We start from the raw sequence: 69,865 nt of genomic DNA on the forward strand, positions 1-69,865 counted from the left end.
CAGTTTCTGAAATCAGTTCTGTTGCTTGTAACTTCTGGTGCTCACTGTGCTCCCCCTCTGCCCACACCAGGGTTCTGTCAGGCATCTGGGCACTAAGATACACACGTGGAACTTAAGCTTATCTGTGGACAATGGCTCGTAATTTGCGCACTGCCCAGGAATTCAGTTTCTGACATGTTCAAGAAGAACGTGTTTGCTTCTCAGTGTTCTTTTTCTAAGATGCTGCTAAGCCAACCCTTGCCCAAGCAACTTTTAAGTGTCTCACAGTAATTTTGCTCAGTCACATACTACTGTGTGAGTATCAGTCTGGATGCTCTGTTGTGATCTCCTCCAAGTAGCCAAGAGTAAATGGAATCTTAGTATTCTCCCACCAGAGACCAGCAAATGCACTGATAAATCAAAAGGCTTGCCTTTTTCAGTGGTAAGACAACGTTAGATTCAGTGAGTAACAGCATTGCTTAGGGATGGAACGATGACTATCTAGTGAAGAATAAAAGCCTACAGCTCCATCTGGTGAGCCAGCTAGCCAGCGACCTTGGCACACTGCAGCTAAACGCAACACACTTAATTGATTACACAATCTGCATTTCCAGGATTTCTTTTCAGAATAGAAGAATTGAATAGGACACCAATTCTCACAAACAAATCCTTAGAAGATGCCTCTCAGGCCTGTTCTATTTTCAGTTGTACTCATTGGCAAAGCCCAGAAAGTAATTTTAGAAGAAACCTCTGTGCTATACTAAGTGAGATGCCATTAGATAATCCCTCCGTGCCAAAAACATTAAACTAGCAGAACTAATTTAAAAAAAGTTCTAGCATCAGAACTTTAACTAGTTCTGGACAACAGAAGACAGCTCAATGAAAATATTTAAATTACAAAAACAAACATTGCAAATATCCTTTCTGCTGTTCTCCTTTGCTCAGCAGGAGGAAGATATATTTGACACGTTTGTTTTTCAACTCGGAGAGCGTGTAGCGTTCTTACACGCAGTGCTTTTCATCTTCAAAGCCTTTATGAAAATTAATTAATTATCACATCACCAAGAGAAGTAAGCCAGGCATATTCATGTTGTAGGACAAAAACATGTCCAACACGAACACTGGCTCGATGTCCAAAAATGGAATTACAATACAACATATTGTGGCTGCTAGTCCTGCATTCAGATGCTCTTAAGTTTGAAATAACTTCATGAAATGTTCACTTTTCAGCAGTGACATACTGCAACCTTCTCTCATGAAGTATTTTCTGGCAGTGCCTATGGCTCAGAGTAGCATGCTAGATAAAACACTTGTCAGCATTGTAGTCTCGGCTGTGTAGTCTCTGCACTCAGAAAATGTTACTTTTGCTTTGAATTTTAATTTTTAGTTACAAACTTCTCTCCTGTGCTTATGCAATAGCTGAGAAGAATCAAGTTCAGCATGAGTAGAAGGTGAATTTAGTTTTACATATATCACCATTTTATCTATCTGGACTTTGTTCTTTGCAATAAAATGCTAATAGCTTCTCACTTCCACTCTTCCCCCCCTCTCCAACTTCACTAACTCTTACGTACAAAAACCCCAAGCTATTGCTTTTTCTTTCACTGTGCTGATCTTTCATGTGCTGGATTTGATACGGTAGATATCTTTGTTCTGTGATAGATGCATGTTTTACAGAGAACCCATCCCTTTTCCAGAGTGCTATCTACACAAAAAGTATCGCACTGCTATTCAGGATAAACATAGTAATTAATATAAATCCAGATCACACTATGTAGTGTTGCTATTTGCAACAAATAGTTGTTTAAAAAAACACCTTCCCTGATGAGCATGCTTGTAGAGGACATCTCACAGCAAAGGGCAGTTGTGCGGTAATTTCAGAAGAATAAAAAGGTGTATTGCTTCCAATACTTTCTCAGTTTCACATTAAGTGGGAAGAAAGCTCTCATTCCTGTTTTTATACAATGTTTCCTTCTGCAATCAGAAAGAGAAATTTAGAAGTATACAGCATATCATTATGGATTAGAGGCATGTAAGTTCTCGGCCATGTAAAATATGCAGAGGAATTTGCAACGTAACTGTACTTAACAGCAAGATAAGACTAAAAGAGGAAGGGTATGATCCATTAATGGAGCAGTGGTCTGACATTCTAACTATTTTTAGCCTACTCTAAAAGCAGAGCTAGAAATAGTTTCATTACTGAGTCACCTATCAGTAACTTAGAATATACTGTCTTAGAGCTTAATGTTTAAAAACAATTTGTAGCAGTCTTATTTATTCCTCTTCACCCTCATATGACAAAATGTTAAATCAGTTTTGTTACACGGAGATAAATGGGCCAGGGTACCACTGAAGTTACTACTAGAAGTGAGCGGTGTCCTATGAATTAAAAGAATGTCTTGAATATAAGAACGTATTCCTGTATGTCGTGATTTGTCAGTATTTCTTGATACTGACAAATACAAAAACATAAGGTAAACAGACTCAATTTTAATAAACCATCCTGGTTTTAATCTGACAGCTACGATGAGATGAGATAGGAAAAAAAAAAAAATCTATGCCCATAGTAAAAATTTTAAAAGGGTGATTTATAAATAAGACTGCAGTATGAAAAAGCCACTATAGTTGAAAAGATAAGGCCAGTATTCCTATTCCCCAAGCTACGTAGCATGAAATTAGTAACTAGGAATTTTGAAGAAGCAATTCATTTAATACTGATATAATGGGAGAAGGGAAACAGGTATGTAATTAGCCAATGAAATTGACTACTGCTCATTATTACTGAACTATCCTGACTCAAAGCAAGCACTAAAAACTGACTGACTACAGGGAGATGCAAGGAAACACTATGTACAGTGTTTCCCAACTGTCCCTTTAAAGAAAGAACACAAAAGAGAAAATGCTACTTGATTTGACAGCTCCTATCCTGCAAGGAAACAGAAATAAGCCTGGTTTTCAACCAGAATCATCACCTCTGGAGTTTAATTTCAAGATATTTACCTAGCGATACAGAACTCCCCACCACCACTCTTAACCCCTCCAAACCACACAAACAAATGGAAGTAAAACAAAGTATGTCCTTTGTGATTTTCGATTAGTGAACTGAATATACATAGCTAGATCTGGGTTTACATGTGTTACTAATACAACAGCATTTCTGTTTAAAATAGCGTCTTCAATCTAGAACTACATTAAAGCACACATAAAAAGGGAACATATGCATCTCACAGTCTGTTAGTTTAACCAACATTCCCAGTTCGCAGTGGGAGATCCTTTGCGTTAATACAGTGCTACAACTCACAGGTACGCATTTATACACCAAGTCAGGCATACTGTAAACAAAGCTCCCTCTCCCAACGTGGCAATGACTCATTTAATCTATGTCAAACAGAATCAAGACATCATTTATTTTAATAGAAAGGAAATGTTTCCTGTACCATATGGTATGTAACAATGCTCATTTCTATTTAATAATACCATGCAAGCAATCCAAGAAGTTAAGAGTCTACTTTGCAAACTGCTTTGTAAGCACACCTGTGCTTCCCCACTGGAAGTAATCTGCATATGTGATCATTCCGTTCTTTGTTAATAAATAGCGATAGTAAAGAAAGGAGAGAGACACTGTAATTCAATACAAGCCTCGGGAGCCATTTTATTCTGATACTTAGGACTTTATCATACATCCAGTACAAGCACTCCTAAACACAGACATAATTTCTTCCTTGCTCAAGTTTTTGCCTCAACATTTGCTCGACGTTTTTTTCTAGTATGATTTCAAAACAAAAATAAAAGAGCATTTAATATCATACTATTTCACGTCAATCACAACAGCAAGAGGTACAAGTATTCTTGAAAATACAGTGTGTATCAAGATTGGGCTCTGAATGGCTTTACTACCACACACTGTGTTTTGCATAAATCCACACTAAACACAACACTGCATACGCTTCATTTTACATGTGAGTGCATCTGTGCATGTGCATATTTGCTTCTCCATTCCTTGAAGCTCTTACACTCAAACTTTAGGCACCTGTGTGCATCAAAAAGAAGCATTAGAAAATACAGTACCTCAATTAAGAGCAAGTGAAGACATGTGCTGGGGCTCACAGAAAACGGTGCTCTGGGGGGATACCAGACAAGGCTTAAATGAATCACACTCAATGTCAATGTGAACCACATCTGCTACAGAGTCTGTTTGTGGCTCTGAAATACATGTGGAGACAGCTGCCATCACTGGAGTTACCCCTCTAAAAACACCTCTTTATTGCAGCAGCTCCGAACAGTGATACAATTTTGTGCCATCTTGAAAGGCAGACCCAGTGTTCAGGAAAGATACTTTCACTAGACAAGAGCAGGAATTCTGTCTCACTCACATGTGATTTAGCTTGGTGGTTGGGGTGTGGGAATCTAAAGCATCTAGGATGTCCTCTGATGGCTTGAGAAACTTCAAAAAATACTACAGTGCTCTGCTCTAGGGCTTCAGTTTGCCTTCCTTCACTAATTGCTCATTGAGCTGGCAAAGCTGCCTTAGAAAGCCATCATTGGGGCCAATCTCTCGCTTCTGCCGGACAGTGCTCAATGCAGACTTGACATCCATATTCTGGCGAAGCATGAGGTAGGCGATGACCAGTGTAGGAGAACGGCTGTAGCCCTCACGGCAATGCACAAACACTTGTCCTGCAGGGAAGATAGGTCATAATTTGGGTTATACTGGAACGTATGTTTGAAAAGCAATATGAAATAGCTAGGATATAAAGTGTAATAATTATTAGTCCTTCAGCAGCTTAAGAAATATAAATTCTGAATGCCACAGAAGACATGCTGAACTTGAAAGAAAGGTGCTATCGCTCTGTTAGTAGCTACACATTCTGTCAATAATAAAACAGGCCACTGCCCCCTTTGAGAAATCCAATTAGATTGTATTGCTTCTCAGCTGTTTCCTCTTTGACCTGCTTTTCCAGACACAAAAATTTTCCTCTTCCCAAATGCAGCGGGCTACTCTCCAGAGTATTTTTTTCTCTAAGACAAGAGAACAGATGAACCATACACACACATTTTCATCATAACCACAACTTGCTTTGAACTACAGCAGCAGAACGCAGCTCAAGGCAAATCTCTATCAGTGGCACATTAAACAGATAAACCAATTCATTCTCAACATTTCTTAAGAGCCCGTGGCCATAAATTAGCAAGACTTGGAGATTCTTGATCATATCATGGAAGAGAATTGACTTTCCCTCTGCAAACGATCCAAAGCAAAAGGGTTTCTAGCCTTGCTCTGTGAAAGGCAGTGACTTAAGGGCTTCCTTCCAGACCTTTAGTATACCAAATTTGCCTTTCAGAACTTCATGCAACTACAATGATAAAATGAAATCAAAGGAAAATTACTACTGCATCCCTCTTTGCTTTACTGTTCAGACAAAACCATCAAATTTCAGTAGCAAGTTAATCTTAAAACTGGCTCCAGCATCACCCTGCTACGAAGTTCCTCCTTGTTTACAACAGTAAGAAAACAGTTGTAACAGGCAGGTGTGGTAGACAATTACTAAGACCGAAAGAATCATCAAATAGAACCGCTACTGTAAATTTAGATTGACCCTGCAACTGTTCACATCAAACTGCAGAGGGACAGTCATGGCACAGCTGGCACTGTTAAACTCTTCTTTCTTACTGCAACCCGTTTCAGTGAGTCACAACACTAAGTGGAAGAGTTGCATTTCAATTTTTAGAATTTGTCATACTCCACCAAACTGGAGGTAAAATTTCTTTCCATCCGTCAAAAGCAGATCACAACTCTAGTACCCCTTTTGCCCATTTCAGAGAAAGAACTTCTGAAATTGTGGGAGTTATTCTTCCTCCTCTTTTGTGTTCAGTCATGAAGCAAGAAAGAAATTAAATGTGTAGAAATAACTGGTATGCTGAAATAGACCAACAACAACAAACACCATCTGGCCCACTGCACTATGTCCTAGGATTTCTACTCTGAGGAAACACACTGTAGAGAAATGAGGCAAACAACAACATTGCAAATGTTCCATAATGCAATACTTGTATCACTTCTGCCCTTAATTTATAATTTCTAGCATCCTAAAACAACTTTGAGATCCTGAACTTATTTTTTTTTATTTTCTCACGTGACTTACCATTTCTAAGGAAAAATAAGAATGCATCTTCACAGAAAGGCACTACTACAGGATGCAGCAGCCATTTCACTTTTCAAAGTCACCCCTATAGTGACAGACTTCCATTTGCTATATATCAGAGACCTACATGTATAGACAGAGGATTAAGACATTCTACTGTGTATTCTGGTGTCTTTGATCCAGAGCCTCGATCTGAGTTCCTGATTTGTTTGCTCAGCTAATAATCTGAGCAAAGAACCATTTTAAACAGTAAAAAAGATATGCTAGGAAACCTATGCAGCACAGAGAAAACATGGTAGAAAGATATTTCAGTTTGCCTTACCATCCTTCTGGGAAAGTGCTTTCTCAATAAAATCAGCTGCCTCCTCAAAATAGCGACTGAGGTTAAATTCTTGTGTATCATTAGCTTTAATGCCGTGGTATCTGATGCCTGTGCCTTCATAGAACTCTGCATTAGTGTTTACGTGCATGAATGACTTCCCCTCTGCTGCGTTCAGAACATGGGTTATCCCCAGACGCTGCAGTCTCGTAATGTTCTTGGCCATGAACCTGTATGATAAGAAATGTCAAGAAAACAATTAGAACTCGGTGAATCATCTCAGTATTTATGATGTCCCCAGAAGGCATTGGTAATGAAAACCTTTTTCTGTTAATAGATGCTAAATATACTGTGCCCAGAAGTGAATTAGCTACAGATTATAAATCACAGAACGCAATCTATAGTAAGAGGAGATAACCATTAAATAATACGAGAAGACCATTGACTCCTTTTTATCATAAAACCACTACTTTTCATTCCGAGTCTGATTATTTCCACATGTCAGTGCCAATATTTGCCTCACTTTCCTGGGAAGAAATAAAACAACATGTTTTATCACACCATGCGGTCTCCTAGTAAAATCTGAGCCCACTGGTCAACATCAGCAGAATGTGACAGAAGGCTTTAGTTGAAAGATAACTCAGTTCCTGCACACTTTGTGAAGAGGTAGCCTAAACAGACATAAATCTCTTTACTGTTTTTAAAGGCAGCTTTCAGTATGTGTCTAACTGGATGTGGAAACAAAAACTTTCTAGAAAATCTCCCTGTGGCTCGAGTCATAAGTTGCAAATACAAGGAGTCTTAATATTAAGCTTAGCTCCAGATAAGCATTTGTGCAGTATCTTTTTGGACAAGTTTCTAAGAGATGGCAATGCACCTGAGGGTTTGCTGGACACTTAAGTTATTCTAAAGCAGTTAAAATCTATACCCAAATTAGTTGGTTCCTATCTATATGAACCTCTGAGCACATTCACTCACAATTTTCATGAAATTCAAGGCGATGTGAACATGTAGAGCGTTCCTTTTCTCCTAATGACTGTTCACCCCTTAAACTCTAGTGTAAGCAGATGAATCCTTATGCACGAGTGAAGCTTCTACATTTTCTGCTGTCTGTGCCAAACAACTATGGCAATGAGCCAAATATTTGTAAAGACTTCATTACCCAAACAAATGTTGACAGATTTTCCATCTGGCAGGACATCATCTGTGCCAGGGGACAAGTGTCAGTGTCTGAGGAATTCCGCTTGCAACACAAAAGTAAATCCTACAGTGCAAGGCCAAAACAAAAAGCGTTAATTCAGCTGTGAGTTCCTATGCTTAGTGGGGCGAGCATACGGTTTAAGTAATAGTATCAGTATATATCTGATAGTGGTCAGGATCAATAGGAACTCACATCCTGGTTGCTCTGAATAAAAACCCTACCCTCCAGTGTGTTGACCGCTCCCCCCATTTTGCTGCACAAATCACCTTGTAGGCTATGACTTCATTTCTTCCAGGTGACTGCCTAAAAACATGAAGGTGGCTGTCAGACATCAGATTGGCCATTGAGATAATAATTTTGTAATAGAGTCCTATCTCTAGATGTGCATGTCCCGCATGTCCTGTCAACTGGCGGTGACAAACATCATTTGTTTTGGCTTAGGAGAATGTTAATGACAACCTATGGGTTTGATATTTAAGAGTTACAAGCTTCAAATCAGGACAGGGATCCAGTATACTACACATGAATCAAAAAGTTCCAAATTTCACAGAGATAAAGTGTACAAAGATGGACAAAAAGGGGACAAAGAATCAGCAGGATATGATAGAACTAGGACACATAACTGAAATCATAATCTTGGCGCAAAGAATAAACATCCTAGAACTGAGAAAAGAAATGCTATTGGTGAACCCTGAACACTTTTCCCCATTTAAGGGCTTTTATCGTAGCTATACCTGCAACGCTCTGGCTCATGTGCATGAATAGTTAATTAGGATGAGTTTTTTTAGGACTTAGAGTGCAGAAACATTCCTTTGACCAATCACAGATGGGGTGGTGACTCCTATTAAAGTCTTGCTTCCTTCAGGTTATTTTGCACAACCGAAATCTGGTATCATATTGCTACTTTGCTTGTTCTTCACGTTCCAGCTAATTCCACTCATCTGACATAGGGCTGTTACGCTGGTGTTTTGTCTGGGCTTCCACACACAGTACTGTCCGTATGGCTCACGGATCGTGTCTCTCCCCCTTCAGTGTGGTGGAGGGCACAACTTGTTAGCAGGGAGGAAAAAACCCCAGTGCTGACACAACCGAACAGGTGTGTTTCGCTGTTAAGCAGTTTAACGAGTTTTAACCTTCTATCAGCTCTATTTTAGCTTATATTTGGGACGTCAATAGGGTACCGAACATTTTAGCAGATGCCTTTTATGCGCCTCGTCGTTCGCCCCTGGCTGCTCCGGCCTGCCCGCCGCAGGCCTGCCCTAGGCTCGGCCCGCCCCGGCAGATCCCGCAGCCCGACTTCCTCCGGCACAGACTCCCGTCCCCGCGGCACCCAGTGAGCGCCCCGCGCCTCGCAGCCCCGCACGGCCCCGCCTCCCTCGGCCTCTGCCCCGAGTGCCCGCCGCGGGCTGACGGGCGCGGTCGCCCTGCGCAGGGCACTCACGCGTTCCCCAGGTGGATGCGCGGCACCACCTCGTTGCTGTGCGCGCTGGGCAGGCTGTAGCAGCCGCTGCCATTAGCCAGAAGGTCGTTCAGCTCCTCCACCGAGATCTGGTAATCGGACATGGCCGGGCCCCAGCCAGCCAAAGGCCCCTTGGCGCAGCCGCCCGGGCCCGGCTCTCCTGCCCCGCCCCGCCTGGCAATGGCCAGCGCCCGATGGGCGGAGTCGCGACAGCCTGCTCTGTCGGCCGCGCCCGGCGGGGCTAGGTCCGGTTCAGTCGGGGCTTCGCTGAGCCCTTCGCTGCTGCGGTCCGCCCGGCACGGCAGCCTCCCCGGGCCGCTGCAGCGCGGGGCATGGACGCCGCGGGCCTCACCCTGAAGCTGCTCCTGGTGGGAGACAGCGCCGTGGGGAAGTCCAGGTGCGCGCCGGGTGGGAGGGCGGGCGGGCCGGGCGGGCGCTCTGCGCGCCGCGCTGAGCTCTCGGCTCCTTTCCCCACAGCCTCCTGCTGAGGTTCACTGATGGCGCGTTCGAGCCGTGCCTGAAGCCCACTGTTGGTGAGTCGGGGGCCCGCCCGCCCCCGAGCGAGGACGGTGCCGCTGGTTTCCGTCGGGCGCCGTTAGTGCGGGGCTGGGGCGGTGCGGGGCCCGGGGGGGTCCCGCGAGGGCGGGCGTTCGTCAGTTCCTTCTGACAAGCCTTCCCTTCTTATTATGCCTTAGGTGTTGATTTTAAAGTGAAGAAAATGGTGGTAGATGGCCATGCAGTACAGCTTGCAATATGGGTAGGTTTTGTTCTCCACAGATGTGAAAACTAATAGCTGCTTTTTGTGTTTTTTTTTGTCTCTTCCTTCTTCCCTCCCCTCTTTTACTAAAGGCTTCTGCATGTTGATACTGTGCTCTTACGATGGCATACGCACATAGGATGAGTGTCTGTCATGATTGTGTGACAGTAGTTACAGATCAGGTTCTTTGAAAACGCCAATAAATACTTCACTGCTCTAGGTTTGGGACTTCTTCAATTCTGGCAGAGATTTTGATAGCTCTTTCCTGCACTTACACATCTGGGTTTCTCACACGCTGTGTGAAATGTTAGACTTGTGGAGATGTGGCCTCGCAAGAAAGGCTGGCACTTCCAGGACAGACAGCACTTAAGTATACTGTAGAAACGTGATGAATTGAGTGACTTCCCGTAGGGGCTGTGCAGTGATTCTGTGTGTATACTATAGCAGAAATAGTCCAGATGCTTTATTTTGGTTAAAATCATGGGGGGAGGCAGAATATACTTGGTCCTGAGCTATTTAAAGGTTAGTTCAGATTTGGGACTGGTAGACTTGAGCATTTGTCCTGAACTTCCTGATGCTGTATTTTCAGCACCTGCAAACTGGGAGATCAGATTGCAGCTGTGTGATCGGGATTATCTCTAATATTAAAGCACCACATTTGTTCTCCTAAATGGAATGAAAGGACCCTAGAAGGAAGAGATTTTATGTGTATGATCATAGGCAATTGACAAAAGAACACACCATTACAAAGTAAGTCATTGGGGCTATTGGAAAGAGAGCACAAATGTGCCTTGGGCTGATAATAACAAAAGTAATATAAATGCCAAAATTTTAATTACTTTTCTCTTGGGAGAGAGGTGGGAGAGAGCACCTGTTGCCTGCTTCACTGGTCAGTTTGGCCCAAACCACGACATTTTCATTCAGACTTTGTGTACAGGATGCAGAGCAAGAGTGATGAAGTCACATGTATGTATTGGCTGTGTTTTGAACATGCTGCACACAAAGCAGAAGGTTTGCTGAGGGTAACTGAGACACGTTTGCCCTAATAATCACACAGGGGTGTGTCTCCTTGCTATGAAATGAAAAGCAAGGCCAGAACTTGCACAAGTTGCACAGCTGGAAAGAGCACTTTTGCAGCAGTCTGTAATAGCATCAGGAGAAACTGCTAATTAGGGGGGAAAAACAGTGCAATTGCGCAATGTTAAATAGAAACTTTAATGCATGTATGGTACATCAAGGTCAAAAAGAGGCTTCTGATTTAGTGTCCATGTGCTCGTGGGTGCCGAAGAGTACAATACTCTTAGTAAGTATGACCAGAAATAAGTAAATACATCTCCAATTTTAGTTTCTTCTTTTGACAAAGAAGAAATAAATTAAAACATAGCTGTTAGTCGGTTTATTGTAATCTGTACGTAAATGTAAATAAATTTTTCTGGTAAAAATCATATTCGTATAATTCTTTCACCTCCTTACTGTTTGTTCTGAGAGTTTTTGAATTTCATGTTGCACTTAGGAGCTATTTCAAAGATTCGTGAGAATGTGTGACGTACTACAGTAATAATTGAATGAAACTACTGCAAATTTCTTATCTGCTTAGTCTTAGCAAACTTGAAGTAACTGTAACTGGATTCTCCTTTCCTGCAGTGTCTCTCACTGGAAAGCCAGTTATTCCTCACTTTGTTCTGTTCAGCTGATAAAGTGCAGCTGCTTGGCTTGCCGCAATAGCCTTTTATGTTTTTCTCGAGTCCCATTGACTTTCTTCTTGTCTCACTCGTGTTACAGGTGTCTGTGCTTATCACTTGAACCCTCAATTAAGTCCCCTCCATGCTTTTGTGCCCCTCCTTACCCACTTTCTGTTGCTGCTGCTAATGGTTTCTGACTTCTTCCCTCATTCTGTTGTCTTATGGTTTCACATATCCTTACTGGTCAGGAAAGATTTAACTTTGTTTATCTAGTGTATTAAAATACTGGTTTTGTTCTAAATATATTTGATTTTGTGTGTGTTTGTTTTGGGTGGGTTTTTTGTTTGTTTGTTTTTTTTCTCCTCTGTAGGACACAGCAGGACAGGAGCGCTTTAGAACACTGACTCCCAGTTATTACCGAGGAGCTCAAGGGGTTGTTTTAGGTAGGACGTATATGCAAGAAAAACATGATTATGAAAAGTGTGGTCTTTATTACTACCTGTATGCATATGTCTTTACAAAGGGAGGTTGTCTGAGAGAATCAGAGGAACAATTATGGTTTTTGCAACATTACTGCATCATTAGCTCAGACACTGAGTATGCAAATCCACTGGGCAGGAAATAATGCTTCTTTAAAATACTTTAAATGAAAAATACAGAGATGTCACAGTGCAAGATGTTGAGTGGATAAATGATTAGCTCTGTAGTAATTACTTTGGTGAGTTTCTGGTAATAAGACAGACTGGGTTTTGTGTTGGTGTCCTAGTGTCATGTCCCTCCCCCCCCCTTTTTTTTTCTCCAGAACCTATTGATGCGATTACTGTAAGATGTGAGGTTTGTAGCACAAGTAGTGTGCTACAGTACTGTAGTAGTAGCAGTAGATGGTTAGTCCCTTTCTGCATGACAACACCAATTAGAAAAAGAAGGGACTCTTATTCTCGGGGATTGTGAAGGCTGAACACCTTGCTGGACAAAATAATCTTTCTGAGTGTGATGTAGCTTTTTAAACCTTAGTGATTAAGTGAATGCAGTTACGAAGTTATCAGTGATTAAAAGTCACTTCTTACTCAGAATCCGTTTTTTTTAGCAGCAGTGCATGCATGTAGTTACACATTAAATGAGGTGATAAAATACCTATTTTAAAATATTCTGTGTGGCCCAATTCAGAACTAGTAACAAGTATATTATTTCAACTGGTCTGATTTCCAGTCACAGATCTATTGTAGAGATGCTCCGTTCTGTAACGCCGAGTGACTCTGGGTGAGCACAGACAGTGTGTTCAGCTCTGGGTAGAGGGTATGGTTGACGCATCTTTCTGTAATTCCCTAATGCTGATTTTTGTTTGGGGGCGGTAGTTCGCTAGTAGGGACTAATTTCTGCCATAATGTAGTAAACGTTGTTCAGGACTCTGCAGTTGTTAAGCTCCTTTTCCTCTGTTACTAGTGTATGATGTTACAAGGAAAGACACTTTCGCAGGACTAGAGAGCTGGCTGAATGAGCTGGAAATGTATACCACCAAAAGCAACACTGTGAAGATGCTAGTTGGCAATAAAACCGATAAGGTCAGTTTAGAAATGCATCCTTTTACACTGTTCAACAGACTACTCGGTCATGACAGAGTATAAATGTGAGATAAGTGCTGAAACTAACACATCGGTTGTGCAAGGAGGTGATACGCTCTGTAACGGAGGAACCTGGATTGAGCAGACTCCACTTGCTACCTCATTTTTGAAGTGGATCTTATTAAAGGATTTAATGGAAACTCTCCTGGAGAGATGCAATTGATGAGAGAGATTCTCTTAAGATAGCGAGAGGTTCTGCCTAAAAACTGCTGTATACCGTTAAAGTTAAATGCAATGCAACAGCACAACCACTGCTTTCTTTTTGACCAGACTCTGTTCCCCGGGTGGTGGGAAAGGAAAATTCAGCTCTTCAGATTGCTATAGAGTATGCATCTGTGTGGGTGTGAGGTGCACTGGTTGCTGTACGTTTCTGGGGTGTTTTAATAAATCTTGGAGGCCTGTTGCATAATGAGATGTCTCACTTTTGCTTTACTACAAGAGGTTTCCAACGTTGCTAGCCTGAACTAGGTTTTCTTCTGCCCCTTTCCAAATCTGTCGATTTTCAGATCCTCTTCAGATATGCCTTTTCAGCTATTTGAGTACTGAAACCTCCTTTCTGGCATATAACTTACTCCTAGTTGATTCAGAAGATAGAAATGCGTTCATTTCCTACTGACTTGGTGTCGCCACTCTTCAATTTGACCACCTAACAGTTGACCACCTAACAGTAAGCTGTCTGTAGAGTGGGAAGGTTCGTTTGCTGCTGCATGGTTTTATAGACCTTTTTCTTTTCAACAAAACCACTTCTGCAGTGGTGCTTTTCCAGGGGCATCCAAAAAGTGGCAGGTGTAGTTTACTTGAGTCATGTTCTTCATTCGTCTCTGCAGCCTGATCGTGAAGTAGAGAGAAAGGAAGGACTCCAGTTTGCTAGGAAACGCTCACTGCTTTTTATAGGTATGTAACTCTGTGCCAAAAACTTGAGTATTCATGTGTTTGTTTTGGTATTGCTAAGCATGAATGAAGTGTACAATTGTATTTCACGTTGATAGGTGTATTTACATTTTTTTTAGAACTTAATTAAGATGGGTTCTTTTTGCTGCATTAGTTCATATGTGTTGATGTAGGTTTTGACTTTTTTCAGAGATGCTCTGCATTGACTGCAACTGGAAGTAATTTTTCTCTTAAACAGATTTACTTCATATACTGCGTAGGCATTAATTTTATATTCTCTTGAAACTAGCAGGATTTTTTAATTCGGATCCCAGAAGACCGCAATTTTTCTCCCCACTGATGTCAGCAAGCACCTTGAGTAATCTCTTCTGTTTCCAAGTTTCTGTTGCAGCAACATAAAAGACAGTATTCTTAGACCACCAACAAAATGTACAATGTGAAAATACAAAGATGGGGAACAAACTGTGTTTAAGAAAAAAAAAATACGTACCTTTTTAGGTGAAGCTTCTTGAAAAGATTTGTGAAAGGAACTGGAACAAATGCATAGGGGAAAACATGTAATTCCCTCTGCATTCTTTGTTTCCCAGCTTAGTTATTGAATAATCGTCTTTTAGATTTACTGTCACAACCTGAGAACAAAATCTGTTTCTCTGCTATGGAGAGAATGGGGAGCTGTGAAATTTTTTTAGGTGGAAAAATGGCATGCTTCAGACTTGAATGCATTTCTGTTTATCATATTCAACTTAAGTGTGCCTTTAAGGGAGAATGGAAAGGAGGTTCACTCATTTAAAAAAAATTATATCTTCTCTCTGGTCCCAAAAGAACTTCTTACAAAGTGGAATACTGCAAAGAAGATAAAATACTTTTCCCCCCCTCCTTTCTTCCCCCTCACCAGAGACCAGTGCCAAGACACAAGATGGAGTGCAACACGCCTTTGAGGAACTAGTCATAAAGATCCTGCAGACACCAGGTCTTTGGGATAAAAGCGCACAAAAGCGGGGAGTCCAGCTAATGGAATCTTCAGCACAGCAGGATAAAAGCTTATGTGGTGCATACTGTCCACTTTCTTAAATCTACAGATGGCTGTTCTGTCTGAATGCAGTAGATGACTACTTTTTTTTTTTTTTTTTTTTAAATAAAGGGGAGGGGAGATTCAAAACAGTAGCCTGTGCCTTTTTTGACCTGCCATCAATTGTGTAGGTCCAAACCCCAAACTGATTAGCAAAATACATTTTTGTTCATTAACAAAAACAGTTTATCCTTATGCGCAATTGATAGCTCCAGATATTTTTCTGGTAACTAGCGCTGCTTAAAGTATCGTGCTTCTGCTGTATGGCATTCAACATGGACTTTTTCTGAAATTCCTGCCTTGGCATAAAATAAAGTAGTACTCCATTTTTGGATATTATTGAAAAGCTTCTCTTCCCCAGAATGGCATGGGAGTCTTTTAGGCACCTAAGTTCCCTTAAATGTAGTGAACAGTCAGGAATCACCCTGAGCAGTGACAGTCCAGATGTTTTTAAGCAGTCGAAATTGCTACTTGTCCCCATATAGTAAGCTGAGTTACTAAGTAATTTTAGGGTTGTAGTGAAGAGGCATATCTATTAATATTTGGCAGGAAAAAAACCCCACTTTTTGTGGAGTACACTGAAGGTTACCCCTTGCTGCGCTTAAAATACTTTGTGCTGAGGATCGGTGGTGAAATGGAGTCATTGTTTTGGGCTGGTTCACACGTTGTGTCCTTTTTGCAGTTAACTGGGGGCTCTGCAAACCCATGTTCCTGCCATCATTCAGCAATTCCAGGGCTAAAACTAAGTTTAATATGCGATGTGCTGGTTATGGAAGACTTTCCACTAGGATGCGTGAGTCTGTTGCCAATCCCATTATGAAGTTCTGTCAGATAACTCTCTTTTTTGCCATTTTCCACACCCATTACGCTCACTGCGTTTTCTTGAAAACAGAGTCATGGAAGATGTTAGCCTAGACTCTGATCTTGGTAGCAATGCCTACAGAAGACTTCTGGCTGGCTGCCTGCAACACTGTGAAAGTATCAAATTTGGGGCAGGTATTAAAAGCATTTAAAGCTGAAGTGCATGTAAGTATGTTGTTCGTTACAGCACATTGTCCAGACAGAACAGAGAAACTGGACTTCTTTGAGATGCAAGTTTTGATGATTCATTGCTATCAAGTTAATTTGTTGGTGGGAGTGCCCTCCTGAGTATCACCAGTGGTTTGTCGTGAGTGCTACCACAACACAGCTGAAGACACGGCGTATAAACTTCAGCCTCACTTTGGAACTATTCTAGCTTGTTGTCTGCAAAGTTGGTCTGGTGGAGCTGTTTTCTTCTGTGAAAAAGTGTGCCTGTATAATTGTTGCTAAAGTGAACAGAAATACCTGTATTGGGTTTTTGCATCAGCTTCTGTCTGCCTCACAATGTAAGTGGCTGCATAGTTGGAATATCGCTCCTGTGTATTTCCCTCTGCTGAAATTGGTCTGAGGGAGATTGTAGATCTTACAGTAGTTTTTAATGTCTTTGGCAGTAGAAACACAACTGCTGCTTACACTTCTATCTTGGTTTCGGTCTATAAGATGTCCTTTTGGAATACTCGTATCAGCTTATGAGAGAATAGAAGAGAAAGTGGTTTCTGTTGGTGTGACCGATAGCAGCTGGATAGGCATACTGTCAGCAGATCACAGAGGGTATGGAGTGTCTGTTAGAAAAATGGGAGCGTGTCACAATTTGACATCGTCTGGAATCTCCAGGTGTAACTGCAAACAGAGCATGGACACAAGAAAATAAAGAGTAGGAAGTCAAGTTCAGAAGATGGGAAGCTATGGCAGCTGTAACACAGCCATAAAACCAGGTGGGAAGGCTAGGAAGGAGACAATCGTGAGGAGGTGGAGATGAATGACTTCTCATCAGCAGGCCATACAATGGTCTTGGTGCATTCACTGCTCTCTGTGTAGGTCTTTTTTTCTGGTGACAGGCGTGACATTTATGCAATGAGCCTGACACCAAGGTAGTCGCTTCTTTCCTACATTTCCTGGGGTTAAGAGGAAACTGGAAAGAAGACTCTTCTGTTGCTCTGCTATTGAATGTGGGCAAAACTGCTTAGCTGGTTTGTGCTGCAGTTGGTATCTGCCTTCCTTGGAAGGCCTCATTTTTAAGAATGGTGTGTTTCTTAGAAATAATTAAACAGCTGGCAGCCCTTTTAAAAGTAACATCATCTTCCTTCGCATCATGCTTCAGTTTGCTGCAAATGCAATCCTACTAATGAATGCTTCCTCTGTTGTATTTGGGGGGAGGAAGAAACCCAGAACCAAAATCTACCTTGATTAATTTATGAATTTTTGTTGTTTTCTATAGTAATAACAATTTTTGAGGGAAGTGAGCTAAACGAATGAGCCTTCCATTCAGTTTTGAATATAGTCGGGTCTGAAAGTAGTAATGTAAATATACACACTCATTCATACTAGAAACTACAAGAAATATGTCTACTACAAGTTCCAGATTTGCAAAACAAAACGTAAAATTTAGTGTTTAGGTCTGAGTGAACTATTCCTGCTATGGAATGTTTATACGCAGTGAAAAAGGTATCTGATTGTCTAACTTTGCCTTTGTAACCTCAAATATCAAGGAAAACTACATTACAAATTCAGCTGGTGGTATCACTGGAAGTTATCATAGATCCTCTTGCTATGGTATCGGAAGCGTATGGTTACACTTCTAGATCTTACCTCTTTGGAGGTGCCTGCTGTAAAAGAGTAACTGAAGTTATGTAGGCGTAAGTCTGACTTAAGACAGAACTGTGCAGGGAAAGGATATGAGAATGAGCTGCGATAAAGGCTGTTACGGAAATGTTGACCAAAGACAATGTCTGATTACAGGATTCACTGAAAGGTTGAGGGGGAATGTGTGTATGGCGGTAGGTAACAGGAGCCTGGCTGTGGGCATTGGCAACTATATATATGCCTTACAAGTATCGTTTCATTAGCCAGAAAATGGGTTTTCAAATGTGCCCTTTTTTTTTTATAGCTCAAATAGAGGCAAGCAGAATAGAGAAATAATGAACATCACTGTGGAAAACTAAGGTATTTCGGAGAGGCTTGTTGACTGTAAGCCTACCCATGATCATAAGAATTCTGAGACTGGTTGGCAGGGATGTACTTAAATTTTTGTTTTGTATAACTATTATTTTATTATAACTTCAAACTAAATAAATTGTGTTGGGGTGTTAGTTAACTGTGTATTGGACTAGAAAAATACTGAACCTTAAAAAAATCTGAAAGTAGTAAGAAAGTGTTAGATAATTACAAAAGGGAGCAAGGGAGACATTTTGTAGAACAAAATTAGAGTTAGGTATTTGGGTTGAAGGACTGCCTATGTGGGGGGAGGGGAAAAAGCATGTGTGGTCTTAGTGCTAATGGATGCTTTGCTGAAGTTGCATTTTGTTGCTATTTTATTCTGATATTCTCAATAAATATTGCCACTATTTTAGTATAAAGAAAATGTGCCAGTATATTACATTCATGACTTAATCTTTCTACTGTCGACTCCACTCTACTGCTAAAAAGATCACCAGAACAAGAACCCTGCTTTTGCACTACAGAAGTGGAACCTAATTTCAGTAATGGCTCCAGCCAACTTTTCACTGAAAGTTTAGGAAGCCATAGGATCTAGACAGGTTTTTTTTGGGGTTTTTTTTTTTTTTTTTCTGTGTCTTTTCAATTTGTTAATTAGGAACTTGAGAAGCTCACAGGTTTTACTACTTATAGTTGTAGTCTTTTTCCCCACATGAGACACAGCTTATGATGGGTTGTGCTCAATTAGCAATAACTGTAAGGGAAAGCATCTTTTTAACTGCCTCCCCATATTCCCCTTGTTCCTTTTCAGGTTCTCTACAAGTTTTTCTATTCTATCTGAAAGGGCAAAACAAAGTAGTATTTTAGTGCATTCTTAATACCTCCCAAATATCTGGGATACTTCGTTGTAGAAGGTTTTTTGAACTTAAGTACTTCATGTCCCATTCTAGACAAACTAAGATGTCTCTAATACCAGAAAAAAAAAAAAAAGCAGCTAATCTATTGTTTAGAAAAAGGCAATGATGGCTGATCATTAAAATATGTATTAAAAATCTGTAGGTATCGCTACGATATTCTCAGGCAGGAGGTAGAAGTATAAACAGTCCATATTAACAGTTATATGTTCTCCTACAGAAGACTTGACTGAGAGTGCTAGCTTGTAATTGGTGTATAAAGGGAAGAGGCTCTGTAGAAGTAGGGAGGAGAAAACAATTAGGTATCCTTCTATTAATTACAGGTTTTTTTTACAGTGCCTAATTACAAACCCCATAAATTTTAGATGTGAGCAAGGATAAGGGGAGGAGTTTCAGTTTGCTTAAGTACTTAAACAGTTAATGGCAGAGCTGATGGGCCACCTGGGTGTGAAGGAGTCCTTGTACATTTGCTGGCAGCGTATCTGAGCAGGCATCTGACTCTGAAAAGTGCTCGTTCTTGTAGGAGTGGGAACCTCAATGCCTGTAGGCAGGACAGAATGTGAAAGTTGCCAGGGTATGCATGTTTGGAGGAGATGGACACGGGTGACTGTCCTACAAAACTTTTTGGGCTAGAGTTAATGTAGATTCAGTGACACTGGTATGTAAGAAATATGCTTTTAATATGCAATGTTGTTGATTTTGCTAAATGCAGTGGAACAAGAATAACATCACACTGTTAAGATGCAAGGAATGAGACTGGTGCACCAGAAGGTCCTGTTAAAGGGCACAGTACACAGGAAAGATTAGACCTCAGCAGGCAATGGAAAACAGCAACTAGTTTCAGCTAACGTGCACCTGTACAATACTCAAGTTTTTTCAAATAATTATAAAGCAAGGCGCTTCCAGAATCATCTCTCTGCATTTTCTTATTAACACCCATCTAAAAATCCTGGATATTCAAGTCTCCTGAAATACATACAGAGTCCTGTAGCAGTTAAGATTTCTTCTTTGGGACTTGATGTGACCAATTAGATGCTCTGGAAGCGTTTAATCGATTTGGAACAAAGGTAATCATAAATGCTGGAAGGATGACCTGTAACTCATCTATTCGGTACTTCAGCCTCTTCCTTTTAGCACACTTCTGAAGCTAATATGTTGGTGTCAAGGTGGTATCCCATCAGGTGGCATTAGCAAAGATGCCTTGTAGAAAATATGCTTCTTAAAAGTCCTATTTTAAAGATACAGTTCTTTTCATGTGGGCTAAAAAATGTCTCTGGTTTATGAGCTGGGTAGTCCCACAGGTGTGTTCACAGGTTGTTTAACATTTGTCCTGTGTCAGTAGGAAGAGATTGGGAAAGTGGGCATAAGCTATGGATGAGCAGACTCATGTCTGTGCAAGACAACTTGGAAGCATTGGGAAATGCGGGATGGACATAAAAAAAAAAACATTCTCAGCCACTAAAATATACACAACTTACATAACTGGGCTAGTTTTAGTGCCTAATTGGAAAGGATTTGCAACTAATGATTCCCAGTGAAGGGAAACATGTTTTGCTGGCCTGTCAGCCAGTTGAACTTTTGAGTAACTGACATAGTGTACGGATTCCCCAAAGGACATCTCTCCCACCCGAAACCTACCTTGTTCAGATGGCTTAACCCTAGCCACAAAATTTATGACCAAAGGATGAAGAATTCAGCCGGTTGTGTCCAGCACTACTGAAATGCTTTGGAAGTGTGGCACCCTCTGTGAAACTTTACTGTACAAAATGCACTATTTACAGTCTAAAAGTCACTCCGATCTTTTACTGATCTGTTTAGTCTGAGTATTCACTTTTAAATGACAGCTGCTAATCAATATTTCAATTCAGGAAGGCAGGTCAGCTTCTGACTTTGTTTAGTTTTTCTCACAGTCTTTATGTAATACCTTCTAGGTAGACCAGCAGTTTTGAAGTGAATTTGACATATTTCCCTCTTCTAATGCATATATTTACAAGGCATTTTTATACAATCTTTCCGTTAAACAGATCATAACAAGCTATGACCGAACCCAGTTGACTGGCACCCAAAAAGAATCCTTGTTTAGTTTCTCTAACACAGTTTTCAGCTGGTTACATGCACTCTGGAGATCTTCTTTCACCAGTACAGTGTCAATTAAATGGCCATACTGCTCTTCAATGAATGCTGCTGAATTAATAATTTCTTGCTGTTCTTCATCCTGCTGATCAACATGAGAAGATGGTATGAAATTTACAGTATGTCTTTTTAATTGCTAGCATTTTAAAGTATATTAGCACAATAAGTCATTACTTTGAAAGGCGATGAAGCAACAGCTGCTGCCATTAGCAAAGCGGGTGGTAAGATATAACCACTGAGATCAAGGAGTGGTACACTACTGCTGGAATTTGGTAGGCTGTTTCAAAAATACAAAAGATGGTAGGGAGGGGGAAAACATGTTACAGGAGGGACGTAAGATGGTGACACTGCATTTTATGAAGTTAGAGTTGCTGCCTAACCTAACACCTGGAAATCATACTCCTCAAAAGCTGAAAAGGAATGCTAGACCCACTCTCTTCAAGTTCAATAATTTTAAAGGCTTACATGGAAATTTACCAGGTGAACTAAGTTCTGCTACATACAAATTCAAGTTCAGGTTAACCAAAGTAATGATGTGCTCTTGGTATTTCTGTTCACATTAATGCATCACCAGTTTGCAGCTGGTCTAGGTTTGGTCCTTCTAAGACATTCACATGCTGCATTTTGTGTGCCTGATGAACAGCCCAGGTGGGTGGCACTCTGGAGGTATCAGGAATAGGTGGCTACCCACACCGTTTGATGGGGCTGCTCAGCAGCAATATAAAATTATTATTAGCTTATTGGAATTCAGTAGGAGCTTCCCCTGCTGCAGTCTTGAGTGATGTACACAGATCAACACGGAAGACGTGCACTTTGCTTCATGTTACTTATACAGTTGATTTTTAAGGGAGTCAAAAATCTCATTCTAAAGTTTCAGCTGAAAGGCTATATGTGCACAGGGCACCACGCTGACCCTCGCTCCTTCGTACCATAGAAATGATACCCTAAAAACTTCTTTCATGTCTAAAAAGAAGAGATTAAGGTAGAATACTTACAAGGGGGGATGAGATTTCTTCTGACATGGGAGATTTTAGGGTATGTTTTTTCTTTTCTGGAATGAGAGGCTTCACGAAGATAACGTAAGGCTTAAACTCAGGAGTCCTCAAGTGCTTTACTGCCTGTGAACAGATGATTTTTGTTACACCATTTTAAATTTTTTTTATATGTCAATGATCTACTCGAGCTGGGTTCAACAGTTTCACTAGCACACACTGTGGTGTGTAGTCCTATGTACTATACATCGGACCACAGCAACCTTATGCTCTTCAAAAGAAAGGTTAATGTCAGTGTCCTGGCTAGCTTACAAGACTACATGAGCTTCCTGTAGCATGGCACAACTGCATATGTCCCTTGCTATGCATTGCGATACCAGGAACAAGGACATGGCAAAAAATAGTGAGAAAAGTATAAAAAAACTTGACAGGGAAGTTATGGTTTGCTTTGCTTAAGAGGCCAAACACTGGACGTGTTAAATCTGGAATTCATCTAAGGTAGTATTACAAGTCTTTTTGTATCCTAGTTACAAAATCTGAATCAAAATTTCGAGGATAACTCCCAGTACAGCAGGATTATGCAGCTGGTATACTGCCACTGGTTACAATCCTGGTAACGCTTCAGAGGCCATAGGAAGGAACAAGAATGAAAAGCCCATCTGTGCTCTAAATGTTCTTCCAAGGAGGGTGATACACGTTACTTCTAGAGCAAGCAAAAAATCCCACAGAGAGAACTGATAAAGTGTCATCTAGGCTGTATCGGCCAGACGGCTGGGAACTGTAAATGCTGCACTGCTTTCTAAAGAGCCCTATTCCATTTAGCTACAGTCAGGCCACCCATTAGAAACCCAAGTTCTGAGCGCATCGTTGTTCTTTGCAGAGCAAGTATCCACAAACGATGAACAACATCAGTTACTTAGGCTGGCAGCCTAGTAAGAAATGTTTGCTTGCTTTAAAATAAGCTGCAGAACTTACTTCAGGTACCACATCCACCAAACAAACCTTCTTTTTGGCCATCACGGACCGGATTGCCTCAAGACTTGTACCATACAGATTTTCTTTGTATTCTCCATGTTCCACAAATCTAAAAAGTCAATACATTTTTAAATACCATCCACACAGAATATATAACTTGCAACATTTGATAGCTGTTTCCTAAAGCCCCAGTAGTCACTGGGTGGAGGGGGAAGGGCGGAACGACAGGGGGGAGGAAAAAAAAAAAAAACAGGAAAGGGTTTCTTTTTTCTTACTATTTTTTTCCTTCTAGTTGCTTAGTATCAAGTCATCTTCACGTGTCACTAATAGCTAATCACCACTACTGACAAATAGGGGAATAAGCTGCATTAATTCAGTTGACTGATGTTCAAGCCTAATGGAGGATGTTTTTCACAGAAAATAGAACAAAGCTGGCAAGGAAATGGACTCCAATTCTTCCATCTTCTGGGAGACTAGCCAAAAATCTGTACTGTCAGGAAACGCACTCAGTCTTACAGGAAGTCCTTTATATTCACGGATTCAGTCTACAACGCACTTTAAAATGGACTTATGAATAAAACTTGTTACCCATCCTATTAAATGTAGAATAAGTAGGCCCAACTAAATATCTATTACTTTCACTAGATTCAATTCTGACCAGTCATACTACTTCTAATATGCAGGCTTAAGTTCTAACTTATGATCCTCCTACTAGTCCTGTGTTGTGTCTAAATTTCTTCTTACAAAATTTCTGAGTTCACGCTAACAGTCCAGACTGAGCTTTTTACTCGGAAAGCTGAACCCTTCTAGTACAGCTAGTCTAACTGTACACCTGATTTTGGTATTCATATGATGTAAGATTTAACTTGCAATGTTTTTGAAATACAGTCAATTATGCCAGTATTTTAAAATTAACTCACTTGTTTTGCTGTACATCTGTCTCAAATGACTGCTTAGAGACAAAATTGTATTCTACTCCCTCTTTCTCATGACTTTTCTTTGACCTGGTTGTATCTAGAAGAGAATGGAAGCAAGACACAGGAGACAGATCAGCCTTTGCAAACAACTATATTTTCTCTGTTCAAGCCTGCATTTTCTCTATTAAGTTCCAGTCACGTTTTCATGACCTCAAATAAGGTAGTTTACACAGTGGCAAATTCAAATTAACATAAAATATCAATCAAGCATTGTAATTTTGTTTTAAACTCAATCTCAAAAATTGTAAGACCAAAAATGAAGTGGTTTTGCTCCCAAGTGTGCTATAACTAACACAAAAATTAGGAGGGATAATTCTTACACCTGGTAGAAGCAGTAGAGTATATCCTATGGAAACCAGTATCTCTTTAAGTATTTGGAATATTGGACTCTCATTTTCTTTGAAACATAGAAAATAAAAATAGGATATATATAAAGTCCTATTATGTTTCCTCTGAATTTAGAGTAAGAATATCCCCGCCTGTTTTCCTGCGCTAGTGTGAAACTTAGATTGTGAAAGTTACGTGTGTTCCTTACCTTTGATGATGTAATTTCTTTATATATTTGTTATTACTGTAGGAGAAGCTTTGGTGATCGTTCTACAAATCTATGCCTGACCGTAAAAGCGATGTCTGCTATTTTTTGGGTAGATGTTTAAATTAAAGTAAAAATTACCTGTTTGAGTTCTACTGCTAACTAATTGAGTGTCTGCCTGACAGATGTTTATTGATGTCTTAAATAACACATGAACAGTGCCATCAATGTTAATTTTTCGGTTTGCAAAAGTACCTTGTTGGGGAATACAAATACTGATGAATTTTTTTTTCTAATAATTTTTTTTTTAGAAAACAATCCACCAAAAAATTTTCAGTGTAATCCTAGCCACAAACCCATGCAGCAGAATGACTCATTTCTCTATCACTGTGACTGGCTTGTCTGAACAGCCTAGATATACTAATCAACGATTTAAAATCTTGTGAGAATTTTGACTTAGTTTATTGCTGACTACTTTTTTCTTTTTTTTTTTTTAAAAAAAACTTTAGCTAGTATGATATTCTGAAGAAAAAATCCTCTTTTAAACACATATAATGTTTTGGCTAAATCTTACAATACTAGTTTTTCACACTGGTTCTTTTTGCAGTTTGAATTCCTGTATTCAGTTTCTCATTTTTTTTAATGGACACTGAGAAAATGCAACCTGTTCACCTGGGAAAACACAATTCAAAAAAATTAACTGAGTTGGCAGAATTCCAAAGTGCGCACATGCCAAGTTATGTAGTAATCTATTCAGCTATTAAGGGAAAACATAGTATATTACAATGAGAAAAATATTTTTAAGTACTTCAGAAACATGCATATAAGCGATAGTCAAAATACAAATTGCCGCTCATCAATGCAGCTAGCTCTCCAGTATTAGACAGCATTTATGGAATAAAGCAGCGACGCGCAAAAGCCAGTAAATTTTACTCACGTGGAACTGCAACACCATACTCCTGTGGGTTCTCTGACACAACCTTCTGCTTGAGCTCACTTAATTTGGCCCCCAAACAACCTAATAACATAGAACTGACCGACAGATTTCTGTGTGGAATAAATAATATCAATTTCACACAAATAATACGATACAGGAGTGCGCTTGAAGAAACCTGTACACGAGCGATCTCATGACCTGCCATATTCTGCTCTGAAGAACATTATTAGGAACAAACCGAATCCTTGGACAGCTGTCAGACAAACATTTGTCAGGCACTAAATCAGAAAATCTGTAATCTTAGCAGGCAGCTTTACGAGATAACCTTGATTTCTGTGACATCCTGGGAAACTGGCTTAACACAAAGCTGTTAAGCACACTGAATTACAATTGCATGCAAGATTTTGTTAGATAATTCTATCCACCTTTTCATCAATTGTTTTGATAGCATAACTATGCATGTGTTTGAGTGAGAACCAATGGAAAATGAATTAGAAAAATGAGAAATGGTCCTGCATCCTTATTTTTCATAGAATAGTTCAGGTTGGAGAAGGATTCAGTTTTCAGAAGGATTTGGTAAGTTTGGTTGGGTTTTGGGGTTGGTTGTTTTGTTTTGTTTGGTTTTTTTTTTTTTTTTAAATGTTATTTAACAGAAGAGAACTTCTGATCAAAACCAGAAAAACCTTTAAAAAAATACCAGAACCATAAATCCCCAAACCGAACACCTAAAGAAAGCCTCTTGGAATGCAAGTGATAACAGAAAAATTTTGAACCAATTGTGTATCTTACCAATCAAAACTACCAGCCTCTGCTGTTCACCAGGCTGCTGCTGATATTTTGTGACTTCTTCGTATGTTAGGAACTCTGCTGCATCTGCCTGCTCTGCTTGCTTTCCTTCATTCAGATTGTTCTCCTTCTCTTTACGACTTAATCTAAAACTCCTGCGTAAGCCAGCTGTAGAGGAAAACAAAAGATTTATTGAACCATGTTATCACTAAACTTATCCAAATTTTCAAGCTTGTTCAGCTAGAAGTTATTCTGTCTTTGAATAGGAGTTGCTCTCAGAAATTTTTTTAATAACCAAATCAGTGCTCATATGCTAATCTCACAGATGAAAAATTTGCGTATCAGGTAGAAAACCAATAACCTAAGGTATAATACAAAACCCTCTCATATCGCCTTGAGTTGCCAAGTGTTGGCTATGCCAAAGTCCAATTATGCCTATGCACAGAGATGATCTAGTTTATGAATGTATGAGAAATTAATTCCAATGTAAATAAGCTAGTGGTTTTTTTTTTTTTTAAATATGGGGGGATTTTGATTTTTTTTTTTGTTTGCTTGTTTTTTTGCGGGGAGGTGTTAGGAAAGAGGGAAGAGATTTTGTACTCACCTATGTACTGTCCGTTGAAATATCCTTCACAGTCACAGTCCTCTGTAAATTAAGAAGAGGGGGGGAGGGCACAGGGGACAAGAGAGTGAGAGGGGAGGAGGGAAGTATCTTAAACAGTGCCCGCAATACGAGTCTGGCTCATTGGCAAGGGAAGAAGTTTTATATTCTGCATTGTATCCATAGCTAAGATCAGAGCTATCTTCTATTGTTGAAGGTAGGCTCTAGTTTCACACTCGCGCTTTGATAGGGTATACCAGTTACGGCCAGCTAATTACAGAATGTGAATAGTACTTTCACCGAAGTTGATGGAATACCGATACTTGAAATATTATTCTCAAGAAGCATTTGCAATGTGAAAAAAAAAGCACATCATGCAGAATTCAACAGAAGATACCTGATATTTGGAAAGGCATGTGGTACAGCAACATATAAACTGCATGAGACCAACACAGTTGCTCATAATGAAAATAACAGAGAAAGCAGTCCAAATGAACGGTGAAGAAAAATCAATTTGGATTGATAGAGGTGCTCTAAAATGTTAAGCCCCGGTATTTCTTTATTTTTTAAAAAATACCAGATACAAAGACTGCATTTGTCTTGCAACTCTATCAACCTCACTTGGAAACCTAATTGCATGTAAATGCATACCAGAAGACACAAATTGTTCCTTTTGAATCGGGATAAATTTGGAAGTTATCATTACCTAAGTCACCAATCCAAATTAAATTCGTTTAAATAATAACACAGGAAGAAACTCCTGTAGGAACAAGTTATACCTACTATTGCCTTTGCTTGGGGGCTTAGCAAGTATTTTAGAAAATGCATTGGTTGTACCTACCTTTATCAGAAGACTGATCATCTGTAGTTAGCATGAAAGGCAGAGTTGATATGATATTAAAACACTGGCAAATGATTGACTAAAATTAGAGAGAATGGAAAGGAAGGTTCTTCTGGTCTGATTTGCTTTTCTATCTTAAAAAAAATAATGCAGTAATATATCCTTATGAACTGATTAAGGACTTTTTTTGGCTAAAATTTAGTATTATACCCAGTTATCAGCTTAATTGTCTTGAGAACGTCTGACAAAAAGCCTAAGTAGCAATCTTCATTACATGCCTCTTAACACTGAATGTAACGGAAATTAATTTGGGAAAGCTTCATTTAAATCAGTAATGCTATTTTATAATTTGGTTGAGCACCTTCCCTCCTCTTTGTTGCATAAGAATAGCTGTATCTACGTAAGAATACCTGTATCTCTCTTCATGAGATGTGCCATGTAACACAGGTCAGAAGTTCACTTCTATCACTGAAATGGACAATTTCCAGATTCCTAGTCTACATGAGGGTGGCACTCCTAGCACAACGTCAGTCTCAGGGCTGCCCCACACATCAGTAATAGCTGAAGTACTCAAGAGGAACAGGAACATTATATTCTGCGATAATACAGAATGCCTTCTGCCTTCAATCCCTGACTAACAATTTCATCACAAGTAGCAGTTTTTGTGTGAATAATTCACTGACAGAGGCTTCAGAGCTGTAAACAAGAATCACTCTAAAGTCTACTTAACACCAGCTCTGTAACGCTAAGCCTGAAATGCAGATGGTATTGCCAGCTCCAGTGATTTTTATCCTCCTTATAGTTTATTTTCGTACGAGCATAGAGTCATTTCATGCACTTATGGAAGAATTTCAAGAAGTGTGCATTGCGTTACTTTTGCAGCTTTCAAGTTCCAAACCACAGAAAAAAATATGAATGCTAGTAAATTTTAAAGTATCTAAACAATATGTAAGGCCTCACATTCTGGAAAACAGGAAGAGAGGGACAGCCATGTTTTTTGAAAACAATAGGCACAAACAATACTGGATGAAGCTCAAACACAAATCCTCTCACATGGCAGCTTGTATCCATGCAAATCAATCAATGACAGATTACACAAAACATATTCAAACACATCATTATTGAAATAACAGAAATATACCGAGAAGTTGGTATCGACTAAAGAGATCACTGAAGGAACAGAGCAGACTTACATAACGGTTTCTTCACAGTTCTGGGATTCTGCAGAGTGCCTATTGTTCTTCTGTAAGTCAATCGTCTAAATAGAAAGTAATTGTATTTTAGCCATGTAAGCTCAGAATTAGAATTTACAGCATGTTATACATACAGCAGTGAAAATAAAGAATGAAATAGTGCTTTTCCTTGAAAAATATAAGATGTCTCCGATTCAACATTTCAAAAGACTTTTTCTTTAAAACTGTGACGGTCCCAGATTGCTACTGATAAATGACTGAGAGGAGATTCTAAAACATTTTAGGCTTTCATACATCAAAGCACAGAAATCAATAGCACATTACTTTTATCAATGTCATTTTTAAAAATTTCCTATTCTATTCTATTCTATTTTCTATTTCTGCTGAGAATCCAACTTCTATTTGCCATTTTTACAAAGGATGGGCAAAATTCCTGTCTGCCACAAGAGACCCCCACCTTCGTAACGCCAACAATCGGAAGAAGACACGCACAGTAATTTGTATTAAGAATTACACAATGAGAACAGTGGCCTAAATCAGATTCCTTCTTAAATATCAGACTTTTGTACTGTAAATACAAGACTTGAGGGATATTTTTGCTTTAGAAGATACACATATTTTGCTGTTAAACCAAAGAAACTTCAAGCTCTAGAAGGTATCCAGGTGCAAGCTAAATACTCTCTTAGGAGCCAGAAGAAAGATTAGATACATTTTTTTTTTACTACTACTACGTGCATAAATTCAAAATTGTTAGAATAAATCAGCATTTCCTCTTATACTATGGAAGTACAAGTCTGTGAAATACGAAGTCTCCATAAGCCAAGAGGGTCAAGAGACTGATATTCCACATTTCATGTTTGTTTAGCAAGTGCTTCTGTCCTCATGCTACAAAGCATGTCAATGGCAAACCAGTCAAGGAAAGCTAAGACGTTTATTATATAATTGGAGAAGGTGGAGATTTTTAGCACTTTCCTCTAAGCATCCGGTATTCACCCTGGTATGATCCTGCTCTCAATTTCCTGGGGAAAAAAGCAGCATAAAAACTGTGACACTGTATGTATGAAAAAAATTCTGTGATCTTCACTGACAAACCTTTCTTGGAACTGTTTTGAGGGGATCAAGCCTGCTCTGAGGTTGGTATCTCCAACACGCTTTGCTTGCCACCATGTGGGATCATCTTGGCTTACAACTTCTAAGACGTGTCGTCTCTTAAATGGCAGCCCAGCCTCCTGGCAGGGAATGGCTCTGTCTTCTTTGGGATTATAGCAGAAAAGCGCCCTCATAAATACCTTTAAAAGAAAGTAACACATCCTTTCTTGTTGTCCTATTTGGAGTTCCAAGCTACCTTTAAAAGGCTTCCCCAATGCTTATACTGCTAACTGTATACTTCATCTCTCCTTTATGCTTTATGATACTCAAAAGTACTGAAACCTAGCAATCTGCTGCATTTTGACTTATGCAGAAAAATAAACTAACTTTCAAGCATATACCTAGTCATTATGTATTGGCACTGTGGAACATGAGACTCAAAGATCAAAGTCTCACGAAACACAATTCACAGTCTATGTAAGTACAAAATGCAACAAAAAAGGAAAAAAACTAAGGGGAGGGAGAAAACAAAAAAGGATTTCCAGCAAAGTTGCCTGATTAGAAAGACTCTCCTTAAAATATTCCTTTAATGCATCAAAATCTACTATTCCACTTTGGATTTGTATCTTACCACTATTCAACACATCACAGTAGAACTACTTTTTAAAGTGATTTGCGAGGCTTCATGGAAAAATCTGGCAACTGAGAGCATGGAAGCAGAAACAGAAGTTGACAGAGGAATCCTGTAAAGGACCAGCTGACCAGTAAGTCATTGCTGATCAAGAAGGACAAATGAAACTCTTGGAGAGGGATGCTGATGTTGGCAGTGGGCTAATGGGGTCAAATGAATCATAGAATCATAGAATGGCTAGAGTTGGAAAGGACCTTAAAGATCATCTAGTTCCAACCCCCCTGCCATGGGCAGGGACACCTCTCACTAGAGCAGGTTGCTCAAAAAATGATGAATGCAGCTCTGTTTGCAAATAGGTCTGCTTTGAATCAAGCAAGTGTCAATTTGCCCAGAGATAAGGGTGAGAAGATGAAGAGAGAACTAAGTAATTCTACTGAATAAAAGGGCACTGCATTTTACAACAAGAAACTGCTCTACTATCTTTTTAGTTCAATTATGGGTCTAGGGCACTCCTCACTGAAACAGCAGTAATCTTGCATTTACAGATATGCCAGCATTATGTAAATATGAAAACGCATGCTTCAGTGTTTCACTAAGTTGCGTACCTTGCTGTCCTTTATACGATCTTCTTCTTTGATGGCTGGAATTATTTTTAATGTTATTGATCCCTGAGACTGAGCCTGAGAAGGAGAGAAATGTTTTTCACTTTAAAAGCAGGACAAGGACACAATGCAGACTATTCAAGTTCCAGTTTAGGAGCCAGTGTCTGTCGCTTCTTGGAATTTTAATAGGCCAAGCTAAGCCACTGTTTAACTTCATTACAGAGACTATCATGATGTGCCACGAATCCTCCACAACAGCGTCTTCCCCATGGAGACATCCAAAGTAACTGCTTGGCTAGAACATACTAAGACCTGCATTAAAATTCCTTCATTTGCTTTTAGCAACTACATTAATTTCTGGATTACAGTTCACAGGGCATTAAATACTTTAGTGTCTTTTAGCACGACACTAACTTCAGTTTTTGTAGACTAAGTATTTTAAAGTGCTCCTTTGAAAAACATTACTGCATTTTCCCACGTAGTGGCTAACTTGCTTAGGGTGAAATGTAAACATCTACAATGTAAACATCTATTTTCACTCTAAAAATCTTTGCTAGTAAATTAAAAAGCACTTCTCAGTGCTTTGGAAATCTATAAGAGGTTTATCTGATCTCTTTTAGATGCCTTATTTTGGATGAGATTAACTGTGTCCTAGAGAGGCCTGCTATTCTGCACAGATTACAAATGAAACTCAATCGGCTTGGACAAACTTTTGTAGCTCTTCCTCAAAAAATAAACTGTGAAAAGGAAACTATTACATTGCAGGCATTTGAAATGGGACAGATGAATAGCATCCCAGGGTCCCCACAAACAAAACTTTACACGGTATTTCAAATTACTATTTTTGATTCTCCTCCCCCAAGTTAAAAGCAGTCATTCTCCTTATTCAGGATTATTTTGATCTAAATTTAAATTAGGTGACTGAACTGATGCCAGTTAGTTCAGTTTATTAGTGTTGCCATTTTTCTTACTGGGTCCCTAACTCCACTCCACCAGGACAAGAGGGAACCAAGTCACAAGAGAGGAGTCAGAGACAAATAAGCTTAAGAGCTATGACACCTTCTGCAATGCAGCAGGCTGACCACAGATGTGGAGGGTTAGAGCGAGCTACCAAGATTTGTGGGCATTAATGTTAGAGAAGCTTTAAGAAAGAATTTGCTAATGTCGCAAGGAATCTGCTGGTAAAGAACAGACTGACAGCTCCACTGAACTCACAGCTGAGACTTCAGCTTCCCAACATACATATTATGAATAAACCGCATATCTTCTAGGAACACACTTTTAATTTGCAATTTGCTTGCCATAAACAAAGCATGAAAGGGAAGTTCTTGGCAGAGCAATATGTGACTTTATATTTCTATCTTACTTGGTACCGATTCAGTTTGCAGAAGTTTCTGAAGTCGAAAGGAGAAGACTAATCCACTGGAAGAAAAAAACCTCTTAATGCAAAGATAAGCAAGGATTGCATCTTTTAGCTCTATACATATTTTAAACTCACGGTTAAATTTCATCATCTATTGTAAATACTAGATCATTCAACAGAAAAGGTTTTGAAACGAAAATCAGCGCAGACCAAAATCTGACTTATTTCTTCTGGTCGTTTGTGAAGCACAGTAATACCATTGACTTCTCTTAGTTCATCTCCAACATGGACAAGACCTGAAAAGATGGTAAGCAAATTAAGTCTACAGACTGGGAAGCACCACTCCTCTGATGTCCGACCTAAGTCAATAACATGTACCTCCTCTCCTCCCTCTCCCATCTTAATGGATTTCCTACTAGAGCCAAGTGCCTCTGTTGGCAACGTGCTCTGAAGTCTCCTGCCCTTTTTCTATTTTTTCATACAGCACAGTCTCACGGGAGACCAGCGCGGAGATAGAGAACGTGTGGCAAGATACTCTGGAAAATCACTGCTCTATATTTGGATAATCACTAAGAATGCAAAACTGGAATAGTTTCATGAGGATGATCAAATCTTGTAGCGTCAGAAGACACGCTGCTGACTGTAAAGGCAGCAATGACATGGCCAGCAACTGACACATCAACACTACGCAGTCCCAGAAGGAATGTTAGACTTGACCTCTAACAGTTGCCTATTAAGATTTTAATAAGCTGTTATCTTGTTTTTAAACAAAATAACCTATACGTATATTAAACACCAGTGTCCAAAGGATATTTTGGAATTAAGATTTAAACCATCAGATTTAGCTAAAGATTATCACTCTAGGTATGTATATACGGTACATGTGTGCATGCATAATTTTGGAAATTTTAAAACAGTTCACAAATGCAGTTTTAAATCCCCTTTTCTTCAGAAACTTACCACTGCGATCAGCTGCACCACCTCTCATGATCCTTGCTACAATCACAGCTCCTGTATGCTCATCTCTTCTGATGGTGGCTCCCTGAAATAAAAAATACACGCCCCAAGAAACCATCATAAGAAATTAGCTTTTAATACAGCAAGAGGTGAAATAACATGTAAGCTAACAGGTCCTTTAAACCGGAATTAATTTGTTCTATAAATTTCGTCTTCCTCCTTGACAATTTTCACCATTATTCAACTTTTGCCTGGGCCCGTATCATGTGATTGTGGGAAGGTGCACACCTTCCTTTCTGCTGACTCTGCTGAGTGCTTAAACTACCTACATTATTGTGATCAAAGTCACTCAACTGTGCAAAAGATAATTTCTTACAACAAGCTTTCTCTATGTGTTATTTGAATCTTTATACAGTATAGCTAGGACTGACATATAAAAGCAGGGACAGCCAAGTACTTAGATTTTCTTTTTTTTAGTTCTCCTACTTCTGCTGGCAATATAAAGCTTTAATCAGGAATTAACTCACTGCTCTCTTCTAGTACCTACTGTCATACACAAAAAGCACTGTAGCAGATTTCTTCCCTGATGCAATTGTTTTTTCTTATGAAATCAATTCTTCCATTTCCATTTGTATAAAATTAGTACCTTGTCAATATAATGTTTACATACAGCTATCAAACATACTGTTACCACACATCACTGACTTTGAAGGTATTAATTACTCAAATGTTAGCTACAATATGAAAAGAATTAATACGTATAATAAGCATAATTGTTTCGACATATACAGTTTCCTCACAGATCACACACTCTGTGTTAACTGGCGTTATAAACCCAGGCCTATAAAGTCTGTCACATAAAATTGTGAAGGTGTACTTATCAAAGTTTTCTTTTTATGGTATTTTACTAGCTTCAGAACACTCCTAGTTTTTGTAGGCTATTTGACGACATCTTCAACTATCTGCTCCACACTCAAGTAATGTTTTTGCACTACAGAGTTTTATGATTAGAGATGGGTTATCTTATATGTACCAAGGGTTCTTTATTTTTCACTAGCCGAACAATTTTCACTGATTCCTCATCAAAATCATCATCAAAGTTGTCGGGTAGAGGTGGAAGGACTGGGTCAAAGTTCTTCTGTGCTACAGTGTCATGTACTACAAGCATTGCCTGCATAAAGGAAATAAGAAACAGTAACGTAATGGGGTAGTATTACAGTTTCCAGTTCTCGTGTTTCCAACATTACGGCAAACCTCCATCTCTCTTCCTAACCTCACCGTGAATGCCCCGCAAAAAAGATTTAGCAATTATCTTACCCAGCATGTAAACTATATGTATGTGTGTGTGTATATATATATGTTGATATTTTAAAGTAAATCCAGGCAATAACAAAGCTCAGCCTAAATAAACGTACAGAATGGAGGTGGACTATGGAAAGCAAAAACTTGAGAAATGGCATCCTTTTCTTCTCCCTCAGAAAATATTAAGGAGGGGAGGGAACACAACACAGGGCATTATGCCTGAAAGGCCTACGCTGTGTCTTCTCAACCCCTTTTGTATCCTAACACATGTGCAGGAAATCACATTGGAATAGAACTACAGTTTGTAGGAGGTTTTTCCTTTCTCTTAGGGACTCTCCAGTGTAACTTTTCTATTACAAAACATTCTATTGGAATTCTGCAAAGGAATTTCATTAAGGTCTCTGGTGCGTTCTTTACCCTGAGATGTGGTGTTGACAACAGCTGAAGTAGCTCTTTTTCTTCATTATTCACTGGTGCGGTCTGCAATTCTTCTATTACCTTTAAAATAAAAATTAACACCCTCAAAATAAAAGGAATCCACCAAACAAGGTCATATATTTGCAAGTGAGTGTTTCTGGTGAGTGTTTGCTAACTTCTGTCATTCTTCAAAGGGGCATATGCAGGTCAAAACCAAACTCAATCAATAGTGCATAAATCCTAAAAGAAATGAAAGCTTCTTCCTCTATTTTACTTTTATTAGTTAGTGCAGGAAGACATCATCAGAAATCAGAATCCTAGCCCCTAAAAATACATTTTAAGAGTGATTCTACCAATGTAATTTTAGGAACTAGTTCTGAAATTTTAAATTCTATATGGAATCCGTAAGTGATATGTCAAACAACACCTCTCTGTAACCAAGTAGCAGAAATTTCCCTTGTTCTCCTGCAAACCCTGGATATCAAAATATCCCCTGGAGTCTCAGGACTTCCAAACAAAAGATCAGAGAAATAATGGAAGCACTTTTGCACTAGACTGGTTGGGTGGGAGGAGAGAGAAGGCGGGAAGGGAGGTGGAAGTGAGAAAGGGTTTAGGCAAGAGAGATTTCCTTTCCCTGTAAAGGGTTCTAGATAGGGAAGTTATATAGCCCTGCATAAAATTTCTCTTGCTGTTTAGAAGATAGTATTTTCATATGACTTGACAGGCAGTAGGCTATTTGTGGGAAAGGGGACAGGGGGTGTGCTCCAGGTTAAGATGGGGCAGAGGGGTCTCCTGGCTTCGCAAAGGGAGGAGTTCTGTCTCCCAAACCTTCCACAGCCATTTGCTACACTTGGAAGAAAACAGGTGCAAGCCACTTGTAAAGAGCTGTCAAAGGCAATATAAATTTCACTTTTTCAGGCACATGGCAAGCTACAAACAAATCTAAGATACAGCTTTGGCTCTGTGAACAGACTGGGGGATGAATTGATTGAGAGCAGCCCTGCAAAGGACTTGGGCATGCTGGTGGATGAAAAATCAGATACACCACGGCAATGTATGCTTGCAGCCCAGAAAACCGATCATATTCTGGGCTGCATGAAGAGCAGCATGGCCAGCAGGTCGAGGAAGGCGATTCTCCCTCCCTACTCCATTCTCGTGAGACCACCCAATGGGAACACTGCATCCAGTGCCAGGGTCCTCAGTACAAGAGAGACACGGACCTGTTAGAGCATGTCCAGAGGAGGACCACAAAAATGATCTGTCCTGGTTTGGGGTGGAACAGAGACAACTTTCTGCTCAGTGGTTTTGCTTCTTGGCTAAGCCTCTTCTAACTGTCTGAAGCTGACGGCATGTTGTGTGGAAAACTGTTTGTTCTGGGAGCGATGGGACCTATGTTTATGGTTAACGCTGGGGAGTAGTGTGCAGAGAGGCTCTTGCTTATCCTTGCTGCTGTGGCAATCGGGGCCACCTGAGTTCCTTGTTTGCTGCCAGGAGGGGTCCCACCTGTGGGGAGGAGGGGACAGGTGACCCCAAACTGACCAATAGGCTATTCCATCCCATCTGCCACGCTTAGGATAAAAGCTGAGGGATCAAAGGGTCAGTTTCTTTCTTCAATGGCTGATGCCTGAGGAGGGCTCTGTCTGTTTGTCTGCCTTTGATTGTGATCCGTGCATTCCTGACTCCAGATCCAGAATCCACTTCCCATTTGTCACCGAGTCCAGCCTGGGGCTTCCCCAGGGCCTGCTGGTGACATCTCCTGGGAACTTGGTACGGTTTTGTATATATTGTATCTATTTCTATATTTTCTTTTTATTTTATTATAATATTTCATTAAAGTAGTTTAGTTCTTTCTAAACTCATAAATCTCATGATCTCTCTCCTCAGAGTGAGAAGTGGGGAGAGCATTTGTCATCCTCATTGGCCAACCTGGCCCAAACCACGACATGATCCGAGGGCTGGACACCTCTGCTGTGGGGACAGACTGAGAGAGATCGGGCTGTTCAGCCAGGAGAAGAGTAGGCTCCTCAGAGGCCTTGTTGCTGTCTTTCAATATATAAATGGAGCTTAAAAGAAAGATGGAGAAAAGCTCTTTATGAAGGCCTGTAGTGACAGGACAAGGGGCAGCAATTTTAATCAGAGAGGGCAGATTTAGATTGGACATAAGGAAGAATTTTTTTACTCTGAGGGTGGTGAGATGCTGGAACAGGTTGCCCAGAGAAGTTGTGGATACCTCACCACTGGAAATGTTCAAGGCCGGGTTGGACAGGGCTTTGAGCAACCTGGTCTAGTGAAAGGCAGGGCGTTTAGACTAGATGATCTTTCAAGGTTCCTTCCAATCCAAACCATTCTCTGCAAATACCAATGCTGTGTGGGTTGTAATGGATTTAAGTCCTTAAGACCGAATGCTTAGCTGGGATAGTCTATTGCCAAGAAAGGACTGAATGCTTTTTGCAGCCTCTCCCTTATGAAGGCCATTAATAGCATCCTTCTGTTCTACCTGCCTGTGTGTGTCTTCACTGGACATTTAATGACATGGTATCTTTGAGCTCTCATTTCCTTGATCAATCATGAGTGAAACTAGCCAACAGATTCCAAAGACAATTGGGGAAGATGAGAAATATGTACACATATAGCACAACTGCAAAGCTTTGATTTGTTAGAAAAGCAGACTTAAATAATAGGAAAATAAGGAGACAAGAATTTTTACTCACATCTTCAACTAATCCTGCTGCACTATGTAAAACAGGAGTTGGACTCTGCCTTTCATAATGACGGAGTTTTTCATGAATCTGAAAAAGATTACTGAGGTATATTACTACAGAGATATAAAACAAACACAAAACTTTGTCAATATATTTACGCTGCAATATTTTTATATTTAAGGAATTTTTCTGAGGTGTCAGAAAAATAACCTGTCTTGGGGTTACTTTTGCTTTTTTTTAGAAGTATTTTTGTTTTCTTTTTGCTTATGCTAGTTTCACAGATAGCCAGAAAAGCTGTTAAGACTTCAGCAGCATAAAGTAAAAAATGAAGCCATCTCACACCGCTGTTTAGGTACGGGGCACTGTATCTGCATTTTGGCAATCAATGCAGAAATGTTTTTTCTGAACAAAATATGTTAATTGTCAATGAATGTTCTTAATACTTGTGCTTAAATAAATACTTGTTTTGGTCAGTATAGAATTCTACCAAAAAAAAAAAAAGCTTTGGCAAAGTAAACAGTTGATGTTTACTTTTTACAGAGAATAAGTAACCTGTAAGGAAAATACATGTTCATAAATGAACTTTTACCTTCATCAAGTAGCTGAGACTCTTCTCGCTGAAGACGTCCCTAAGGAATCCCATTTCCTCTTTGTGATTTGAGTCAGGTCTTAGCTGAGATGTCAAAAGGGCCAAAGTTTCATGCAATCCTAAATTTAAATTCAAGACAGAACAAAAGCTTTGTAGATGGCATGTCTCACAGGATCTCCTATTGCAGACTTAACATCAACTACATTTAATTGACTACCATCTTCGTGATCGTTAAGATTGCAGAGACTTGTGCTTATCTTCCACTCATTTTGCAATGCTCCCTTCATAAGTGGCAAACACAGTGTAAGATGTAAGATATATCATATTAAGGGGGTAACTGGAGTTGTTCAGCCTGGAGTAAAGGAGGCTGAGGGGAGTTACTGCTCTCTAGAAGTCCCTGAAAGGAGGTTGTAGCAAGGGGGGGGGCATGTGTTGGTCTTTTCTCCCAAGTAAAGGGCAATAGGACAAGAAGAAACAGCTTCAAGTTGTACCAGGGGAGATTTAGACTGGATATTAGGAAAAAATTCTTCACCAAAAGGCTGAGGCATTGGAACAGGCTGCCCAGGGAAGTGACCGAGTCACCGTCCCTGGAGGTATTTAAAAGATGTGTAGGTGTGGTGTTTAAGGACATGGTTTAGTGGTGGTTTGGGCAGTGGTGGGTTAACGGTTGGACCCAATGACCTTCAAGATCTTTTCCAACCTAAACGATTTAGATTCTATGATTCCAAGACAAAAGCTACCAAATCAATATATATTTTTAAAGACATTACTTTTGAAGTTTCTCCCTTCACGTTAACTACCCTTTGTTTCCAGAATAGTTAGCCTTCTAACAAACCTTGAGTTATTAAAATGCCACAGCAGACTTGCAAAATGACTGAACTATCTCCTTTGTTGCAGAGCTACCAGCCCTATTTCCGGAGCAATTTTGCTTACAAGTGTTATCCTGACCTTCCTAGCTCTGAGGTACCCATCAGAAGTCAGGTCTGACCACAGGAGGAAAGGACTGGTGTAAATTTTCACTGTGATAGAAGCAAAGCTGTGGCAAGTTTTCTAAAAAGTGCTTAAATCATCAATATCCCAATTTAGCAGTACAAAGGGCCAGGCAAATGTTAGGTTTCTTCCTGGTGGATCACACACACAAAAAAAAAAAAAAGGAAGAAAAAAAAAAAAAAAAAAGAGGGTGTGTGTGTCAAAATCTGCTCCTTTGGCTATTCGCTCCATGCATTTTAGAGTGCATTGGATCCAGGAGGCTCAAACTCACTTCTGCTTTAAAACTCAGTATCATTAGCATGTATGACTTCACTCTGGGTAGCATACTGGAGAAGCTGGTTAGCAAGCCTTGAAGGGAATCACTGTTTTTTTAAGTCAAAAGGAAGAATATTAACAAACCTTACCAACGCTTTTGCAGAAAATATTAGGAAGTGGCACAGCAGAGATCTAAGGGCTGATCTTTAATAAGCATGTGTAGAAGCCGGTGTTATACTGAGAAGTCCAAGTTTGTTCATAAAAGCCTGTCTACCAGCATATATTCAGGGGCCCTAGGCGTTTCCTGAAATCTAACTTAATTTCAACCTTTTATACTCCACCTTCCTTGTTGTCTTTTAGGTAATTGCTAAGAAATCTAGTTGAACTGTCTTAATTCTGTTTTATTTAACTCCATTTGAATTCTTTTCCTGTATGAAACACATACACTAAGATTTCAGTCACTGGTCTGTCCAAAGCATGCAGATTAGTTACCTGAGTCTTCCGAAAGGACTGGCATGGCTTTGTTCTTAATCTTTGAGACAAATGTTGAACTTAAATCAACACGATAGTTTCTTCTTGCTGGACTGCGATTCAGAGGCAGTCCTGAAATGAGCAAAGATAATACCTAAGCTCAAGCATGCGAGAAAAATGGTCATCATGTAAAAATAGTAAATTCCTAGTACATGTGTCTCTCAAGTGTTGTTTAACCTGACTCAGGCAGAGTCCTGCAGTTATTCTGCTACACAACTAACAACATGAAAAATATTGTTATATAATAACCATATGGTATCTTGGATAAAGCTGATGCTGATGAGAGCAGATGCTTCCTATTCTATTCTCAAGACAGACAGTTTTAGAAGGCCTAAGTAACCTGTCTAAAGATACAGAAAAGAAAAAAAACATGCTGCAAAATGGATGTCTAAAAGCACCAATAAGCACCATTTGCCCAGAACTAGAACTAAGGATGCTACAGCAAAAAAAAAGGCTACTTCCATTGCTCAAAAATTCCATTATGTGCTTCTACCGCTGATTTTTCTTGTCACCGAGAGCAAATTACTCCAGAACAATTTCAGTTCAAACTGAAAAACTGAATCTATGCTTATAATCGCCAGTCTGAGATGAAACTCTTTGTGTGTTCCAGAGCATTTAAAATCTCGTTCACATTCACAAAATTCATCAGAGTAATGCTTGCAGAAAACTAAGCAGCCATAACAGCATACAAGAAGGGTTAGAAGGAAATGTGGGATATTCCACCTCTTTGCTAAATGCAATAAAGGATGTTCCTTGTGCTTCTATTTGTAGGTAAGACTGATACTTTGATAGCATGACACAAGTTTGATGGTTTTCTAGTTCAACTTTATTTTGATTAGCTGCCTGAAAATGCATCACAAGTTAGGATATACCAATTTAGCATTTTCTAGATTCCTGAGTTTCTCTACAATGTACTGAAATATTAAGCTCAACAGTCACCTGTGGTTTGACACCCTTTATCTTCTACTGCTATGCTTAAGTAGCCCACCTGGGTATCAGAACATAACTCTCTTAAGAGTTTGTTTTCTCAGTTCTCTGAGCAAGTGAACTGAGAGTGTTGAAATTTCACTCTAATCCATGGATTGTACTCAAGTGTATTACATACATTACATACACAATTAACTTTCAAAAGCATTTTTATTACCCATTGCCTTGCAGAAATAAACATTTCACATCCACACTTCATGTCAAAAGAAATGTATTGGCAACTGATTCAACTGCTCTGGTTCCTTGACTATTGCCTTTCATTTGACACGTATTTAAATCTTCTCTAATTATCAAGAAAAGGAACTTTAATTATGTGTTCTGTCTTTGTAAGAATGCGTACTTGCCACAGTCAAACTTATTTAGCACCAAAATCCAAGAAAACCTGAGTTATTTCCCAGACTTTTAGCAAAAAAATCAAAATGAAGACCACCCCAGAGGCATTTCCCATGTTCTGTAAAAATCCTGTTAGCCAGGACTTACTGCAATGAACAGTCAGAATAATGAAAAGCATTCCCTATCCAATGATCTGTCACCAGCGTGCTCCATGTCAATACTCAGGGCTACCTTCAAGGTATTAAATTCAGTCCCAGCATGTGATATTTTGCAAGAGGTGCTCAACACCACGAATCTGTCCTTTCATCATTGTAGTATGAATAGGCTCAAATACAATTTCATTCTTAAAAATATCTACCCTAAACCATAATTCATTTTTCACCCATATCCTTGCCCAGCTGTTCCTGAGACAGAGGGTTTGAGCCACCTTCCCTGACTAAGAAAAGGCCTGTTAGTATTTGGAAAGGGCTAAATATACTGAACTAATGCTGTAGCTGGGATCAAAGGGGATTAAACAGAAGCATAATATGCTTTGGCATATCCCCATTACCTTAGAAAATAAACCTAGCGTCTTTCACAGCCTAATACAACATAAAGCTTCTGTAATCCACATAAATCGGTCAAAGCAGTAGATTTCACTTTAGAAAGCAGTGGCATTTTAACGTCTTTCCAGGAGAAGATCACCCCAGTGATTAGGTATAAAAATGCATCTGCATTTCATACGACCGTGCTCGGGCACCGATGACTGCCGACGGCAACCTGCGGCCGACCCTCCTCACGGCCCAGCCTCGGGCCAACGGGTTACGCCCCGGGCTGGACTTCCTGCACGCCGGCAGCGGGACGTCCTCTTCCAGACCTGCTTCCCCAGCTACGCGGCAACAAGCGCCTCTCCAGCCCCATGTTCGCCGCCTGGAGGACTCCCCAGGGCTTCCGCCAGGCCCGGCCCCAAGGCACCGGCCAGAGCCCGCCAGACAAACAGCATCGGACCCGCAGGCTTCCCTCGTGCCGGGGCCCGCGCCTCGAAGGCAGCGTCAGAACTCAGCCCGGCCTGCCACGCCCCGCCCCACCCGGCTGCAAAATGGCGTCGCCCTGGCCGCCTCTGCAGGTACAGAGCCGCGACACGCTTCGGGAGCAGTGCTGCCGCCGGGCGACCGTTACCTGAGGGTGCGGGCCCAGCCCCGGGCCTCTGCGGTGCTATCTGCCCGCCCTGCAGGCAGCAAAGCAGCTCCCCGGCGCTCGCGTCCGTGTAGCCCGCTGCGCGCCTCGCTCATGCGCCCTCACAGCCGTCCTACGCGCCGCCTCCCTCCCCCCCTCCTCCCCTCCCCCCCTCCCCCTCTCCCCCGACCCGCTCGGGGCCGAGCGGGCGACAGCGCCGGGACCGGGGCGGGTTGGAACCCGCCTGGCTCGTTGTGCGCCGCTGGCGATTCGCCGCGTAACCGCAGCGGAGAGTCGGAGCGGCAGCGCGGCGCCGAGCCTGGCGACTGCGAGCTCCGGCGCGGTGTATTGGCCCCGAGGTGGCGGCGCCGGGTGCGACTTTCCCGTGAGGGAGCACGGGCGGCAGCCGGGGCGTCCTACGGCCAGGGCCGTTGCCGCGGCCTGGGCCTGCTCTGTACCGCCCGGGCTCCAGAGCCCCGTGTCTGAGGTCAGGGAGCGAGTGTCGATGGTGGCGAATGCACCCATCTGGTCGCCGGGCTGCTGCCAGCTGTGTGATGGCTTTGGGAGACTTGAAGGAAGACACTGCAGGGGCTTTCTGGATTTTTTTGTAGGGGAGTTTATCCCTTGAGGCATTGGAGCAGGCACAAAAATACTTGGGGGCAAATCGTGCTGGTGGATGTTTGCTGGACAGCCCTCAAGGGAGCAGGAGCTCGCAGGCTGATCGCACAGGACAGCTGGCTGGGCGTGCATGAGGAGGGATCCAGGCCATAAAAATCTGGCATATGCTGTAACTAGCCAAGTTTGAACTGGCTGCAGAATGGGAGCGTAACTGTTACTGGGGTACTACATACAGACTAATGAGCCCTGCTGAGAGCCAATGAGCTGCAGCATCTGTACGGTGCTGAAACACTGAGGTGAGCTGTGTATTCTTTGCATCTTACTGCGCTGTGCAGTACAGCTTGGTATCGTCCACATAACCTGCAAGGAAGTAGGAGTCTGGAATTACCAAATCTGGATATTTGTGTTCTGTACAGCTAGGTAATCAAATTTCTCTTCAGTGTGTGTTAGATAGCAAACCTCCCTCCAAAAGACACAATATATGCTTTTAAAAATTAGTTTAGAGTTAGAAGGTAGACTCTGCTGCTACTGTCTCCCCTTCAGAGTATTAAGAAACTGTCTCTGACCAGCAGGCCTGGAGACACGTGATTATTGTTGGATCGTTAAATGAAAGGGTTTTGTCAACATCTTGGATAATGCCTTCTCACTGACTCCACTGCTGTGGATATTTCTTTTGCAAGAAATATCAAGAGTATAATGCTCTTCTGCTAAGGGATACTTAGGGACAAGGAAATATTTTTATAAAGTTTCGTTCACCAGTTAAATTAATTTCAAATTGTTTCATGCATCTGGTATTTCCTATGAAGCTTCTCCTATGGGGACTGGCTGAGAGAGCTGGGGTTGCTCAGCCTGGAGAAGAAAAGGCTCCAGGGAGACGTTAGAGCCCCTTCCAATACCTAAAGGGGGCCTACAGAAAAGATGGAGAGGGACTTTTTACCAGGGAGTGTAGTGATAGGACGAGAGGTAGTGGTTTTAAACTGAAAGAGGGTAGATTTAGATTAGATATTAGGAAGAAATTCTTTACTCTGAGTGTGGGGAGACACTGGCAGAGGTTGCCCAGACAAGTTGTGGATGCCCCATCCCTGGAGGTGTTCAAGGGTGTTCACTAGATGATCTTTTAAGGTCCCTTCCAACTCAGCTATTCTATGATTCCATATTTGCAGTAAAAATGATGTGCTTGATTTGGGAGGAAATTGTGATCCTCTTGAGTTCTGGAAAATATGACGCCTCAAATACCATAAAGCACCTACTGCAGCTAGTGTGAACGTTTTTAAAAACATTTGCTTATGCTTTAGCATTTGGTGAAAATACTGAAATTAAACTTCAGACAAATAGTTTATTCATTTCCTAGTCTAGAACTGAAGCAAAACATAATCACCAGTTATTACAGACTTACTTTCTAAAAACTCAGTAACAGCAGGTTACAGTTTTGTAATGACAGTGCTTTGCTGAAAATTAGGTGTTGAAATGACTGACCTGAATGTCAATACTGTTGTTATATAACTGAGAATTAAATTCAAATATTGATTATTTTTGAGAAACAACATTAAGAATAGTAAGGGGTGGGGCAGGGAAAGTCAGCAGCCTAGCCCCACTTTGAACTTCTAATGCCATTAGTAAACTGCTGATTTCAGATCTTTTCCGTCCATCAAAAACACAAGAGCTGCACTGGAATCACTTAAGCTTCTAGGGAACTGGCTTTCAAACAGCTTCTCTGCTAGTTCGGGGTAAGCAGAACTCCGGTGGTAGCCAGGAGTGGTTCACTTATAATTCTTATTTCTTTCAAATGCAGATTGAGGATTAGCATCTTTGCATTCCTTTGTCTAAGAGCTGACCTATCTCGCGATTTCCTTTTAAAATCCCTAGTGCTGCCGCCAGCGCGGCCTCTCGGCGGATGACGCACCGCCGCTCACATCATGATTCTCGTCTCCGGCAGCCCGATCTCCGCTACCAGGGTGTTACGACATTTGTCACGTCATCATCATCCGTCCTCGCCCAGGGGTCTCTGAGCGCGGAAAGAGGCGCTGGCTGCCAAAGGCGTGCAGCAAACGCAGGCCGGCGGCACCGCGCGCTCCGTGACGCCCGGCACCGCCCCCCGCCGGCACCGCCCCCCGCCGGCACCGCCCCCCGCCGGCACCGCCCCCCGCCGGCACCGCCCCCCGCCGGCACCGCCCCCCGCCGGCACCGCCCCCCGCCGGCACCGCCCCCCGCCGGCACCGCCCCCCGCCGGCACCGCCCCCCGCCGGCACCGCCCCCCGCCGGCACCGCCCCCCGCCGGCACCGCCCCCCGCCGGCACCGCCCCCCGCCGGCACCGCCCCCCGCCGGCACCGCCCCCCCGCCGGCACCGCCCCCCGCCGGCACCGCCCCCCGCCGGCACCGCCCCCCGCCGGCACCGCCCCCCGCCGGCACCGCCCCCCGCCGGCACCGCCCCCCGCCGGCACCGCCCCCCGCCGGCACCGCCCCCCGCCGGCACCGCCCCCCGCCGGCACCGCCCCCCGCCGGCACCGCCCCGGCTCCGGCACCGCCCCGGCTCCGGCACCGCCCCGGCTCCGGCACCGCCCCGGCTCCGGCACCGCCCCGGCTCCGGCACCGCCCCGGCTCCGGCCCGCCCGCTGCGCATTCTGGCGTCCGCTCGCTTTCGTCGCGGACGGTCCGTCCGTTTGTGTTCTGCGCTGTCGGCGGCTGATACCCGCTCTGTGGGCGTCCGGAGGCAACCTGCTCCCTGAGGGCCGGTGCTGTGCGCGGAGGCTGCGGCGCGGAGGAAGCGAGGTGCCTCCGCCCCACCGCCCCGCCGTATCCTCACCACGCCCGCGGAGGGCCTCGGCAGCCGGCAGCATGTCTGCCCTGCGCAGGAAGTTTGGGGACGAGTACCAGGCAGTGGGCCCGACTTGCGGCGGCACCCGCAGAGAGCGGCAGCGCTTTGTGGACAAGAACGGGCGCTGCAACGTGCAACACGGGAACCTGGGTGGCGAGAGCAGCCGCTACCTCTCTGACCTCTTCACCACGCTGGTGGACCTCAAGTGGCGCTGGAACCTGCTCATCTTCCTGCTGACCTACACAGTTGCCTGGCTGGTCATGGCCTCAATGTGGTGGGTCATTGCCTACCTACGAGGTGACCTGCACCGGGCACATGATGACACTTACAGTCCGTGTGTGGCCAACGTATACAACTTTCCCTCTGCCTTCCTCTTCTTCATAGAGACTGAAGCCACCATTGGCTATGGACACCGCTACATTACCGAGCGCTGCCCTGAGGGCATTGTGCTCTTCCTCTTTCAGTCACTGCTGGGCTCCATCGTTGATGCATTCCTCATTGGCTGCATGTTCATCAAGATGTCCCAGCCCAAGAAGCGAGCCGAGACCCTCATGTTCAGCCATACTGCAGTTGTTTCACAGCGGGATGGCAAGCTCTGCCTCATGTTCCGTGTCGGCAACCTCCGCAACAGCCACATGGTGTCTGCCCAGATCCGCTGCAAGCTGATCAAGGTGAGGCCTGACGCGATGGTGGGCAGGACGGGACACCCGCGTTGCAGTGGGCCAGCGCAGGCAGGGCACAGGCCAAGTGCAACCGTGCGCCCAGGCGTCTTGGAGCTTCCCCTGTGCAGCCCCTGCTGCTGTTTGCTGGTGGCTTTGCCCTGCCCCAGGGACAGCTTCCCTGTCCTTTGGCATATGGGTGAGCAGACGTGGCTGGGGAGGTAAGAAGGGCTTCAGAAAAATTTGCTGTGGCTGCCTATAGTGGGAGCTACTGAAGAGCCAAGCATGCATAGGGAAAAAAGGCTGTCTCGTCAGAGAGCTCCCAGAGGCATCCCAGTGGATTTTGAGGCTGGCAGGAAGCCACTCTGGTCAGGAAGGAGGGATGCATCAGGATGCAGGATAGCTGCAGGGAGGGATACTAAGGCATGCCCCTTAGCAGGTGACAGCTGGGAATAAGAAATTGATTATACCCATTTTGTGGTGATATTAAATTAGGACAAAGATCAACCTTGACCTCTTCTTCCCCTTGGGGAAACTTGAGGAGCTTTAACTTACAGTTCCTTATCCCATGGTTCCGGCCAGTAGCCTCCCAGTGTTTCAGAGGGATTGTGTAGGTGCTTTAGTGGAAATGCCCTTTGATTGCCACTGATACCTATTTATCAATCACTGACAATGGTTTGCTTAATTCAGAATGCAAGAAAACTGGAATTCAAAGGCGATCATAACCAAAAAAAATAGACAAATCGTCAGGAGACAGTAAGGTTTGGCAAGCACCGAAGTCTGAAGAGACATCGGGCAGGCGTAGAATGGGAGGAAAACACTGCGTGCAGCATACCAAGATGAAGCAACATAGCTCATAGCAGCTATGTCTTGTCACGGGAGCACACTTGATGGGGAGCATCACAAGCTGGATCCCACAAGCTGGACGTTCATTTCAGAAAATCATATTTGAATGTTGTAAATGTTCTCTATGGTAATTTTCTCTTTGGAGCACTTGTTTGGCCATTTTAATTACCTGCCGAAACAAGCATGATACAGTAGGTGATGGGACAATGGTAAATACAAAAGGCTGTTTTCCTTCTGTGCAGAAAGCTTGACTGAACTGTTAATTTTTCTTGCTGTAGAATACCATTTAAAATGGAGAATCTGCTAAGATTCAAAAGAGGTTGTATGCGTATATGGGAACAAGCTGTCAGAAGTTACAATGGAGCAATTTTTGTAGGAATCAGGAAGCTGGCAAAACCATTTTTTTGTTGACCTCTAACTATTAATTAGCAGAAAGCCTCTTCTAAAGTATTTAATTCTGTCCATCATCCAAGACAGAATGCAAGTCGAAGTGGAATAAAAGCAGTGTCACAGTTGTAGTTTTAGTGATAGTAATTCGCTATAAACCTGTTTTGAAATAAGACACCGAGCACACAGCGTAGTGTGCTTTCTGTTGACAATTCCATTGCTACACAATGCTGGTATGCAGATGATTGGGAGAGAAAACGCAAGGACATTTGATGGACCTGCTTCACTAATTTGTCTTATGATGGCTGTTTCATAGACTAGACAATGAATCAGTGAGTAACACTTTATTTCTTTCAAATGATCATCATGCCCATGACTTGTCTTCAAGCTACTTTGCAAGCTTTGGCAAATATAAGCTATAGACACAGGAAAGTTTAGAAGTAAATGTCTGTGTACGAGCTGCCCTCTCGGTCCTCATTACAAGGCGTGATATTAGTTCCCATGTCTTTCTGTAAATCCTCCTCAGTTTGCTGAGGTGCCCCTTGGACTGGACGCATCATTCCAGCAGCCATAGCGGCCATTCCGGCAGTGTGTGAATTTACATCAGCTGCTTTCAAGTACCTTTGTGTGTCCTGTAACCCTATGGTGGATGTATTGGAACTCGCTAACCATTTATCTTGAGCGAGTTCTGCCTTTTTGTGATTTGTGCTCTTTCCTCTGTGCTTTGTACAATGCTGTTGACAGCTGATCTTGCTGCACTTCTCCTGTACCCGATTAGATAGCTAGAATTTTTTTTAAACTTGTGTCACAGTGAAAGAATGTGAAGAAATATGCCTTATCACACTTTTGTACTTGATAGGAGCCATATTTAGTAGTGAACATGGTGTTTCGGTGGGACCAATGGAGCCCTGAGGATTTACATTTGTAAAGAAAGTACACCAATCTAAGTCTGTCTGAGTGGGCATTTACTGGAAGCGTGATATATGCCCTAGGATATTCGGTAGATTATAGTGGTGCCACCACACTGTGCTGGCTTTTTTTGTGGTCTGGGTGACTGCACAGCAGCATGGTGTAGTGATGTCACAAGAAAGTCTGGGTCCCTTTATAGACTGAGTTGTGGAGAGTTTGGAAAACAGAGTTACAAGACTAAGTGTGCGTACTTCAGCAAAAACTTCTGCAAAGACCCGAGTCTTTCTAATTTACGTTGAGTGCTGTAGAGGCAGGAAGAAGCAAACTCCTGGGGCAAGAAACAGAAAGAAGCCAGTTGGAACTAGCTGCTGAAAATGTGCCATTGCAGATATCCTGGTCTGTTCAGTGTCACAGTGAACTGTATTTTTCTGCCTGTTAGTTCCTGGAGCTCACTACTGTGCCTGAGTGATCTGGCGATAGCAGCAGCAACCAGCATCCACTGTATGGCGATCAGTATTGATATTTAAAAAATTACAGTACCTATTTAATCTTCTGCTGATGGGGCTACATATGTCACAGATAAGCATGACAGTGTTGGTGCGTAAAGTGGTCTGTAAAGTGTTTCAGCTAGTAGTGTAGGACGTTTTGATTCTTAAAGCTGAGGAACGTAAAAGCATTGTAGCCTGTTTTCAATATGTGCTAAGCAGTAGTTATAAAAGTAAAATCGTGAAGCATAGTAGCCATAGAGCCAGCGTGCTTTGGGTTATGACCAGCAGGCACCTACTCTTTGAGCGGTACCAATTAACAGCTTTGAAAAAGCTGAAAGCAAACAAAATGTGACGCCCATCTACAAGAAGGGCCGGAAGGAGGATCCAGGAAACTGTAGGCCTGTCAGTCTGACCTCGGTACCGGGAAAGATCATGGAGAGGATCATCTTGAGTGAGCTCTCACAGCAAGTGCAGGACAGCCAAGGGATCCGCGCCAGCCAGCATGGGTTTATGAAAGGGAGGTCTTGCTTAACCAACTTGATCTCTTTCTATGACCATGTAACCTGCCTTCTCAATGCAGGGAAGGCTGTGGACATTGTCTACCTGGACTTTGGTAAGGCCTTTGACACCGTCCCCCACAGCGTTCTTCTGGAGAAGCTGGCGAATCGTGGTATAGACAAGTGTACTCTTCACTGTGTAAAAAACTGGCTGGATGGCCGTGCCCAGAGAGTTGTAATTAATGGGGTGAAATCCAGTTGGCAGCCGGTCACCAATGGTGTCCCTCAGGGCTCAGTTTTGGGGCCAGTCTTGTTTAATATCTTTATTGATGATCTAGATAAGGGGATTGAGTGCACACTCAGTAAGTTTGTAGATGACACCAAACTAGGTGGGAGTGTTGATCTGCTTGAGGGTCGGAAGGCTCTACGGAGGGATCTGGACAGGTTGGATCGATGGGCCAAGGCCAATGGGATGAGGTTTAATAAGGCCAAGTGCCGGGTCCTGCATTTCGGCCACAACAACCCCAGGCAACGCTACAGGCTTGGGGAAGAGCGGCTGGAAAGCTGCCCGGCAGAAAAGGACCTGGGGGTGTTGGTGGACAGCCGGCTTAACGTGAGCCAGCAGTGTGCCCAGGTGGCCAAGAAGGCCAACGGCATCCTGGCCTGTATCAGGAATAGCGTGGCCAGCAGGAGTAGAGAAGTGATGGTGCCTCCGTACTTGGCACTGGTGAGGCCTCACCTCGAGGGCTGGGTTCAGTTCTGGGCCCCCCCCTACAGGAAGGACATTGAGCTGCTGGAGCATGTCCAAAGGAGAGCCACCGAGCTGGTGAGGGATCTAGAGAACAAGTCATATGAGGAGAGGCTGAGGGAACCGGGCATGTTTAGTATGGAGAAGAGGAGGCTGAGGGGGGACCTCATTGCCCTCTACAACTACCTGAAAGGAGGGTGTAGAGAGGTGAGTGTTGGCCTCTTCTCCCAAGTGAATAATGACAGGACCAGAGGAAATGCTGTAAAGTTGCCGCAGCGGAGGTTTAGATTAGTTATTAGGAAGAATTACTTTACTGAAAGAGTGGTCAAGCACTGGAACAGCCTGCCCAGGGAGGTGGTGGAGTCGCCATCCCTGGAGGTATTTAAGAAACGTGTAGACGTGGCACTTCATGGCATGCTGTAGTGCCCGAGATTGTTGGTTTGCGTCTGTTTGTGGGTGGGTGTGGTGTGAGGTTGTGGGTGTTTGTTTTGTGTGGGTTTTGTTTTTAGTGTTTGGTGTTTTGTTTTGTGGTTTTGGTTTTTTTTTTTTTTTTTTGTGGTTGGACTTGATGATCTCAAAGGTCCCTTCCAACTAAGAAGATTCTGTGATTCTGCAACAGAAAGTTCGCAAATTGCAGTCATTGCAAATACGACCCATTATATTGTGATCTCAATGACTCGATAAGCAGGGCAGAAAGTGCAAACAATGTGTTTTCTAATATCACAGAATCATTCAGATTGGAAGGGACCTTGGGAGGTCTCTAGTCCAGCCTACAACGTGGTGAGCTAGGAGGTCAGGCCAGGTTGCTCTGGGCTTTTTCCAATCTGGTTTTGGAAACCTCTAAGGACAAAGACTGCGCAGCCTTGCTGGGCAAGGTCTTCCACTGCTTAACTGTCCTTAGGATGGAAAAGTTTTTCTTTAATTCAGTCTGAACTTCTCTTGTTTCAATTTAGGCCTGTTGTCTCTTGCTGCCACTTCACTGCTGTGAAGAGCCTGGCTCTATCTTCTTGGTTACCCTCCTCATACGTGGTTTTGGAAGGTTGCTATTAGATTGCCTCTATGCCTTCTCTTCCCCAGTCTGAACAAGCTTAGCACGCTTAGGTCATTTTAGAGCAGCTGTATTCTATTAAAAAGTAGCAGTCATCCTGGGAATTACCTAAGCTCGAGCTCCAGGTGTAATGTCACTACCAAAAACCCATGTAATTCTTTAACAGCAGTATCAAAGGAACAAGTTCATATTATTTCAGTAATGTAATACATAATAAATGTTCTCGCAAGTTGCTAGTCTAAGAGTGGGACAGAAGTGCAAATAGGTGAGGTCAAGGGTTTTCCTCTCAAATACCAGAAGTGAAAATACCATAGTACCGTATGGTAAATTAGCATGTACCAGTTTAGCATTTTCTAGATTCCTGAGTTTCTCTACAGCGTACTGTGATATTAAGCTTAATGATTATCTGTCTTTTGCATCCTGCGTTTTCTACTCCAATGCTTAATTAGTCTACCTAGGTATCAAAACATATTTATGTGAGTTCTTTAAAGTGAACTGAAAGCAGGTTAATAATAATAATAAAACTGTGTTGTCTCTGGTTAAAAAAGGATGTGCTTAAACAATAGGGTTTAGAAAAGCGCTGAGAATGAATAAAGTATGGGAGCAAAGACTCAAAGGGCATGAAATGTTTGCTCAGACAGAAAAACAGACCAAGCGATTATGCAATGGAAGTCTGCCTAGTAATAAGAAAACAAAGATCCAGTGGCAGAAAGTTAAAGGTGGAAAAATTCAGACACAGAAGGAGTCCTTTTTTTTTTTTTTTTTCTTAGGTGCGAGGCAATTAACCTTCAGAGCAACTGATCTAGACCTTTGGATTCTCCATCTTTGGCCACATTTAAAATGAAAGCTGGGGCATTTCTAAGTAATCGTGCCCTTATTCAAGCATGTATTAATCTGCAGAGTTTATTTGGCTTTGTGTTATGTGGGTGATCGAAATGAAAAATCACAAGTGTTCCTTTCATACTTATTGCTGACAGTTTATGGTCCTCCACCCTGTTTCGTGGTCCTTTGACTAAAGCTATATATATATGCAACAAAGGTCACTGGCTAGGGATCTTAAAATATTAGGGCTTAATTCAGGTTCATTTCTTTTTATTTAACAAATAAGTTTAAAAATTCTCCATGCCCTGCATAAATCAGTCGTGTATGTAAGATACCGAGTACCTCAAACACAACCTTTTGCTTTCTCCCAGATCTGTTACCTCTAATCATCCTCGCTGGATTTGTTTACTATTGAGCGGAATTGATCGAAGATTCTTCCAGAGAGAAAAATGGTTTGTAGATGAAACACTTCCTAAGTCATTCAGGCAGCACTTTGTGCAAATATGCACATTTTTGTCTAGGCAATTGTATTTGATTAAACTTTTGGAAAATTTCAGGTTTAGGTGCTGGTTCATACAGCTAACGTAGAGCCTTGTGACCTCGGAGCAAAGATCACACGTTGCCAAACAGTTTGTGCGCCCCCTGAAAGAATAGCAGCCAGGCAACAAAAGCATTGGTGAAGCCTGCAGCTTAGTGCTGCGGGTTCCCACAGGAAAAGAGAAAGGATGTTTTTGCAGTAGTTTGATTATACCTGTGCATATAACAGAGACTGTCACGATTGCTTTTAATTTATAGCACTGTCTTTTACCTTTCAAAGCACAAATAATCCATGAGAATGCTTTTACAAGCAATCAGCTGATATTTTCTTTTCCCTGTCCTCATCAATAATGGACAAACTGACTCTTGTGAAAGGGAGAACCTGGTTACTTAGATAGGAAGAATTTTGTTTTTCCTCCACAGAAAGACAGACACGTAGCACATAAGTGAAATCATGTGTTGTATTTAATAAGGAGCTGTACTCTGCCAGCTACCTAACTGCATATGTAATCACCAGTAAATACCAGGCAGTTAAAAATTCAGCATTTCTGAGATACAGGTGAAGCAGAGAGACAATCTGAAGGCACACTAGTTGCTCAGGGATTTTTTTTTAAAGACAGAAACTTTCTTAGAAGAATACCAATCAGATCTAAGTCAATGGGAAAACTGCAAGCTTCGACTTGCTCTCAGGACTGATGGATAGTTTCCAAGCGATGGAACCAATACATTTGTCAACACCAATGCAACAGAGTTAAAACTATTCAGTAGCTATGGAATAATCTATCGTTTATAACCAGTAGTCGGCCTCTTAAAGAATTAAGTGCTTTCTGATAAGCAATAAGCAGAAAGGATTTTAACTAGACTTTGCTAAGCTTTTCATTTTAATGGGCAATTTCCACCAAAGACCTTTAAAACAATCAGCTGAGGTGCTGCTGGGCCAGCTGATGTAATTTTTAGTTATACTTTGAATACCAGGAGAATTTTGGGGGAACGCTATGGGGCGGGGGGAAGCTATCGTATCAGTATTTTTACTGGACCCGTGATGTGGATAAAAAAGGGCCATTTAGCTTAATAATGATCATAAGTTCATTATCAAAATCAACATACAGTAGGTGGTACATGCAAATTGGCAAGAGATAATAGCACCATTAGTAACAATTCAGATAGTTTTGTGGAAATGTCGGTTACCAGACATACTGTACAATTACTGTGATGCCTACCTTTGCGTTTGTGTCCACCAAACAAAAATTAGTAATGTATAAAAATAACGAAACATGAATTCAGGCAATGAATTAAAATGTGCCTGGCTTGTAGATTTTGTTCTCATTTTTGGGAGCTTTTTGCTGCAGGACGTTCACAGCGAACATCCGTTATGAGGCGTGTAGTGTGGTACCTCTGTTTTGGTTAAAAAAAAAAAAAAGTATTTATAGTAAAGTTTGTAGATGATGATGAGATCTAGTGGCATGGTAAGAAAAGTCAAAGTTGGTCATATATAGTATCCTTATAGTATTTAGCATTACTTCTATCTCCATCATGAAGACCCCAGACCTAATATGTAGATGATAATGTTACGAAAGAGGCATGTTTAAACTTGCTTTTCATGTTTTGCCTCATACAGCGATTCTAAATCATCTTTTCATCTTTAGTCTCGACAGACACCGGAGGGAGAATTTCTGCCACTAGACCAGTGTGAACTGGATGTCGGATTTGGAACTGGAGCTGACCAGCTGTTTTTAGTTTCCCCATTAACCATCTGTCATGAAATTAACTCAAAGAGCCCCTTTTTTTGTCTTTCTCAAAGATCGCTAAGAAGCGAGCAATTTGAAATAGTTGTCATCCTTGAAGGAATCGTTGAGACTACCGGTAAGATTTAGAATAATATGCATGCTCTAATTTTTAGTCTTTGTTTTCAGTCCTGATATTTTTAGTGAGGCAGCTGTTAATCCTTTCAGGATGCTAATCCTGTATGCTCCAGAATATCCTGCCATATGCTACAGGGCTTCAGTGGCCTTTACTAGCCAACCAGCCCTTCCCCACAGGGCTCTGCATTACGGATGCCCAAAGCGGCCGACACATCCAAGAAGAGATGCACCCTGACACTCTTTGAGTGTGGCATGCAGAGGAGTACAACACCCTTAGGAGGCTTATGCTTTAAGGACCACCGCTCCGAAGAAATGTTGAACTTTAAAAGTTGCCAGTGCTGCAAAATCACTTTCAGCCTAGCTTGTATTAAATTGAATGCAAAATAACAAATCCAGTTTTACAGTAGAAATACAGACCACGTAGTTGTAAAGATTGTAGGAACACGTGGTTATCGGCAAATATGAGCAGGGCTTTTTTTTTTTTTTTTTTTTAAATTCTGATACAGTGCTGTCCAGATGACAGCTGACTTTGTGGCCTTGTCTTTTGAGGACTTAATTCTTTTTTGAATCCTGTGACAATGCGCTGCAGTTACGTACGAAGCTCTGCGTCGAGGATCCATACATGCTGGTGAAGTCCAAATCTTTCTGTAGGTTCATCAATATTCTAAACTTCCTCTCCCTTCTTTTGAAGATTTTAAACTTTGATTAATCAAGGAGCACTTTCATCCCTCTTTCAACAAGATTACTGGTTGCCCGGTACCTGCCTCAGTCATGTCCTTCTGGCACAGCCAAGTGTGGTCATCTCACGCTGGACAGGAAACAGAACTGATGGATTACTGTCCACGTGCTCGAAACAAATACGCAATCCACCGGGGCAGAACGCTCTCTCACGTCGAGCACGGCAGTCTTTAGATCCTCACAGAAGCCTCTTCTCATCCTGCAACTGAACCCTTTATCTTAGATAGGCATGCATTCATAACCACACTTGATGCAATTACCTAACTGGGTATTGCAAGGGAAACTTTTTGCACTTGTTTGAGAATTAATGTAACAGTAAGAGGAGAGCGAATCAGAGTTTGGGCTTACTGACTGCAAATTCTGCCTCTGAAGAGTACCACGATAGGAAGTCTTGAAGGTCTGCTCATCTGGGCTATTTGTATTAATTATCATCAGAACGGTTGTGCTGAGACTGTAACAGATTTCTTGGCTTGGTTAGAACACATTTTAGCTGCCAGTTCACACATGTAAATACTTGTCAGTGATGTACATTTGTATTGTGGAACAAATTCTTCTACAAGCTGTACAGTGGTACCTGCGTCTTAGCGTGGAAGACAGCTGCAGTGTCTCTGCACAGCTTTTGTCTTGACATACTATTTGGAGAAAAAGTAGCGTAGCCTATAGAAGGAATGGAATATTAAATTTTTAATGTAGCTTTGGCTCCCCTCACGCCCGATTTTTGCCAGAGAATTCTCTAAGTCTCTGCCAGGCAATGGTTCTTTCTCCCAAGGTGTCATTGTTTAGGCTGGGCTGGCCACAAAAACGAACGACAGATGCTCTTTTTTAACCTCTTTCCCTTCCCAGAAGAGAAGGAAGAGAGAATAAGGGAGAGAGACTTATGGGTTGAAAATAAACCTAGCTAATGAAATATGAAAGTAAAACTATTAACAATAAAAAGAAAAGACAATAATATTAATATGAAAGTAATTACATATATACAACATATACAAAGCCCCTAACGAGCTCCCAGGATGAGGATCATGACACCGACAGCACTGGGAAAATTTCAGACTAGACTCGGTGACGGTCAGGAACTGGATTCTGGATCTGGAGGCAGGAACGCATGGATCGGGATCAAGGACAGACAAACACATAGAGTCCTCCTCAGACATCAGCCATTGAAGAAAGAGGCTGACTCTTTGATCCCTCAGGTTTTATCCTGAGCGTGGCAAATGGGATGGAATACCCTATTAGTCAGTTTGGGGTCACCTGTCCCCTCCTCCCCACAGGTGGGACCCCTCTATGCTTCTCCACTTCCGACCCTCCAACAGGGCAAATAACAAAGTGAGCTGACTTTCGTTGTTACAGTTATAAGTATAAGCAAGAGCCTTTCTGCATATCATTCCTTAGTGTTAACTGTAAACATCAGACATTATCACTCTGGAAGCAGACACTGTCTGAAAAACATACTGTTAATTTCACAGAGTGTAGCCAGTTAGAAGAGACTTGACTTAAAAGTAAAATCACCGAAAAGAAAATTGGTTTTGTTTTACCTCAAACCAGGACACAAGGTGACTTCCAGGAAACATTACTTACAAACTATAAGGTTGTTGTTCCTAGTGATGTGACACTGCCTTAATTTTATGTTTTGCTTTTATCAAAAGCTGTTTGCTTGGTGTGAGTCTGCACTATTTCCTGCAATATTCGCGTAAAGATCTAGTCAATCGGAGGTACTCCATTGAGTGTCGAGAGATTGATTAGGAAAAATTGCTCCATTTTATGATCTATAAATTGGTTAGCTTACAGGCTACAACTGCATTTTATGCATCAGCCTTACCTTGTATTTTTGTTCGATGTGCCTTGTTGTCTGCTTGCTCACGTTAGCGTGTCATGCTCTTGTCTCTGTTTCTGTAGGAATGACGTGTCAAGCTAGGACCTCGTATACAGAAGATGAAGTTCTTTGGGGTCACAGATTCCTCCCGGTAATGTCCCTAGAAGATGGCTTTTTCCGTGTCGATTATTCTCAGTTTCATGCTACATTTGAAGTCCCCACTCCTCCTTACAGTGTTAAAGAGCAAGAAGAAAACCTGTCCCTGTCGTCTCCTTTGAATAGTCCTGCTGATAATAACAAAACCAGAAGAGAACAGGTTTGTTCACTTGACTGTATTGATATTGCAGGAGAGAAAAACAAACTCCCTTTTAAACTTCAGAAGATTAGCTTGAGAAAGGAAGACTTTCCAAGAGGAGCCCTGACAATGAGTTCCAGTAACACAGGGAAGACTTGCAGTACCGGAGATCTCTTGAAAATTCAAGAAATGAGTCCTATCTCTGACAGTGAAGACAGTGATGACAGGATACAGCTGAAAGCTTTAAAAATAAGTGCCGGGGCTTTGACTCAGTCTACTGGCGATCTCAAGTTACAGAAGAACCCTCCAAGTATGTGCGCTCTAGAGATGAAATTTGAATTTTCCTGCCAAACTTCAAAAAACAAACTCTGATCGCCTCTCTTAAGAGCAGAAGCAACAGGAGTTGTAGCTGATAGACTGCATTCAAGACTGCTGACCTGAAAGAATTGTCTTACAGTAAAGTCATAGTTTGGTTTTGCCACTTTCAGGAAGAACGATCCTTTTTGTATAATTGCTCTGTACAGATCCAACTTAGGTAGCATAATAGGACTTTGAGGGGCGGTAAGATTAGACTGTCGTGCCAAAGAGATCGATGTCTAATGATGTTTTTTGGCATGCTCGTTGCAAATCTACATTGTCTTCCATACAGGCAGATGCTTTTTCACGAGGCAAGGACCAGGTCCTTAGTTGCAGAGTGAAATGTTCAGACATCAAGCCAAAAGGGGTGTAAAACCGGCTGAAACACAATTTTGTGTAGCTCAGATCTTTGACTGTTCCTAACGTATAGAATAGAAAAACACAGGAAGAATCTGTGGTGCTGCTTGATCATAGCCTGGTTCTCTCCGTGACCCCGTTGGAAGGTGGCCTCCCCGTGCAGCTTGGTGGCACACATCCTTCTTTCCCGACGATTGTGGCATGCCAGCTCTGTGCCCTTAGAACCTCGTTCATTGTCATTCAGGTAAAGGAAGCGGTTTGCAAATTTGTGTCATTTGACTCAACACAAGCTCTCATAAACACGGGGATCATTTACTCTGTCCAGTATTAGACCCCAGCATTCAATCAGGTGGATCACATAATGAATTTTAACAACTGTTGTCACAACTCGCTGTGAAGGGAACTTGAGCTTGGTAGCTCAACTTAACGGTATGTCTCATACCTCAACTTCATGATACTTTAGTTTGGAGACTCCTCATAAGTAAATAAAAGCACATAAAAGCAAAGTGCTAGATAATGCTTGGTCATTACAGGAATGGACAATAGTATGTACACATCTCAGAGTTTTACTAGTGAATGGTGAGGATCTTTGAGTTGCGCTTTTTTTTTGGGGGGGGGTTACATTTGCCTTCTCCATTTATGTATGATTCTCAATACTTTTGTAGAGTTGACATTTACAATATTATGCAATTTATTGCAGGATAGAACTGTTTTAATATAGATATATTAAAGTGCTGGAAGAAAAGGCAGCACAGGTCTGTAACATGTTAAGTGTGCAGCTGAGAGGGTTTTCACATTTTTGAGTGTTCTCTCAAAGTGCTTCTGCTAATAATGGTGATTTACTTTCAATTGGTGAATGAATATTTTAGATGATCAGCCTTGACCAAAGGGATGTCAGTGTAGATTTACACAGAGGTGTTGGTATTTTGGTATTCAGTATCTCTTTAAAGTGTCATACAGTTTTCTAAGTGACTGGCCTTGAACAAGAGGGAAAAATCCTCTTCTATTTTTAAACCAAACCTTGCTTAACTGAACTGCTGTTTGATCATCGGGAAATGAGAACTAGGCTTCTAGGGGCTAGAAGCCTAGAAAGGGGGCTCTTTTTTTTTTTTTTTTTTTTCCCCAGTTGTTAGTGAGCAAGCGTAACAATTTGAAAAGAAACTGTTTTGTAAATTATGATGTTTTAGATGCTGGTTGGCACCAGCATACAGGGTGCTTATCGTTAGCAGAGCACTCCCCAACAGAAGGATCAAATTCTGGTTTTGTTACAGGGACGGAGTTCAGTCAAATTTAAAAGGGGTTGCTGTGGCCATATCAATTGGCAATGCATGCCTCAGTGACTAGAACGGAGAGGTAAAGTGATACATCCAAGCCAGGGATGGCTTGGCTTGCGTAAATCACTGTTTCTTGCTTTTGATTTCCTGCCTATGGTGTGAAACTGGAAAATGGTATTTTGCACAGGGGTAGGATTTGCTTGTTGTTTGTTTACAACATGAATTTAAATGTTATATATGTGTTGAAATCTGTAATTTCATTTATTAAATGTATTAGTATGGTATATTTAGATGACAACATGTGGTCTTGATGGATGATGACTCTCCCCATTCTTCAGAACAGCCAGTATTTGTATGAAAGAAAATTACATCCACCTTGCGTGTCTAGCATTCTTGTGAGGCAGTCAGCTCAGCGTGCATTTCTAACATACAGAAACAATGAGGAAAAGTACCCTGTATCTGCTTTTCCACATAGTTACGTGAAAGGTTGTTTCGCATGTGTTATGCAGCTGTCAGACGTGTAAGGCAGTAGTATTCTGTGCTGTGCGTTCTGGAGGATGGTCATAAGCTGTTTTCAGTTTTCCCAGTTCTGGGCTGCTCCTATAGCTGCAGAGTAGATTTAGTTGTGGCCTCCCGAGACTTTGCTGCAGACCAGTCTCAGCGTGAAGCAGAATCTTCATGTTCTGAATGTATTATATAAGTTGCAAGCGTATGGTCGTTTTCTGTGATGCCCACTGTGACGATTATGTCGAAATACTTCTGGGAACCCTGTGGCGACTCTGTTCCACGTGAGCAGTGAAGCAGAAAGATGTCTTCCTACTATAACTCCTCAAGGAGTGCTTTTGCTCTGGAAGAGAGTAAGGATGAAGGAGTTGGAAAGCAAACACTTACACGCAAAATGAAACAACAGGGTGATCAGAGATGCAGGAGGGCACGGAGGAAGAACGTAGCCAGCTTTGCATGGCCCTGGGAGGACACCGAGGCCACCGGCAACTGCAAAGCCATGTGTGACCAATGGGTCACCGGTGCCACCAGCAGGAGCTTGGGCCCGGGAGCGGATCAGACCCCGAACTGGAAACCAGGCAGGAGGAAACCGTCCCCCAGCTCCAGGATCGCGCAGGATGGACTGAGCAGGAAGTCATACGTGCCCTCACTCTCTTGGCAGGTGGCCCCGATCTGAGCCTGCTCTGAGCCCGCTCTGTGGCTACAAACACAACCCCACAGCCAGGGGCTCCGGCGGAACTTCCGGTGCTGGCATCGCAAGCGCCAGGGGTGCTTACTGTGACACGCACCTGCATTTCAGCCACCTGCCAACTGCCGCCTGATATTCGGTGCTGGGCGATGCAGGTGCTCAAGATCACGACAAAAACTCCCCCTGTGCTGCCCAGCATTCAGGTCTGTGCTCTGATCTGAGTTCTCGGTGTGACACTGTGCGCACACAACACACCATGCCAGGCTGTGAGGTCGCGGGGAGCCGAGAGGTGTGAAACGTGCTTTCGGGCTGCTAGTCTAAGGGGGAGGCAGAAGCACAGACAGGTGTGATCAGGGTTTTTCTTCTCTAATACCAGAAATGAATTCTGTCCCTTAAGGATAACGCTTGAGGGAGGCTGACAGCCACTTGGTGACTTGGGACATCAAGGGCAACGGCAGGAGCTGACCCTTCCTCTCCAGACTCACGGACGCTAGACCGGTAGCAACTGTTTAGGCTTCACAGAAGGGGAAAGCATAATGGCACCAAGCCCTGTGGAAGTGTCAGTCCCAAGTGCTGTTTATGTGTAGTAATTAATAAATGATTGGTTTGCTCTTTGTACTCGTGGCTGTGGCTCCTGCAGTCCCTTTGACTCGGTAAGCACCTGTGGCAGTGCCCGGGGGAGGGAGGTCACCTATTGTGTCTGAGGGGTGGGAGCTAGTCCCAAGATTTCTTGGACCCCTTTGGGATCGCTGTGGGTTCCCAGGCAGCCCTCGCCTGTATTGCCAGGGTCACTCGGGGCTGTTGGTGGCATTTGCCATCCAGGGCCCAACGGAGCGGGGATTCCTATGGGGGGGGGCGGGCGGCAGCCAATGGGCGCGGGGTGTGGGCGGGCTGAGACGCTCCGGAGGGGGCGCGGGCCGCGGTAAAATGGCGGCCAGGTGGGAGGGCGAGCGGAGCGCCTAGGACGGAAAGCGGGGCTCGGCGGGCGGGCCCTCAGCGCGGGCGGGCCCTCAGCCCGGCCGGGCCCTCGGAGCAAGGCCGAGCACGTTGTGAGGCAGCTGGACCGCGTCAAGGTGAGCGGGGGGCGGCGGGGGGCCTGAGGGCGCCGCGAGGGGGGACGCGGTGGTCCTGGGGTCCCTCGAGGTGTCATGGAGGGGTCTGGAGCGGGGCTTGAGGAAAAGGGGGGAGAGGGAACGAGGGGCCCATGGGGGAGGGCTGAAGGGAGGGACGTGGGCCCTGAGGGGAGCTGAGGGAACGGGAAGCCTGAGGGGGAACGGGGAGGGTAAGGGCACCTTGAAGGCTGCTGGGGGGGCTGAGAGGTTATGGGCGGGCTGAGGGGGGACCCTGCGGGCGTTGTATTGGAGGTTGGCCTGAGAGCAGGCCTGGGGGGGGGGGCCTGAGAGCAGTCTGGGGGACCCCTGTTTGGGGGGGTCGGGGTGGCCTGAAACGTGCCCTGAGTTGGAGGAGGGTGTGAGGAGAAGATGGGAACAGGCTGAGGGGTGATGGAGAGGGGAGCGAGGGGCTTCGGGGGTGTTGAGGGCTGGAGGTTGGGGGGGGAGCATTGGGGGAGCACCCGGCATTTTGGGGAAAAATTGTTTGTTTTGAGGATGAAGTCGCCAGGAAAGCGCAGAGCCCCAAGATGTGGGGCGATGAAAGCGCTGCCAAGGGGACAGTGAGGACAAGCTACAGCTTTGCATTCTGGCACTTTTGGTGTGGGAGCAATCGCTGGACGTTTGATGTTTTTGAACTGGCCCTGGGAGAATTAAATAAGGTAGTTTTGAGGATTAAGTCGCCAGGAAAGCTTGGAGCCCCAGGGTATCTGGGAAAGTGGCTCTAGTGCAACCAAAGCTGCCAGTGAGTCAAAAAAATGCAAAGCTCTAGTGTCCTGTATCAACAACTATACCACAGATGATGCCAAATACTTTTTCCTCCACTCGGCTGGAGTCTTTGCAAACCTCCATGAAAGAAGGAAGCTTTAGAGTCCTACTCAGCTTAATTCAAAAGGGGTTTTTCCTTCTCAGCAGAATGTCAACTGCCATGGTTTCTCCATGGTCGCCCTTTCTTCCGCCGTGACAGTACAGTACAGTTGGAAAGGCTCTGGAGTGCTCTGCAAGCGTGAGGTACGTCTCTGATGTGCATCTGCATTTTTGCTAAGGTCCTTGTAGTGTGGACTTTGAAGTTAACATAAATACGGTCTGTTCTGGAGCTTGTTATGCCCATGCAAAGCTTTCTTTCCTCCCCTTATTTTCTCTTCCTGAAAGCATAATCTTCTCTTTCTGGGTGCTTACTGTTAAGTGATATCATAAAAATATTTTGTAATAAAAGAGGGAAGAAACTGTTCGTTAGAGTGCAGATATTCAGAAGAAACAGACTTTGTTTTCGTGATAAACACTTTTCAGAATATCTTATAGTGGTACTCAAAAACCTTACGGAGATACTGGCATCTGTCCTAAAAGCAATCAAGGTCAAAGAAGAGACATGGACAAAATGGGACAAACCAGCATCGCTTCTGCGTGTTTTCTAGGCTTTGCCACGAAGCATCAGCAGCCTCGTAACTAGTAACAGCAAGTCCTGATGTGGCTTTGGTGAGTTGTGGTTTCCAATAATGTCCTTTTTCCGTAACTTATAGTGTGTAATTTTGACATTGATTGGAAAGAGATTTTCAGAAATGGAAATATTTCTCATTCAGAGCAGTTGCCTTTTATAATTTACAAACGTGACTTGCATTGTTTAAACAGCAACTCCCAAATAGCTCTAGTGTACAATTTCTTAGGGGTACTAAAGCAGTTAGGTGTTTTTTGTACATGTTTAAAAGAGAGGCATCTGAACGTTACGGGGTTTTTCCCAATATTTAGATGGAGTGCTCTGAAGTACTTTATTTCTGTCTGGCTTTCAGTGGCACGTTTCCCTGGCAGTTCAGTAGCATCTCTCTTGGACAGTGCTGCCAGCCAGATGTCCCTCCTCCTTGGGTAGCGCACAAAAAATAACAGCCAAATTTAACTGTGTGTTTTGGAGACGGACAGTGTAATGGTATCAATGCACAACTGTGCAAGCTGAATTAGTGCCAAAGGAAAGTCAAATACTTTTATGGTATCAGTATTTTTATTGAATGTATATAAAGACAGGCACACCTTTTCAGCATGAAGTGAATGACCAAGCTTTGTTCTTTATTGTTCCTTGTACTCTTCAAGGTTTTACTCTTCCTTCTCAGCTGCGTTGACCGAGTGAGCGAGGTGAGCAGCAGAAGCATGAAGACCGTAGCTGCGGCGGTGGGTCTGTCAGCGTCGATTCTGGTCACGGCACAGCCTGGTCCTGCACCTCACAGGGTGATCTCCCTGCGTCGTGCTGGAAGGAAGGGGCCAGGTATTTCCCAGCACCAGCCAAAGGGTTCACTGTTATGGTAAGAACATGTTCAAAATGGCATCAATTAGTCTTAATACCAGTCAGTCTTAAGAGTCTGACTAAGAGTTCAGATGGCTCTGTCTTTTCAAGGATGTGCTGTATTTCAAGCTGAGCTGTTTCCCTAGAATCCTCCTGTAGCTCAGCTCCTGTCCTGTCCCTCAGTCAGATGGAATTTCTCTACTCTCTTCTGTGCTGTTTTATTATGCTGAACTGTAACTATGGATTTTTGTTTTGCAGTTGCCTCGTCATACGTGTCTCGGGCTGCTCATTAGATGCCCCAAACCAGGTTTGCAGCCGGTGGTGGAGCCGCCTGAGGGCAAGGGGCCAGCCCTGGGTCTGGTTGTTTTGTGCTCTCTTTTTGAGGTGAATAAGAAGGAGGGGGTATTTGGGGAGTGATGATATCATTTGGGGGCCCCCCAGCATTACCGAAGGGGGCGATGATGCGGCAGAGGAGCAGGTGAGTTGGGGATGTGGGGTCACGTCGGGTTCCTCCCTAAAAGAGGTGGGTCACAGCCCCAAAATGTGTGAAAACTACTGGGGGGGGTGTGTTAAAAAATAACAAAACCTGTAAACATGAGTGTGAGCTGTTGAAATAAATAACAAACTCTCATTTATATATAGATTGGAAAAGTAACAGGTATATAAAAGGAGTCCAGAATAAAAGCCTGTATCTGTAAGGATTCTGATTCTATGATTCTATATTAGAAAAAAAGAATGTAAAAAATACGTCAAAAAATATTTATAAAAAGATATTAGTTTCAAAATAGATGTCTAAGCAGATAGTCTAAGTAGATATTCTACATCATAAGTGTTAATGTGTAAGTCGATAAGTAGTTCTAAGCTTAAACAGATATTCTGTAAAAGTGTAAAAAGAATATATTTTTCATATATATATGTATGTGTGTAAATAGATGCAGAAGTGTAACTGTCTGTGCTGTGTAAGGTTTATAAAATGCAAAGAAAGCCTGTTGATAGAAACGATTTAAAATCTCACCCTCCCCTGTAATCTCTCTTGAAGACGTAAAAGCACGTTCAAAAGCTGCCCCTTTTTCCCCCTCCCACTTTGGCCCCCCCCCCAAATGGGGACTTTCCCCCGCAGGGCCTTGCTCACTGAGCAGGAGCTGCTGCCACGGCACAAAAGTACCTGATTCTGGGTCTGCACTGGGGTAAACCCCCAATTTAAAAAAAAAAAAAAAAAAAAAAAAAATCCCTATTTGAGGCAATGGCTGTTGCTGCGTGGCCTGCGAGCGGGGACAGGGCAGAGAGCTGGGAGCGCGGGTAAGTGGTTACGGTCCCCGGCTGCAGGGAGGCGGGCTGAGAGCGGTCACCCGTCATCACCCTAATGAGGGCTCAGAGGGGGATAAAGGGGTGCTGCCGCCGGTACTGCCCGTGGGGAGGCACGCATGCGCAGTGGCCCCGGCCTGCCGGTCTTCCTTGGCCACGCCTTCCCGAGAGCGCATGCGCGGTTCCGCAGAGGCCGGGGCTGCGCAGTACCCGAAGTGAAGCGCCGCCGCGCCGCCCACCTTCCCCCGCCGCCTCCAATGGGCTTCGCACCATCCGGAACGGGTTCTGTGCCGCCCAGCTCCGAGAGGGGCAGTTAGCGCTGCGGTGCCATCTCATACTGCGCTCCGGGGCACCCGGAAGTTCCCCGTCAGTCCTCCGGTGCCACTCTCTATGGTACCGTGGTCCTCCAGGACACCGGAAGTACCCCATCAGTCCTCCGGCGCCACTCTCTATGGCTTCGCGGTCCTCCAGCTCACCGGAAGTTCCCTGACAGTCCTCCGGCGCCACTCTCTATGATCCCTCGGTCCTCCAGGACGCCAGACGTTCCCCCTCAGTCCTTCGGAAATCCATGTCTATGGCATTGAGGCCACCAGGACAACGGAAGTGCCTCTCGGTCCTCCGAAAACCAATCTTTATGGCCCTGCGGTCCTCCAGAATACCAGTGGGATTGGGGGAAGGGCAGGCTCCGGGGGCCTATGACAACAGCCCCTGCTTAGGTAGCACATTCTGCATTCAATTCCCTTTTGAGCTCATTGCATCCCCAAGACTTCTTTGGTCTCTCTGGCCCCTTCAGGACCCCTCCAATCCTTCTGACAAAGCCTCTTGCTTTGTCGGAGTTTTTTCCAGACCTACCTGTGTGGTCTGCTATGGTTCTGTCGTACAGCATGTCTTTATTTCAAATCGGGTACGCCAAAAGATGCCCATCATAGGCTCAGATCTCCTCTTAGATAGACTTCACCTATTGTTATTGACACAACTCCCATGCTGATTTTTATTCTCTTTTACAATTTATTTTTGTTTTAGCTACTTCAGTGTTAATTAGGCTGCTTCATAAAGTTTCTGCTACATCTTGTATTTCTATGCTTTTTGGTGTTTTATGTCCTTTGGGACTCATCTTGTTCCATTAAGGAAATCAGTCAAAACGAGATCATTGAGGTGATAATTTGATAATAGCATTGTTATTGCATTTAATGAACTACTCCCATACATAGCTTCCTAAGATATCTATCTCAATCTACACCCCAGAAGTATATTTACCTGCCCAGTCACATTGCTGGCACAACAGATGTAGCCGTCATCTCCAGTAAGGGCCACCGTCTCTGTCTGACACTTTGCAGGCTATAAACTTAAAGCTGGTGAGAAAAGGAGTTGCATTTCCTCTGGCTGCCTTTATGGCTTCTGGCGTTTGGCCCTGCCCCATTTCCAGGGGATTGCGGGAAGGGCAGTGGGCGGGTCCTGGGGTATATGACCAGGGCCCCTGCTGAGAGAGCTCATTCTGCCTTTGGCCTTCTCTGGGGTTAGAAGTCTGCTGTGCCTTCAGTCAGCTGTATCTTTGGGGCTGGCTCAGCTGTGGGGGCAAGCGTGTTTGGGCATTTAGAGGTGCAGAGGTGAGAAGTCTGAGGTAAAACATTTAGCACCAGTTAAGATTTAGCAGTATATATAAAAGAAAATAGACTTTTCTATACTGCATGTTTGTGGGTTTTGTTTTTTTTTTTTTTTCTTCTCCAGGTCAATAATTCTCTAATGAGTGTTTAGGCATGGCAAGATGATTAATTAGTATGCTTTTATTTATTCTAGGGGCATTGTATTTTCCTGGAATTCCTGACTTTATTGAGGATGGAGTTTTGGTTTTTTCCACGGTTTTGCTGTATCCTGTGTAAGTTGCTCGATACTGTTTTTCTTAAAAAGACAGATGATGAGATGATCTAGCAGGGTTAAGGGTAAGCATCTCATATGTATCTGTATATGCAGTTTTAGCATTTTTGAAGAAAGCAGCAGGGATGTAAGGGATAGTGTCTTTCGAGGTATGGGATGGTTCATCACCTTTCCCCGTTACCCATAGTGTCCCTTGAGCTTTTTCAGGTTGTGGCAGCCCCCCTGTAGATTGTGTCAGGGCATCGCTTATTTTGTGGGTCTGTATTAGAGCCCAGAGTCCATGGGAAGGCAGAACATGGGAGGTGCTCACAGAGCAGAGGCCACGGCTCAGAAGAGCAGCTGCCGAGGAGCAGCCAGCGCAGGGGATTCAGGGTTGGAAATACAGGATGGGAGCTGTCAGGAAGAAGTGGGCTTCCTTCCTTGAGAGCTCAGGAGAAGAGAAGGGGATTCTACAGCTTTGGGACTGGGGGATGGCTAGGAACGGGAGGCAGGTTCATCACTCTTCATTGTATTGGCTTTGCATTTCAGTTTGGGTGTCTATGAGGTGTTCTAGTCTCTTGCCTTTGGGTGAGCCAGGTAATATCGAGGACGAGCATGGGACCGGTGATCGTTCACAAACACAATGGTAAACTTGTGTTTCTTGGTATCTTAGGTGCCATAATGAATTGTCACTGCAGTCTCCGAGTCTGGGATCAGCGTGGAGCAGGTGAGCGGAACGCCACAGAGCTTCTGTGGCTGAGGGTGTCGTGGAAGAGGTTGGCATTTACGGTCATGATGCTCACTGTTAGAGCTGTGGTTTCTTTCTTTTTTTTTTTTTTTTTTTTTTTTGCAGATGAAGAGGAACCAAGTGGCTGCAGGAAAATGAGTTAGCTGTTGTGGTTTTTGTCAAGGATGAACTCAGACCCCCGGCTTTCTGAAAGCTAAGTTGAGGGACCAATGTTGACAGTTTCAGGACAGGCTTTTTAAGTTAAAGAAAGGAAGAGGGCTGTTCAGGAACAGCCCCTTTTAGGCAGGTAAAGGAAACGGGTTACTCCAGCACAATGCCAGCGTGTGCCGGGCAGGGCGGTTCCAGCCTGCATCTGTTGTGTTGTTTGTGTGGTCTGTCTTCTGTGTCTTAGACCTTTCTCAGGTCTCAGTGTCCTCTTTATGCTCAAGGACCACAGCATGCCCCTCGGGCGCCATCACTAGAGTCTCGAACGTCTGTTCTTATTGGCATAACGCCAATCAGGTGCTGCTTTTCTTGCATTACAAGCTTAAAGTGTGAATCGGTCTTGAGTTACAGAAGCTTCTGGATGGTCCTCATTTGTGGAATTGTTCCCGATTGCCTGAGCAGCTCTGCTCTGTAGCCATCTGTTTCTAGGGAGTGCATCTTCTTCCCCACATCCTTATGTTCTCAAGCCTTGAAGCCCAGCTTCCTGCACGTACATCATCTCAGATATGAGAGTCATTTCTTGTCCCAGGCTATTACTCATCTCCTGGGATTTCCCTAGAACATCCTCATGTCATCATCATGGTCCCACAGGTCTTCTTGCTGGATGATGACTTCCAACCAGGTGTCATTCTTCTTGCTAAGAGTTTTCTCTCACTTTTGAGCTGTGTTATTTGTCGTGTTGTGTATAGTGTCAGTCTGTGCTTGTGTGTGTTTGGCTTGGAGCCGCCCTGCCCCGAGGTGTAGAGCCAGGGGTAGCTGGAACAGCGGTCAGAGTCTGTGGTTAATACATGGATCTGCCCAGACTGAGGCAAAGGTTGTACAATCATCTCGGATCGAGTAGCCATCGGGGGTTGTGGGGACAGCTTTTTCAGTAATGTTTGATGAGGAAAATCAGAGCTATGCAGGAGGGGCTGTTCAGTGGTAGTGAAGCAGATTGCATCTCCAAGATGTTGTGGCTGATTGTGTGGGGCTTTGGTTCTTGGAGGCTTTTTGAATGGCAGGCTGCAGTTGGACTCTTGATGATACTTGTAAATGGGAACAAGACCTTTGGAATGATGAAGCTATTGTTCTGTATCCATGTGATTTGTTTGGTGTTGTTTCAGATGCAGAGGAAAAAGCTGTGCAGGGCGACGTAGCGGAGCACTGTAAGTAGGTGGGTTGGTGTGTGACATTAGAAGGAAGATGTGCCTGG

General features: G+C 42.9%; 4 protein-coding genes across 6 annotated transcripts; 2 read left to right on the top strand and 2 right to left on the bottom strand.

Moving 5' to 3' along the window:
• Positions 1–3,363: 3,363 nt before the first annotated feature.
• DUSP3 (dual specificity phosphatase 3) lies at positions 3,364–9,688 on the bottom strand. 2 transcript variants are annotated; one of them, XM_074163106.1, is made up of 3 exons: positions 9,084–9,688; positions 6,445–6,671; positions 3,364–4,656 (listed from the first exon to the last, which is right to left on the bottom strand). In XM_074163106.1, exons 1-3 carry the CDS (start codon positions 9,203–9,205, stop codon positions 4,451–4,453), a joined length of 555 nt encoding a protein of 184 aa, XP_074019207.1. In that variant the 5' UTR covers positions 9,206–9,688; the 3' UTR covers positions 3,364–4,450. The 2 variants fall into 2 exon arrangements, with proteins under 2 accessions (XP_074019207.1, XP_074019208.1); XM_074163107.1 differs by having other exon boundaries at positions 3,603–4,656; positions 9,113–9,254.
• On the top strand, positions 9,308–18,557 carry LOC141474993 (ras-related protein Rab-18-B-like). Its single transcript, XM_074163105.1, has 7 exons — positions 9,308–9,498; positions 9,579–9,634; positions 9,797–9,858; positions 11,911–11,983; positions 12,984–13,102; positions 13,990–14,056; positions 14,949–18,557. Exons 1-7 carry the CDS (start codon positions 9,434–9,436, stop codon positions 15,122–15,124), a joined length of 618 nt encoding a protein of 205 aa, XP_074019206.1. The 5' UTR covers positions 9,308–9,433; the 3' UTR covers positions 15,125–18,557.
• Positions 18,558–19,717: 1,160 nt separating this feature from the next.
• MPP3 (MAGUK p55 scaffold protein 3) lies at positions 19,718–43,054 on the bottom strand. 2 transcript variants are annotated; one of them, XM_074162808.1, is made up of 19 exons: positions 42,925–43,054; positions 40,408–40,518; positions 38,671–38,789; positions 38,091–38,168; positions 35,380–35,460; positions 34,694–34,831; positions 33,664–33,745; positions 32,914–32,999; positions 31,344–31,418; positions 30,111–30,307; positions 29,019–29,083; positions 27,826–27,846; positions 26,988–27,029; positions 26,387–26,551; positions 25,598–25,678; positions 24,072–24,165; positions 23,152–23,260; positions 22,180–22,302; positions 19,718–21,266 (listed from the first exon to the last, which is right to left on the bottom strand). In XM_074162808.1, the coding sequence occupies exons 2-19, from the start codon at positions 40,430–40,432 to the stop codon at positions 21,087–21,089; spliced, it is 1,761 nt and encodes a 586-aa protein (XP_074018909.1). In that variant the 5' UTR covers positions 40,433–40,518; positions 42,925–43,054; the 3' UTR covers positions 19,718–21,086. The 2 variants fall into 2 exon arrangements, with proteins under 2 accessions (XP_074018909.1, XP_074018908.1); XM_074162807.1 differs by lacking the exon at positions 42,925–43,054 and adding an exon at positions 37,615–37,616 and having other exon boundaries at positions 35,380–35,482; positions 40,408–40,432.
• A 3,321-nt stretch (positions 43,055–46,375) lies between these two features.
• On the top strand, positions 46,376–58,373 carry LOC141474742 (G protein-activated inward rectifier potassium channel 1-like). Its single transcript, XM_074162809.1, has 3 exons — positions 46,376–47,026; positions 54,943–55,159; positions 57,790–58,373. Exons 1-3 carry the CDS (start codon positions 46,376–46,378, stop codon positions 58,371–58,373), a joined length of 1,452 nt encoding a protein of 483 aa, XP_074018910.1.
• The last annotated feature ends 11,492 nt before the right edge of the window (positions 58,374–69,865 follow it).

The sequence above is a fragment of the Numenius arquata genome, chromosome 23 (genome assembly GCF_964106895.1).
Source record: "Numenius arquata chromosome 23, bNumArq3.hap1.1, whole genome shotgun sequence".
Taxonomy (NCBI): domain Eukaryota; kingdom Metazoa; phylum Chordata; class Aves; order Charadriiformes; family Scolopacidae; genus Numenius; species Numenius arquata.

What these genes read in the sequence shown, in the direction of transcription:
- MPP3 (XM_074162807.1), bottom strand. Translation starts at nt 40,432, where the DNA reads ATGCCAGTCCTTTCGGAAGACTCAG. An exon ending in GTATGGTGTTGCAGTTCCAC is followed by an intron (nt 24,166 to 25,597) that starts GTGAGTAAAATT and finishes ATTCTCTTCTAG; the next exon opens with ATACAACCAGGTCAAAGAAA. An exon ending in TGGTGGATGTGGTACCTGAA is followed by an intron (nt 22,303 to 23,151) that starts GTAAGTTCTGCA and finishes ATCTGTTCACAG; the next exon opens with GCAGTAAAGCACTTGAGGAC.
- LOC141474993 (XM_074163105.1), top strand. Translation starts at nt 9,434, where the DNA reads ATGGACGCCGCGGGCCTCACCCTGAAGCTGCTCCTGGTGGGAGACAGC. An exon ending in TTGGCAATAAAACCGATAAG is followed by an intron (nt 13,103 to 13,989) that starts GTCAGTTTAGAA and finishes TCGTCTCTGCAG; the next exon opens with CCTGATCGTGAAGTAGAGAG. An exon ending in ACGCTCACTGCTTTTTATAG is followed by an intron (nt 14,057 to 14,948) that starts GTATGTAACTCT and finishes CCCCCTCACCAG; the next exon opens with AGACCAGTGCCAAGACACAA.
- LOC141474742 (XM_074162809.1), top strand. Translation starts at nt 46,376, where the DNA reads ATGTCTGCCCTGCGCAGGAAGTTTGGGGACGAGTACCAGGCAGTGGGC. An exon ending in TCCGCTGCAAGCTGATCAAG is followed by an intron (nt 47,027 to 54,942) that starts GTGAGGCCTGAC and finishes TTTCATCTTTAG; the next exon opens with TCTCGACAGACACCGGAGGG. An exon ending in AGGAATCGTTGAGACTACCG is followed by an intron (nt 55,160 to 57,789) that starts GTAAGATTTAGA and finishes CTGTTTCTGTAG; the next exon opens with GAATGACGTGTCAAGCTAGG.
- DUSP3 (XM_074163106.1), bottom strand. Translation starts at nt 9,205, where the DNA reads ATGTCCGATTACCAGATCTCGGTGGAGGAGCTGAACGACCTTCTGGCT. An exon ending in CGCATCCACCTGGGGAACGC is followed by an intron (nt 6,672 to 9,083) that starts GTGAGTGCCCTG and finishes CTTATCATACAG; the next exon opens with GTTCATGGCCAAGAACATTA. An exon ending in AGCACTTTCCCAGAAGGATG is followed by an intron (nt 4,657 to 6,444) that starts GTAAGGCAAACT and finishes TCTTCCCTGCAG; the next exon opens with GACAAGTGTTTGTGCATTGC.